At 36.7% G+C, this 72,089-nt stretch overlaps 1 pseudogene; it reads left to right on the plus strand.

The window, feature by feature from the left end:
• Nucleotides 1-37,228: 37,228 nt before the first annotated feature.
• On the plus strand, nt 37,229-38,615 carry LOC130867095 (eukaryotic peptide chain release factor subunit 1-like; annotated as a pseudogene).
• Nucleotides 38,616-72,089: the final 33,474 nt, after the last annotated feature.

Genomic DNA, 72,089 nt, shown 5'->3' on the forward strand with positions numbered 1-72,089 from the left:
TGAGAATGTGAAGAAAACATGTGGTCAACTTCCTAACCACAACTGAGTTGACACACAGCCTCCTAGTGTACCCTGGAATCCCATTGCCATTTCAAGCTTTTAAGAGGCTGAAACAGGAGAATCACCATGAGTTTGACAACCTCGGATACATAGCAAGACTCCATATAAACAACAACAACAACAACAATAATCTGTGTAGTTTTGGAGAAAATTCAGAATATTCCTCAAACACACAGACTACCTGTGCATTTTTTCTAAATATTTGTTAAAATTAACAATACTGTTTCATTTGACAAATACAGCTGTCCTTCACAGTGAAATTTTGAACAATTTTCTCTTTAATTTTTTTATTAATCTCTTGTCTTTCTCTCTTAAACGTGTTTGATTTTATGTGTACACTTATGATATCATTTTCCTGACTCATGTTTTCACATTCTCATTTTTTCCCTTCTGTGTGTTGTGGAGCAAAGACTATGCTTTCACAGGACTCTGAGTTACATAACAGTAACTTATATTTCAGCCAGGTCTCAGGTTTTGACTTTAGCAAGAAGCACAATCTAATATTTGCCAAAAAGTTTTTTCAGCTCCCAAACTCCATTAGCTGAAACATTGCTTATTAAGACCATGGTTTTATTTATTTACTTCCTTGAAATAACTGCCCATCTGGGTATTTCTACTTTGTAGCTAGAAGTTTTTTCCAACCTTTTCTTGCAGCTGTTCAGTCCCAAAGAAACACACACAGAGTGTGTTCTATAATATTAATTATAAACTGTTTGGCCTATTAGCTCAGGCTTATTGTTAACTAGCTCTTACTACTTAAATTAACCCATAATTCTTGTCTATGCCTGGACATATGGCTTGGTACCTTTTATCAGTAAGGCATTCTCATCTTGCTTCCTCTGGGTCTTACAGGAGACTGATACTCTCTTCTTCGAGAAATCTAGTCTGATTGTCCATCTATACTTCCTGGCTGACTACTGACCATCAGCATTTTATTAATCCAGTATGAGTAACAAATATTTACAATGTATAAGAACATTTTCCCACAGCACTATTTGGCCCTTTAATTTGCATGAGAGGCCCTGATAGCTGTTAACAACAAATAATCTGGTAATAGTTTATATTTTAATGATTGCTGTATAATGAGTATTGATGCTGACTGTGTGTGTTAGAGTGAGTGCCTAGGAGCCCTCGAAGATCTTCAGCTTAAGAGTGAGTAGAGAAGGAAATATAAAAATACAGATATGTGGAATAACAGTGAAGCTTTCATAGACTTCCTCTTCAGTTATGTTATGATAGTTCAAAAATTTGCAAGCTAGTTTAAAACTATAATATATATTTATATATTATATATATAAATTATATATATATAAATAATTATATATATATAATAGAAGCATATAGTACTGGATGTGAAGAGATTTGTATATATAAAATATGTGCCTTCAGCATCACTTCTCATTAGATTTTTAAAATTTTACTTTCACCTTTCTGTCTTTGAGTTATAATTGACAGATAAACAATGTGTAGATTGGAGGTGTACAATGTAGTCACTTGTTTCACATCTATATATGATGTGGAAACAGCAGGCATTGATTTCTGCTGTAGTGCTCATTCTTTTAGCCATTTACCTGACTTCATATTTCATTCCACTTATTTCTCTACTTTCATAATGTAGAATTCAAATAATCATTTTGATCTTACTTTTCTAGATAATACATCCAAACCAATTATAACAACTGGAATTTTACACATACTTATTCACAATATCTTTAACTTTTCTTGAACACTTTAATATCTTTCTTTTATATTTGGTATTATGATATAATTTCATCATTATCCCTTATCTTACCTCTCTTAAAACCATTTTATATTGCTTTTTAAAAAAATTAATGGACATTTTTTTATTAAATGTTGTTATATGCACTCCTAAATCTAAACTGCTAAGTTTATATAATGTTATGTGTACATGTATATATTTACATATGTAAGTATGTATGTTTTCAGGGCTGATCATTTGGTATTGGGTAACCAGTTATGTTTTTTTCTGGGGAAGACTATTTTTCCCACTCTCAACATTCCTTAGTTGCCTGTGCTTTGTGTAGGACTAAGTCTCATGATCTTCCTCCTACCACTACCACTGCTCCATTCACTTTGGCATGTTTATTGATGCTGTCTATGTTCAGTTAATGTTTAAGCAGTTGTACTGGTGAGATTTTGTATGTACAGCTTCTAATATTCATAGTAGATACAATCTCACAGAAAACTACCTGACCTGGCTCTTATAATCTTTAACATATGTGCTGTTAGTGTCATGTGTTAATGTGTTCCCAGTTTGCAAGTATTTAGGGATTTTGTAGCTATATTTCTATTGCCAATTTAATCACTATAGTCTATGATCATACAGTGTGTGAGGCTATGTATATGATTGTGTGTATTGTATATGTACAACCACATGCATGTATGGCCCATATATACTCATATGGAGAGCAAAGGAAGTTGTCCATCCGGTGTCTTCTATTATTCATTACCTTATTTTATTTTTTATTTAATTATATTTTTCTTATTTATTTGGTGTGTGTATGTATGTATACATATACTCTTATATATGTGTCATACTCTACTGGAAGAGGCTAGAGGACAACTTGTAGGACTCTAGTCTCTCCTTCCAGTACATGGATCCTGGGGATAGAACTGACATCATGCAGTTTGGAGGTAAGCCTTTACATACTGAACCATCTTGCTATTTATACCTTATTTTCAGACACATAATATCTCATTGACCCTGAACTTTATTATTTTTCCTAAGCAGGCTAGTCAGCTAACTTTAGTGATCTACCAGTCTCTGCCTTCCAATACACATGCAGCAATTACTGGTTTTTAGTGGGGTCCTAAGGATTTGAACTTAAGTCTTCTTGCTTTCACAATATACACTGAGCCCTATCTTCAGACTCTTGGTTGTACATTTTTTATTTGTGCATTTTAAAGTTTGTTCACGTACATTTGTTGCTCTGAATAACATCTATGATGACTATTTTTTCAAAACTTAAAGAATGTATGTATTTTACTGATGGGAATAAAGTATAATTATGTATTTTGTAAATGTCAGTTGAATGACATTTATAATGCTATTTGAGTCTTCTCTATGCTTACTCTCTTCTAGGATATTTAATACTTTAATTATTGAAAGAGAGTGTTGAAGCTTCCAGATAGAGGTGAAGATTTTTATAACTAATGGCAGACTTATTTTTCTAGTTTTTGCCTCATGTTTTCACATCAAATTCTTCTCATGTGCATACTTGATTGGCATGTTATTCTTTTTTTTTTAGCTTATTCACGATTTATTTTTATTTTGATGTCTGATCTTGAATAATACTGTGTTTTTTTCCAGTTTAATTATTTTATTCTAAATTTTGTTTTTTTTTTATTTGAACTTTTTTTTTATTCTTTTTTACTTAAAATTTCCAACTGCTCCCCGTTTCCCATTTCCCTCCCCCTCCTCCCACATATTGCCCCCTCCCCCTGTTCCCCTCCCCCTATCCCCACTCCACTTCTCCTCCCCCTAGTCCACTCCCCCTCCCTCTCGATACTGAAGAGCAGTCCAAATTCCCTGCTTTACATGAAGACCAAGGTCCTCCCACTTCTATCTAGGTCCAGGAAGGTGAGCATCCAAACAGGCTACGCTCCCACAAAGCCAGTTCATGTATTAGGATCGAAACCTAGTGCCATTGTCCTTGGCTTCTCATCAGCCTTCATTGTCCGCCTTGAGATGCCCTAGCATATGACAAAAGCATTTGTCCAACTATGTTCATAGCAGCATTATTTGTAATAGCCAGAACCTGGAAGCAACCTAGATGCCCTTCAATAGAAGAATGGATGAAGAAAGTGTGGAATATATATACATTAGAGTACTACTCTGCGGTAAAAAACAATGACTTCTCGAATTTTGCATGCAAATGGATGGAAATAGAAAATACGATCCTGAGTGAGGTAACCCAGACCCAAAAAGAAGATCATGGGATTTACTCACTCATAATTGGTTTCTAGCCATGGATAGGGGCCACTGAGTCTATAATTTGTGATCCTAAAGAAGCTAAACAAGAGGGTAAACCTAAGGAAAAACATATAGATATCCTCCCAGCTATGGGAAATAGACAAGATTGATGGGCAAAAAATGGGAATCTTGGGGGGTGGGGTGGGATGGGGATGAGGGGAGATGGGGAGAGAAAAGTGTGAAGGAGAGGATGAGGGGAACTGGGGGAATCGGGGTGATTGGGGGTAAAGGAAGGTTGGATGGGGGAGCAGGGAAACTCATACCTTAGTTAAGGGAGCCACCTAAGGGTTGGCAAGAGACTTGAACCTGGAATGGCTACCAGAAGCCCAGGGCAATGTCCCCAGTTAGCTCATTGGGGCACCTGAGGATAGGGAACCTGAAATGAACCTATCCTATAATCATACTGATGAATATCTTGCATATCGCCATAGAACCTTCATCTAGCGATGGATGGAGATAGAGACAGAGACCCACACTGGAGCACCGGACTGAGCTCCCAAGGTTATAATGAGGAGCAGAAGGAGAGAGAACATGAACAAGGAAGTCAGGACCATGAGGGGTGCACCCAACCACTGAGACAGGGGGGCCGATCTATTGGGAGCTCACCAAGGCCAGCTGGACTGCTACTGAAAAAAACATGGGATAAAACCGGACTCTCTTAATGTGGTGGGCAATGAGAGCTGACGAGAGGCCAAGGAGAATGGCACAGGAACTTTCATCTGGCGATGGATCGAGAGAGAGACAGAGACCCAATTTGGATCAACCGTCTGAGCTCTTAAGGTCCAAATGAGGAGCAGAAGGAGGGAGAACATGAGCAAGGAAATCAGGACCACGAGGCGTGCACCCACCCACTGTGACAGTGGAACTGATCTATTGGGAGCTCTCCAAGGCCAGCTGGACTGGGACTGAATAAGCATGGGTTGAAACTGGACTCTCTGGCATGTTATTCTTGTTTGGTATCTCTGTTCTCTGATAATGAATCCTTTTCAAATCTCCATGTCCACATTTCTATTCCACATAACTATTTTACTGTTCTTATAGAAATGTATTTATTAGTTTGTATTATCCTGTTTATATTTTAATGAGAAAGAAATAAAAAATAGATATGAATTTGGATGGATAGGGAATTGGGAAGGTGTTGAAGAAGGCCGTTTGTTGGTTCCCAGCTGCTCAGCCCCAAAGTAATCACACAGAAACAGGATTATTTAAATCACTGCTTGGCCCATTAGCTCTAGCTTTTTATTTGGTAACTCTTACATCTTAATTTAACTCATTTCCATTAATCTGTGTATCACCACAAGGTCGTGGTCTATCAGTAATGTTTCAAAATATCTGACTCTAGTGGCAGTTCCATGGCTTCTCCCTTACTCCATCTCCTTTCTTCCAGCATTCAGTTAGTTATTTCTGCCTACCTAATTTCTGCCCTGTTAACAGGCCAGAGAAGATTCTTTGTACATCAATGGTATTCACAGCATACAGAGGGGAATCCCATAGGAAGGATTTGGGAGGATTTAGTGTAGGGGCAACCAACTATAAATAGAATCTATTATATGAAAAAATTTATTTCAAATTAAAATGATAACAGTTCTAAAATAAACAAGCAAAAACTCAGGTTTTGGTGTGGGGATGGAAAATGACTATTTACTTATCTTTGAGAGGATGACCACTGGGAGACTGATCATGCTTCAATGTATATATGGCATTAAAATTGTACTTAGTATTTATTTTAATTAGGGGGCATAAGGGTGGGAGGGTGGACCTGGGAAGACTGGGAAGTAAGTGTGATAAGTGTGAAATTCCCAAATAATCAATAAAAATATGTTGAAAAAAAGGGAAAAAGAAATGCATTATTAATGCATTATTTTCTGCTTTTTTACTCATTTAAAATATTATTTTAAATAAATTTAAAAAATATTAAATATAAGTGTTAGTATAGAGCATTTATATTTTTGAAATTAAATTATAAATTATTTTATTAAAACATAGAAGACTATTACAATGGCAATAGCAGGATGATTCTTTTCTATGTGCATTTAAGATGTCATAATTACAAGAGCCTACAGAAGAAAGATGGGATACAAGAAGAGATGAGTGGGGCTCTGTTCATGCAGATTACATAACAACCTTCAACTTCAGGTGGAACACAAGTGACATATTTTATAATGTTCATATTTAAAGAGGCAACTTATATATGGAGAAGCCATGCTTATATTGGATTATACTCACATTTTATTTTTGCACCTCTTTTAAAAATCAGATGCTCTCAAATCTATAATATACATTCATATATAGTATAAGATTACCTTGCAATAAAACTATATATAAGAATACCTTGAAAAGATCAGAAAATTTGTACCAGTCCCACATCTTCCCTCACACCCTGTATAATGTAGCTGTCACTCACTTTGCCACTTTGTAAATGCCATTTGTCTGCTATGTCACTGTATGTGTTTTAAACAAACCTTTCTCTATTTGTTTATTTAAGAATTTAAAATTAAAACATTATGTTTGGCTTTTATTTCACACCATTATAGGATCACTTTCTTTAAAATATCTATATTCAGATTCTCACCCTTCTAACCCAGAACTGATACCTTATTTTACTCATAGTTTGTTCTATCCCAGAATGCTTTGTAGCTAGAACCTCACAGTATATTTATATTGACTTTTGCAAAGAGCAGCCTGCACTAAATATGCAGTTTCTGATTGCCTATTTATAAATATCCATGTTTCTGACTGTCTTTATTTGAATAGCCTTTATCTGAGTTATGAATGGAGTCTGTTGTATTAATGTAACAGAGTTATATTAATTTCCCACTTGAAGGACATCTTGACCACTTCTAAAATTTAGCAATTATTTCTGAAGTATTCTAAGTATCAGGCACAGGTTTTGTTCCGTCAAAATGGTTTCAGATCATTTAGATAAATACTAAGAAGATTTTGGGGGTTATTTGTAATAGTATTTTTATTTTGTAAGAAAATTGGTCGTTTTCACTCCTATTAACATGAGGTCCTGTTGCCCATGTCCACACCTGCATCTGTGTCCGTCAGCCTTTGAATTCCCATCCTAGTAGATCTGTAGTGATACTCAATGATGTTCAATTCTTGATTTCTCTAGATTATGACACCAAGCTTCTTTCCTTGTGGTTATTGGCACCCTATACACTTTCTAATTGAAGATGTTCTGTTAGGTATTTTCACCACTTTTTGTTATTCTTGAGTTTTAAGAATTCTTTTATTTTATATTTATTTATTAAAGATTTCTGCCTCCTCCCCGCCACCGCCTCCCATTTCCCTCCCCCTCCCCCAATCAAGTCCCCCTCCATCATCAGCCCGAAGAGCAATCAGGGTTCCCTGCCCTGTGGGAAGTCCAAGGACCCCCCGCCTCCACCCAGGTCTAGTAAGGTGAGCATCCAAACTGCCTAGGCTTCCACAAAGCCAGTACGTGCAGTAGGATAAAAAACCCATTGCCATTGTTCTTGAGTTCTCAGGAGTCCTCATTGTCCACTATGTTCAGGGAGTCTGGTTTTATCCCATGTTTTTCAGACCCGGGCCAGCTGGCCTTGGTGAGTTCCCAATAGAACATCCCCATTGTCTCAGTGTGTGGGTGCACACCTCGCGGTCCTGAGTTCCTTGCTTGTGCTCTCTCTCTCCTTCTGCTCCTGATTTGGACCTTGAGATTTCAGTCCGGTGCTCCAATGTGGGTCTCTGTCTCTGTCTCCTTTCATCGCCTGATGAAGGTTAATATTCAGGAGGATGCTTATATGTTTTTCTTTGGGCTCCCCTTCTTATTTAGCATCTCTAGGATCACGAATTATAGACTCAAAGTCCTTTATTTATGGCTAGAAACCAAATATGAGTGAGTACATCCCATGTTCCTCTTTTTGGGTCTGGCTTACCTCACTCAGGATAGTGTTTTCTATTTCCATCCATTTGTATGCAAAATTCAAGAAGTCATTGTTTTTTACTGCTGAGTAATACTCTAATATGTATATATTCCATACTTTCTTCATCCATTCTTCCGTTGAAGGTCATACAGGTTGTTTCCAGGTTCTGGCTATTACAAACAATGCTGCTATGAACATAGTTGAGCATATACTTTTGTTGTATGATAGGGCATCTCTTGGGTATATTCCCAAGAGTGGTATTGCTGGGTCCAGGGGTACGTTGATCCCGAATTTCCTGAGAAACCGCCATACTACTTTCCAAAGTGGTTGCACAAGTTTGCATTCCCACCAGCAATGAATGAGTGTACCCCTTTCTATATTCTTTCCCATATAAGATATTACATATATGCATATAAATGGTTGCCTTCACGTTTGAAGGAAAAATTTGCTTCCCCTAAGTTGCTTTGTGTTCAGATTGCTGTAATATAGGTAATATAGATTTTCATTTGTTCATTACTCTTCATTCTTTCTCCTCTGTTGTCTTTGGGCTCTTCTAAGGACTTCTTTTCAAAGCTGGTGCTTATATTTTTTGTTGTATTTCTGTAGAAGAAAGTTTTCTGTCCCACCTGGTTCATCACCCATTCAATCCCAAAGAAACACGCAGATGCTTATATTAATTATAAAATGTTTAACCTATTAGCTCAGGCTTATTATTAACTAGCTCTTACAACTTAAATTAACCCATATTTCTTGTCTATGTTTAGCCACATTGCTTGGTACCTTTTCTCAGTACAGCAATCTCATCTTCCTTTCTCTACATCTGGGTAGTGAATTATCTCTGCCTTTTTTATTCCCATCATTCTCCTAGTCTGGTTGCCCCACTTATATTTGCTTCCTGGATACTGGCAACATTTTATGAAAGCAATATGAATGACAAATCTTTACAGTGTACAAGAGTATTCTTCCATAGCACATTTTACTGAAGGGAAGGCACTGTGAGAAAATTAAACTTTCCAGAATTTCAAGATTAAACCTCAATATTATAGCTCCTAGGCTATCATCTTTACTGTCCTTCTCATCTTAGCTCTGCTTTTCTTGGGAGAGAGAGAAAAGCTAGACAAGCTAAAGTCACACATTGCTCCATTTCTCTTCTTTTCCCCTGAAGAACGCACTTCAGTACGGATAATTCTCTGGACTTACTTCTTAGTTCTGGTTCTCTCTCCTTTGTAAGTAACATGATAATTTTTGCCTTAGCTCCCTAGTGTGAGAATCAGGTAAGGTTCCTGAGAGAAAAACTAATAATCACAGTGGCCATCAACATGTAGCCCCTGAATGGTCCTTCATTTTTATTGTAGACTGCATTGACTTCTGCAAACCAACAAAATGACAATATAGGTGTTTGTTCAGGATGAGATCCAAGTATCTTCTATTCCATTCAGGCTGACTTCAGCTATGATTCTAGGTAATCCTTATTTGTTCCTGTGTTCACAGTACCAATCTGCACTGGCTCAATTTCTTGAAAGTGTTTTGAATACATTTTAAAGCTATATTTTCTTTCTTATAAAACAAATTTAAATCCAACTGATAATTACAAAGCATTATAATACCCTTGCCTTTAAAAAATATTTTTTTTCCTTAAAGTTAGGAATCTGCTCATCCAAAATACTACACTTGCAATTCGTTTGAGATTGTCCACATTTGGTTTTTACAACACTTCTATATTTTTTTATCAAAAGTATACATGTATTTTAGCCCCAACAACAGAATTGTAATTGTGCATTAAGAAAATAAGTCTAAATTGCACATGCAATTTATTATATTTCACATATACAAGCCTATAACAGAAATTATTGTTCTAATGTCTTAATAAGTAAATAAGAATGCTATTGCTTAAAGGTTCAGCTAGCAATTATTCAACAATTTTAAAAATGTGACTTATTGATCAGCAATTTGTAAATTTGTAATATGAACTATTTTGGCTTATTTACTATTCTTTCAAGTATGAAAATGTACACTATCATTTTATTGATGTTCTATTGTGTGGTACAATTCACTAAATTTTTCTCTGTGAAGCTGCATACATGATATTTTATATCACACATTCACAACTTTTAAGAGTTACTTATGTTTATTTTTAAAATGAAAACAATTGAATGGAACATCAACAAATGGTAAAAGTTATACATTAGTAGCTTTGTTAGCCTTTGATATTGGAGTGATTCTAAAATAGTTTTGTTTTGATTTTTCTCTTTTAAGAAGAATTGATTGTACTGCTTAGTCATAAGTTTCTGACCTAAAAGGAAGAAAAGAAGGAAGGAAGGAAGGAAGGAAGGAAGGAAGGAAGGAAGGAAGGAAGGAAGGAAGGAAGGAAGGAAGGAAGAAATGAAGAAAGGAAGGAAGAAAATATTTTGTCACGTGTAATTCAATGGTATGTTACATGGACTAAAATATGAAAGTTATTTCTGAACATCTAAAACGTGTAAAAATGACAAAAAAAAGCACAAACAACTTCAGAAAATCTATCAGAAGATCACAAAGATGAAAATCTAGTTTCACAAGTCAGCAATACCAAACCAATAGAAACTAAGCTTGTTTTAAAATCAGTATTTGTTCATCAAGGAGGAGAATTTTTAAAAATAATAACCCTTTTTTCATTTATTTTATGTACCAACCAGGTTCCACACCTTCCCCTCCTCCTGACCCATCTACTTTCCCATATACCCTGCTCCCTAACCACACTTCCTCCATCTCCAGTCAGAAAAGGACAGGCCTGCCGGGCGGTGGTGGCGCACGCCTTTAATCCCAGCACTTGGGAGGCAGAGGCAGGCGGATCTCTGTGAGTTCGAGACCAGCCTGGTCTACAAGAGCTAGTTCCAGGACAGGCTCCAAAGCCACAGAGAAAAAAAAAAAAAAAAGAAAAGGACAGGCCTCCCAATGGACTCATCAAGTTGAGGCAGGACCAAGCTCCTTCCCTTAAATCAAGGTGGGACCAGGTAATCCAGCATGGGGAACAAGTTACTAAAAGCCAGCCGGGCGGTGGTGGCACACGCCTTTAATCCCAGCACTCGGGAGGCAGAGGCAGACGGATCTCTCTGAGTTCGAGGCCAGCCTGGACTACAAGAGCTACTTCCAGGACAGGAACCAAAAAGCTACAGAGAAACCCTGTCTCGGAAAAAAAAAAAAAGTTACTAAAAGCCATCTAAACACCATGGAGAGTTCCTCTTCTCACTGTTAGAAGCCTTACTAGGAGACCAAGGTACAAGGTTCCCTGACTGTTGGCCCAGTGTCTCTGGGCTCTCAGGAGCTCAGGTCAGCTGCCTCTGTGTATTTACCCCTCATCACCCCTGCTGGTACAATCCCTCTTGAGGCTGAGTGCAGTGTTTGTCTGTGGATCTCTGCCTCTGTTTCCATCAGTTACTGAATAGAGTATCTCTGATGGAAGTTAGGGTAGTCACCAATCTGCTTATAGTAGATGGCCAGTTCAGGTACCCTCTCCACCATTGCTAGGAGTCTTAATTGGGGTCGTCCTTGTGGGTTCCTGGGAGTTTCCCTGGCACCAGGTTTCTCCCTAATCCTGAAATGCACCCCAATCAAGCAGTCTCTTTTGTTACTCTCCTTCTCCCTCCTGCCTCCAAATCCCTCCTGCACCCATCCTGCCCAACCCTCTCCCTCTAGCCTTTCCTTCCATCCCCCAGCTCCTGCCACCAGTTAACCAGATCTTTTCTGCTTCCCCTAAGGAAGAGATTCTTATCACTGCTATACACAACAATGTTTTCCAGTACCTCAAATCAACTTCCCTAAATCATAAACTGTGTGCTCATAAATTATCCTTAAAAAAGGAAATATATCCAGTCTTTGAACACCTGTCACACAATTACTAAATATTTAAATTAAAAAATTGATATTAAGATAAAGACATGATCTCTATTCCAGGTTTGGATATTTATTTATTGCTTTTAAATTCATTTTTGCATACATTATATTTTGATCATGTTTTCCCTGTTCTTCAACTCCTCTCAGATTCTACTTTCTACATACCAACTTCTCTTTCTTTCAAAGAAAAACAAACCCTAGAAAACAAAAACAAAAGACCCCTTAAATTGCAAAAAGGAAAATCAAAACAAACAACAACAACAACAAAAAAAAAAAACCAATAAAACACAGGAACAAAATAAAACAAATGGACCACAAAAAGAGATTTATATATTTGTAATATTAAGATGGTAAGCTATTTTTCTGAGTTAAATCTAAAATTAAAATGAGCTTATAAATAAGTTAGATTCATTGGTTAGTATTTATAATGCACAATATTTTTTTGTCCCTAATTTCTTGAAAATCATAAAATTTCCAAAATCATTATATAATCAAAAAGTGTGGCTAAGAAACTTTCTCACATGCAGTAGTGTAATAAAGGCAAGTAACCTAATAACATAATTAAATCCAATAGAACTTGAAGCAACCTGTTATACCTGCATCCCACTTTTATAAAGTGCTTATGTCAGTAGAAGTGGAATCATTTTTCAGTTAGCAACAAATAGCTGCACTATTTTACCATAGCAAATCTTGAAGAAATTGAGAGATAATATAGTTATAAAAGCAGAATTTACCTTAGGGCACATCTTACTATATAAAAATAATTTCTGTACACACTTTTGTAGAATGCTGTATACATAGAACCATTTCTTTTCCCATTTCCCTCACAATCTACATTTTGTTAGAACAGCTCACAAGTTGCAAGCTCATGTAGACAGCAAAACATAATATGAGGAAAGTAAAATAAACTCAGGAACTATATTACATGAAAACGGAGTTTTAATAAAATTAACTTAGAATTGATTAAAGGTTGTGGCATCCTAAAAATTGATATATGATTTGTTGCAAGGGAAAAATGAAAGACTTTTAGATTATTCATAGGAAGAGTGTCATAGTAATAAGTTTATATAATAGGATCAGCTAATTTGATTTAAACTAGAAAATATACCAAAAAGATGCTAAAACTTAGATAAAGTTTTGATAAAGAACTTAAGAAATTAAGCACATATAGCACTTACTTAGTTTAAAATTGGGGTAAATATTTTTTGGTCCCAGAATGATAAAATGGAACACTCTGAATCTCTCTCCTTCTATGAATACACTAATAAAACAGCAGTATGTGATTAACTCCCTGTAAGGAACTTAGGTACTAGTTGTGAGGCTCTAACATATCAAATAAATCTGAAAATATGATTATTAATGTTGAGAGAAAGTACAGAGATATGCTCTTGCTGTGAGCTCCTTACTCAGCAAAGTACTGTGAAATTGGGTGTTGGAAGCATAGCACGAAGGTTTTTGCATCCATGGATCTCCAGAGAAACCAGGAATTTTAAGCACACAGCATTGTCTTTCCAATGGGAAAGATGAAAACCTGTTCTTTCATCCAGAAAGCTGAGAATTGGAAATGATTGGAAGCTTGATGATCTGTGTTATCTGTTGGGCCAGTCCGTAACAAACTCTTTTTTTAATTGATTTTTATTGAGCTGTACATTTTTCTCTGCTCCCCTCTCTGCATCTCCCCTCTCTTTAACCTTCCCCCAAAGTTCCCATGCTCCCAATTTATTCAGGAAATCTTGTCTTTTTCTAATTCTCATGTAGATTAGATCTATGTATGTCTCTTTTTGTGTCCTCATTGTTGTCTAAGTTCTCTGGGATTGTGATTTGTAGGCTGGCTTTCTTTGCCTTATGTTTAAAACCACTTATGAGTGAGTACATGTGATAATTGTCTTTCTGTGTCTGGGTTACCTCACTCAAAATGATGTTTTCTAGCTCCATCCATTTGCCTGCAATATTTAAGGTATTGTTATTTTTTTCTGCTGTGTAGAATTCCATTGTGTAAATGTACCACATTTTCCTTATTCATCCTTCAGTTAAGAGGCATTTAGGTTCTTTCCAGGTTCTGGCTATGACAAACAAAGCTGCTATGAACATATTTCAGCACATGTCCTTATGGCACAATTGAACATCCTTTAGAAATATACCCTTTTGGGTATTACTGGGTTTTGAGGAAGGTTGTTTCTTAATATTCTGATAAATCATCACACTGACATCTAAGAAGAATGAAAATAGATTCATATCTATCACCAAGCACAAAACTCAAGTCCAAATGAATCAAAGACCTCAACATAAAGCCAGCCACACTGAACCTCTCAGAAGAGAAAGTGGGAAGTACACTTGAATGTAATGGCACAAGAGATCACTTCCTAAATATAACCCCAGCAGCACAGACACTGAAACAATTAATAAATGGGATCTCCTGAAACTGAAAGACTTCTGTAAAGCAAAGGACATGGTCAACCAGACAAAACAACAGCCTACACAATGGGAAAAGATCTTCATTAAGCCCACATCAGACAGAGGTCTGATCTCCAAAATATACAAAGAACTCAAGAAATTGATCATCAAAAGAACAAATGGAGTACAGACCTAAACAGAGAACTCTCAACAGAGGAATATAAAATGTCTGAAAGACACTTAAGGAAATGCTCAACATCCTTTGTCATCAGAGAAATGCAAATCAAAACAACTCTGAGATTTCATCTTACACCTGTAAGAATGGTCAAGATCAAAAACACTTATGACAACTTATGCTGTAGAAGTTGTAGGGTGAAGAGAACACTTCTGCATTGCTGGTGGGAATGCAAGCTGGTACAGCCCCTTAATGTCTTATAACCAAGACCCTTGTAATGGTGGCTAGTAATCTAAATGAACCTTAAAGGCAGGGTCTTTCCAAATTTCCCACAACCAGGACTAGAGGTGACTAATAAGCCAGATCACCTCTATGCTACCTGTATGACTGAGACCAGTTCAGACTCTTAGACCCTTAAACTACATTGGTAGCCTATCTCTACAACTCATCTCTTGAAAAAAAAATGACATCTATTCTGAATTGAGTTTCAATGCAATTATGACTTCTTGTACAATAAGGATTGTATTATGCCAGGAAACTTTTTTTCTCAAGTTATATTGGTCTTGGTTACATTGATAAAAAATACTGCCTCTGTTATTAGACTTCCTGAAGTTTGATTCAAGTTGATAAGTCAATCTGCAAAGGGTTTTTATTCTTATCTCTGCAGGAGTTCACTTCCCTGTATGGCACCTGCAAGGGCCACCTCAATTGGGAAATCTTTCCCAGCTCACAGCCTCTTCAATAATACCTCAACTCTCTGGCAGGATTCTAATATTCACTAAGGGATCAGGTAACATGGTATGGTTTTGAATAATATGTACTCAAGGATTTCCCAAAAGGATTACCCCTTGAGTTCAGCACAGAATGAATATGCATTTAAACTCAGATTTTAGCTTCTTTCTGATAAGCAAACACCTATCATTCCAACTTTTTCAGATGTTCCACAAGCATCCAGCTTATAAGTGGCCTATTTCCTAGAGATGTTGGAGTAGGCAACAACCAGTCCCTGAGGAGCTAAATGTATTCTATGGGCATTTGCAATTGAGGGAGGAAAGGATTTATTTTGTTTGACACTTTCAAGTAACAGTTACCATTGAAGGAAGTCAAGGTAGGAACTTCAAGCAAGGCAAGAACCTGGAGGCAGGCACTGATGCAGTGGCCATGGAATAATGCTGTTTAATAGCCTTCTCCCCCTGGCTTGCTTACTTTGTTTTCCTATTTTTTTTTTTTTTTTTTTTTTTTTTTGGTTTTTCGAGACAGGGTTTCTCTGTGGTTTTGGAGCCTGTCCTGGAACTAGCTCTTGTAGACCAGGCTGGTCTCGAACTCACAGAGATCCGCCTGCCTCTGCCTCCCGAGTGCTGGGATTAAAGGCGTGCGCCACCACCGCCCGGCTGTTTTCCTATTTTTATTTAATAATTCTAATTAGGCTTGCATTATATTAGTGAACAGAAACATTCTAATGACTTGAGCCTCTTTTCTCTCACCTATAAATATTACTGTATTATTTTCAGAGGCAGAGGCAGGCGGATCTCTAGGAGTTCGAGGCCAGCCTGGTCTACAAGAGCTAGTTCCGGGACAGGCACCAAAAGCTACAGAGAAACCCTGTCTCGAAAAACCAAAAAAAACCAAAAAAAAAAAAAAAATTTCCTTATTATAGAGTTGTCATGGAGACCAGGTCATATAGCATGCTTAAGTGCCTGCTACACATCTAAATTGTCTTTGAAAAACTATTGGAAAGTTTTCCTTTTGTTAATAACCTTTTGTAAAAAATAAAACAAAACAAAACCAGGCAGTGGTGGAGCATGACTTAAGCCCAGATCTTGGAAGGCAGAGGAAGCAGATCTCCATGTGTTCAGAAATAACCTGGTCTATAGAGCCAGGACCGCCATGGGAGTTACACAGAGAAACCCTGGGAAACAAACAAACAAACAAAAAACCCTAAAACTTTGAGTACTTAAAATATGAACTATAAAACATTGAAATAATCTAAATAATATTAAATATTATTAATATTTATATTTCCCCAACAGTTATTTGAATATTAATTTCTTTATTTTTGCTAAGAAAATAAAGTCAGACTATTATGTCTTTATATGTCTATTATTAATTAATTTTTACTAAAAATTAAAGCAGCATTATAGGTATATGCTTAATGAATTATAAGACTTCCATGCAGAAGTTGTTGAAAAAGAGGTCAGAAAAGTGGTTCAGCAATTAAAAGTGGGCAGTGCCCTTATAGAGATCCTGAGTACAGTTACCAGCACTCATTCCAAGTGAAGTTTTGTCACTTCAGCTCCAGGGAATCTGGCTTTTTTTCTTGCTGCCATAGATCATAACGCTAGCCCCCAACCCTAATCTAACCTAGGTACTCACCCACATGTGCACATATCCACATGCAGGCACACACAAATACACTTAATTAAAAATTACTCTTAAAGTAAAACTGAAAGTTGATACTGTGGTCAGGATGCTAGGCTCTGAATTAATCATTACACTTTGTTCAGAAAGGTGAACTCAGGTGGACTTACAGAATACTGAAAGAAAAGTGAGCACCATTTTACTTTGTACCTGGATTTCTTAACACTAATATTAACCCAATGTGTAGTCTCCGTATCTTCAGAAATTAATGTGAAACATGTCAGAGCTTTCATCTTTATGGTGATGATTATCAACTAAGAATTTACTCTCTTGAGTAATCAAACAAATTATCTAATACAGTATTTATACATGTGTGTGTTTATATATATACTGTCTTATCTAGTTAGGAAAAGTTATCAGAAATGCATTTCCTTTGGCCGAACATGTTTTGTCTAGATAAAATAAATGTGTGGTTTAAGCATTAATCTCAAAGCCCTAGGCATATATATATAGTGTGTAACTATTATGTATAATATATATATATATTCATAAATTTTTAGCATTAATCCAGGGCTTAAGAAAAACACTAGTCATGTTAAAGAAACATCTTTATATTTGAAGTTTTTATGGGAGATTGTGTTTTATTTTCTCTAATGATTTTGTTATATTTGTCAGTAAAAAGTTTAGAAGCTGTTTCCTGTTGTGAAATTTCCTTCCCTATCAGAAAGCCTTAAAAACTAACTTTTTTCTATTCCCCACAGATTAAGTTGGGGGCTGAATTCTGTGTGTTTATGTCTAGCTACTACCAAGAAAGATATAGTAATTATTTTGGTTTGTATTTTTTTCTTAAGTTTCTAGGTGGATTTGCAGTTTTGGTGTCATGAGTATCTGCATTAACCATTATTCACAAAAATTGCAGTGCCCTTGTGGGACACTAGAGAACCCCTTACAGCCCTCTGATGAAAAACCTTAATTTAATCTTTATATCAGCTATGGAAAGACTGGTTTAGTTTTACCAGTTTCTTCTATGGAACGTGATTATTGAGTCAATACAGAGAGCTGGGCCTGTATGAATGAACCCACTTGTGGACAGCACCAAGAGTTTTTTAAAAACAAGCTGGAAAAGCTTTGGGCAGCAATAAGCTCTTTCACTGCCAATGCTAGGAGAAAATTAAATAACAACATGCACAATTTATTTAGAAGATTAAATTTGGGCATGAAGAATCTTCATATTTTGATGATTCTACTTCAGTACCAGCACAGGGATTCTGAATCCTTTTGATTTTTAAATAAATTAATTACTACCTTCAAATACTCTTACAGGCTCACTCCTTTGTTCATTTTTTTCTTCCCTAAAAGCCAATTTTGCTCTTTTTTTCTCTCTTCCTTTGTTAAAAATTAACATTTTTAAGCATAAAATGTTGATTGTTGCAATATCTAGTACATTATTAGATTTTAGTACCTCTTAAAATCATAAATTCCAAACCAAACCATTACAGTCTTGTTATTTAGACATTCTCAAGAAAATTTAAAAGCATTTATCATATGAAATTAAGTGGTCCTGGTGATTTTCTTTCAAAAATTTTCTTTCACAAAGCTTAAGAAAATGACTAATATTCTTTACTTTCATTGCATTTAAGGATCATGGCCATTGGTAGAAGGGAGGGTCTTCTTGTGGATAGGCTCAGCTGTCTATAAGATTTTGCACAGACGTCTCCAGTGTCCATTATACCAGTCCCCCACATCTGCAATACTCTGCTCTGCTACAGATGGTTGCCATATTTTTGACAAATCTCTTTATTATTTTCTTTATCTTTTAGAGACAATACATGTAATATTCAAAATTGGGAAGCAAATAAAATGACACTTGGGAATTGTTTGAAAGCTGACAAAGTTCTGGTGTCTGGTGTGTGTACCTGGTTAGGGTTAGGCTATGGTTATTCGTGATTAATATAATTTTCTATGATGGGTGAAAGATTTGTGATGCTATTTAAAAATGTAAACAGTGGGGCTGCAGACATGACTAAGCAGTTAAAGTTGCTTGGTGTTTTTCTGAATGTCATAATTTAGTTCCTAGCATCCACATGATAGCCAACAACCATCAGGAATTCCAGCTCTAAGGGATCTAATGCCCTCCTCTGATATCTACAAGAACAAGTCACACATGGTACACATGCATACATGCAGACAAAACACCTATACACATAAATATCTATCTAGAGACATGCATTCCTTCAAAAAATATAACTTTAAAAAAATTCTTATGATTAATAGTATAAGTCTTTGTGCTACCACAAACTAATACATTCCAATCAAATAATATTTCAAAATAAAATATGACACATATTAGAATATACATGCTGTGAGCTATTAAACAGCAGATAATGTAAGTTTAGACCACAACTGGGAATTAAATTGTCAAAGCCTGTCTTTCTGACAACTTGAGTTGGGACAATTGTTCTATTGTCTTGAGTCTGGGACTTAGGGCTTCTGGATTTTAGGTCTTCAAATGTAAAGTTTCCAGTTTTCCTGGGTGCAGAGTTTACAGGTGGCAGATGATTATTAACTGGAAAGAGAGAAAGAGGACAATAGGGGAAGGAAGATAGGGGAGACAAAAGGAGAGATGGATTTGGAATAATTTTTCAAGGGATAGAAAGACAGTTGTCATGTTCATATGTTTACCCAAGATATAAGATGTCATATAGTAAATATTTTACTTTCTGGTTTTCTATGAGTATTTGAAATGACAGAGGGATTATTGTGTCTGAGGCTTTGGAAACATACAGCATGTGACAGTTGATAATTTAGATGTCAACCTACCAGAGGGTGACTCTGATGGATGTTAATCCTGTCTAGGCAAGGTCTGCATGACCGTCAACTCTGGAAACTGTTGCTTGCTTTTGGTAAAGCAGTTTTGTGTCTCCCCAGTACCTGAATTGTAATGTATGATGTGCATGTGTAGCCAGAGACTGTTTGTTCATTCCCAGATGCCCAGGCCTGAAATAATCACACAGAAACTGTATTATTTAGAACACTGATTGGCTTATTAGCCAAGTCTTAGGCTTCTTATTAACTCTTACATTCTAAATTAACCAATTTGTATTATTCTGTCTTTTGTCACAAAGCTGTAGCTTACCTGGTAAAGTTCTGGTATCTGTCTCCTTTGGCAGCTACATGGTCTCTCTGACTCTGCCTTCTTTTCTCCCAGCATTCAGTTTATTTTTCCCACCTAGCTTTGCTCTGTCCTTTCATAGACCCAAACAGTTTCTTTATTCATTAATCAATAAAAGCAACATATATACAAAAGGACCTCCCACATCACATAAGTAATCCTTTGATTACATCTCAGTCTTATTATATCTCAGTCACATATATCCATGTATGGTCAGGAAGATGAATTTTCATTTAGCTGTATAATTTTGATATAATCAATACATGCTTCATAATTACATCTATTTGTCCCATGAGGAATGTATACAATTAAAAGCCTTAGAAAAAGTTCAAACTAGACTAAATTCTTTTTGTAAATTAATCATAAATTTTAACTTTACAGCTATGTACAAGGTCAAAGTTGCAGAAGTCTAACCAGGTTGCTTCACAAAACACTCTAAGGAAAGCATGTCAATTCTTCTCTTGCCAGTCTGCTAACAACAGATTTATGTCTCACATTTTTTACTGGCCATTTGGCCCCCCATCTGGTCACAGTCTTACCCCTATAACCTTGGAAACTTATGCTACTGTCTTTCTCTTTATTATCTTTAGATTTTGTTTTAATTTTATAGGAAAAGAAAATATTTTGAACTCTTTTTTAAAAATCTAGTATCTAGTCATTTTTTTTAGTTTTCTGTAACATGTTCAGGTACTAGACCACCATATTCGATTGTAAAAATTTTCAGAGAATTTTGTCAGGAGGCATTTCAGGATTCTCCTTTCTCACATCTCACAGGGCCTTGAAGGAAAAATCTTGAGACAAGAAAATTTAAAGTTAGCCAAAACATTATGTGCTGACCGTGGAGACTCAAGCTCTGGAAAGCACCACAGAGTGTCTTCATGGCTTCCTGCTTATCACTAACAGCAGGTGCTCTAGCTACTGACCTTGCAACTGCCCCGCTTAGCTGTCTAGCCACTGAGCCCCTCCTTTCCTTCCCCCACTTTCCCCCTTCCTCAGTTCCCCCCTGCCCGAGCTCCTCACTGAGGAGTATATAAGACATAAAACTTGCTTCAATAAACGGGATGCCTTGACAAGGAATACTGCTTGGCGTCCGTTTCTCTCTCCCCCCATATCTTTCAGATAGTGTCTCTTCAAGACCCTGGAATAACTTAGGACCTGCTGGGCGGGTCAGAACTTGAACATCTATCAACTAAATTCTTCTCTTGTTAAAAGCACTTCTATTAATAATGAATGGAGATGTCAGTGTCATCTTTGTATAATAGTTATGTAATTCAAAACTCTCATCATACTAGACAAAATCAATATTTTATTCACTTTTTTAAATAGACGAAAATTGTTTTTGGAATGTGGTCATGAAATTTCTGGTCTTTTTTTAGTAGTTTGAAGCTTCAAAAATCCCATGTGACATGATGGATTAGATAATTTCTGTAAGTAACAAGCCTAAAATATTTGTACATAAAGTGAACAACCACAACCTGTACCAAATTCTGACATTTAGTTATCATCCTTTATAAAACACCTGTACAATCAAATACATAATATTAATGATACTAATCTAATTTCCACTTTTATGAAGACAATTACTTTTGCTTTCTTTGTGTGGTTCTTCTATCATTCAAACCCAGGCTTTGACAACTATACAATGTGTGTTTTTCATAGTTGCTTATAGCCCTGTTTATATGTGAATGTTTATATTGTTATAGGCAATAAATCTTTAGATAACAAGTAATAAAAATCAAAGTCCATTTTATAACTACAAAGATCTAGAGTCATAAGTGGAGATGCTCAACCAATAAGTTAGAAACTTTGTGTGATAGGTTCAATTGTCCTGTTTTATTAGATGAGAAAACAGATCTGCAAATGATTATGTTAAGCTATGTTGGTCAGATAATTTCTACAGTTGGTCCTTCTTTGGTTTGTACATTCCTGTCTTTGCACACATCAGTTAGAGAGAGCACTATGAAAAATTGATTGACAGGTTTGTTACAGAGCGTTCCTTTCATACTTCTGTCCCCTTTTGATATCACTCATTAATGCTGACATTTTTTACCTCCACTACTATCACTACTATCCATATAATCTATGATGTTTCATTCTTTGATTGAATATTTGTTGAGTTCTTAGTATGAGCCCTTTTCTGTCCTGAGAATTTCAATATTGCATGAAATGAGCCAGATTTTGTCCTTGTCTTTATGTACAGTCTACAGTTTCAGGATCATAAACAATGGAATAAAAGAGCCCAAAAATGCCTTGAAAGTCAGGTCAATCACATAATATTATAGTTAGTTTATTTTTTCAGGACAAGGAACAGTGTTTAGTAGAATAAATCTAAGCAGTATCTGAGGTATGAACTGTGTGGTATCTAACATGACATAAATATTTTATAAGTAAGAAATGCTTAATTTGATTCCCATTCATCTAAGTACTTGTGTGAAGTAATTAAATATTGAAAAGAGAACCTAAATAAAAGACAGGTTGGAAATGGAGAAGCAGTAACTATAGTTAAGAAAAATGAATAAGATAAGGGAGATAGAGATTTATAAAGAAAAAATTTAACATATTCTGTCTTACCTCATGCCCAGCTTTGGATGCTTCTTGCTACTGAAGCCAGACACTAAGGTCAGAAAGTAAAGAAAGGCCAATAAAAGACAAAGACATTTATTTGCATGATCAAAGTGCTATCACTAATGAATAAAAACATACCTGACTGAGTAGGAGAATTTTATACTTCCAGTTAGCAAAGATATTTTGTGGGGATACATTGTGATTAAAGAGCAAGGTCTTTGCTATCAACTGTGAAGCATCATAGGTCTTTTCCATATTGTTAGTGAAACCTTCACTCCAACTTAATGGAATTTACATGGACAACAAGCACAGTGTCCAAAGGTCTGTAAATGAAAGTGTACCAGAGAAATGAGACTTTGGAAGAAAGCAAAGACCTGATTCATGACAACTCTGCGTCATGAAGAGACTCAGCTAACATTTAGTTATAAAGGAGAGGAAAGTCATAGAGCCCAAAAATAGATCTTGAGTAAGAACAGAAAATAGTAATTGAATACCTGTAAAGTATATCCACTAGGGTAGACTTGCCAGAAAACTCAGTGAAAGTTTTGCATGGGGCTACAGTCTCGTCTCGCATTACCTATTATAAAGTGTCTAATGTAATCTCTTATCAGCCTTATGTAGATGGTTCCACAGAAGAGATTCAGGTATTCTCAGCTAATTTCTTTCACAATTTCTGAATTTAATCCATAGGCTATCTTATATAGCACATTTCACATTTTCACTCCTGTCCACAGCTGTAGCAGAGAATCATAGCATTTACCCAAGTTAATGGCATTTAAGCTTTGGAATGGCAGTCCACTAGAAGGAGGCAGTGGATGAATGGGCTATCTATTTTTTCTTCAAGTCACCAATTTAAATTTTATTCAGAATTTTTTACAGTCCCTCATTATGCTATATGATTCTTTTGCTCTGTGCTTGAATAAAACCCATTCTCTTGGCTTGGCTTGCTCTTTCATTGCCTTAAAAACACTCTGGCAGAAATTTTATTTGCTCTACCCAATTTTTTATATCAAAGGCTTCAGGGATTTTTGATTTTTCACATAGTGACCTTTTCCATTTTGAAATACATAATGAAGATATTTCAGCTGCAAAAGTTTTTAATAGGCTGCAGAACAAAATAGTGAACCAGTGGATGAGGCAACAGGTTTGGAAATACCGAGGATAAGTGATAAGAGACACACAAAAAGGTGAAAAGAAGAAAAATGTATAGAGTGGTCTTTTGAAAATGCAAGAAGCTAAGATTGAAGATGTTAACAGCTATGTTTCATCTTTGACATTTAAATTTTAAACTTAACTTTGGTTTTTAGTAAGAATTTAAAACTCAAATGGTAGCCACAGTGATGCAGCAGGCAAAATGCAGCTTTAAATGGTAGACAATGTGATAGACTTTTTTATTCTAGACTCATTATCCATTTATTTCATTGCTCACTTCCAGCCCTAATTGCAAACTCACTGGAATTCAAAATACTAAGTAAGAGATGCAAGGAAAAGTATATACCACTGTTGTTACTATTATATTTCAAATCCTTTCTCTCTTACATACCAAGGAACTGTTGATTTTGTATACCATTTAATATTTGCTACTAAAAATTCAGTCTTGTGAATATTAAATCAAACAAATAGCTATCAAAGATATAATTCAGGTAAACTATGACCTTTTGTTAAATCAAGATAAGGTTCAGTAAGATGGGTTTATGAGATACACTCCAGTCCTGACAAATATATGCAACTACCAGGGTAATTCACTGATTAATATTCAAGTAACTTGACACTTGCAGACTATTTAAAGAGTAGGAAGATTGTAACATCAAGTCAAAGCTGCACAAAATCATTCAGCTATTTTCTCATTTAAATCAAATGCCATCATAGATGGTATTTTCATTTGTTTCCCCTAGTTGTCCTATTATTTTGAATATTTTTTGTTTCTAGGCAACCATAGTAATATTTATCATTTAAAAAAAATCCTTCACCACCCTGTCAGCACAGGAATAATATTCTTTAAAGGGCTTGGTGGCCTCCCTGGAATTATTTAATGGAAATCAGGAAGAAGAGAAAAGTCAAATGCAATTATAATACTTTGTTTTGAATGCTATAGAGCAGAGACTGAAAAACTGTGTAGCTTGAAAATGACCATGAGCTTAACAATACTATAGAAAGACAAGGAAGATAAAAGATTAATTTATTTCCAAAAACAATCTATAATAAAACTCTGTTGATCAAAGTCTGGAAAGATTTAATGCTATGCAGGTTCTTCAGACATGTTAGGGAAGATGGGGTGCTCCCCTGAGGATAGTTGTCACTAGAAGAGCTTCAGGGGATAGCACCAGCATGAGTGCACTTTTCAGCATGGACAGGGGAAAACCTGTATAGTAAAACGTATTGCAATTCACACACACTATGATGAAAGGGGCATTCGCTTAATTGCAGTTCAATTTCAGAGAAAAAAAATCATGATCACTGAATGTGAAATAAAAGTAGGAAATATTAATTTAATGAACTATGCCAATAAGCATTGTTGTGATAAGAGCGGCAGGGCTGTGTCCCCGGCACCCAGCCGCCTGCATGGCTAGCTTATGCCCTGAAATAATTACACGGAAACTGTATTCTTTTAATCACTGCCTGGCCCATTAGTTCCAGCCTCTTATTGGGTAGCTCTTACATATTGATCTAACCCATTTCTAATATTCTGTGTAGTACCACGAGCTGGCTTATCAGGAAAGATCTTAACCTGCGTCTGTCTGGAGTGGGAGAATCATGGCGACTCATTGACTTGGCTTCTTTCTCCCAGCATTCTGTTCTGTTTACTACACCCATCTAAGGGTTGGCCTATTAAATGGGCCTAGGCAGTTTCTTTATTAATTAACCAATGAAAGCAACAGATTAATACAAGACCCACCTCCATCATTTCCCCTTTTTCTGTTTAAACAAAAAAGAAAGGCTTTTATTTTAACATAGTAAGATTACATATAGCAAAACAGTTATCAAGTAAGAATTATAGTTACAATATTTATATCTATTTTATCTTTTATCATAACTAAGGAAAACTATAACTATAACTAACCATTCTTTAACTCCATCAAAGACTCCAGAAGGATATAATATTACCTAAGCAAACAAGAGATCCAAAACTCTAGAAATGACTGAGACATCTCATCTCATTGCCTGGACAGTCACCCAAAGTTCCTCTGTACCGTTGGGGCATCCATCTTCAACCTTTAGGCCCATAGTATCCAGCAGACATTTTCATCAAGCAGAAAATTTCAAAGACAGTTTAGTCACTTTTTGCTGTGTCCTGCAGAATGTCTCGCAGACTCTTTTATGAGTCAGAAACCCCGAAAAACCATCTCACCTTTAGGCAAGTTCAGCAGTCCTCTTTCTGCGGGTTCTCTGTGTCCAGTTTATGCAACAGTTCAGGCAAGAGCAATTTCTTGCCCAAATGGCTATCAAATTCCTTAAGGAGCCTCTTTGATACTCATCTTCCTCTTGAAATAGCTTGGTGTTGCCATAAGAAGACATGTCTCATTGTCATGAAAAACCCTAAGTTATTAAAATATTTAAAATGCCATATTCTGTAGTCTTTGAAAGATATGAAGAATGTCTATCTAACTGAAATATATCTCTATATATCCAGAAAATCTAACTAACATGACTACAAGCTTAACTATTATTTATGATTATCCATTAACAACCATATTTCCTAATTATACATTACATTTTTAAATGAACTACATATTCACAATATCTTAAGAGCAGAAATACATATACACATAACAAAATTGACCTTAAAATCCATACCAATGCAAATTATTCATATCTATATAATTTCCCCCTTTAAATGTAAAAGAACATTTATAAACAATATTTGGGAACATGGGCGCAGTTTTTGGGTCGTGGGTTCAAGCCTCTGTTGTAATAAGAGCAGCGGACTAAGTTCCTAGCACCCAGCCGCCCGCATGGCTTATGGCCCAAAATAATTACACGGAAACTGTATTCTTTTAAACACTGTCTGGCCCATTAGTTCCAGCCTCTTATTGGCTAGCTCTTACATTTTGATCTAACCCATTTCTGATATTTTGTGTAGCACCATGAGCTAGCTTACCAGGAAAGATCTTAACCTGCGTCTGTCTGGAGTGGGAGAATCATGGCGACTCACTGACTCAGCTTTTTTCTCCCAGCATTCTGTTCTGTCTACTCTGCCTACCTAATTTTCTGTCCTATTAAAGGGCTAAGGCAGTTTCTTTATTTAACCAATGAAATTAACTCCTCCATCAAAGCATGATTAGCTCAGGGGATTTTATTGTGTCTAAAAATAATGAAATTAGAGGAAGAAAGGGTTTAATGTAAAAGTTTACTATTATATGTGTCACTGTATACACCAGCATTACTTCCTAGATGACAGGTTAGTTGCACTGAAATTTTTATGCTTCCAACAAGCTCTAAATATTCCCAATCATCTGTTCTTCCTCTTTGCTCTTAAACCCAGAAGCAAATACTCAGGCTAAATTTAGTCAATGATGACTCTCCTATACTAATATTGTATTTCCAACACAACAGAAAATCCTATATTATCACATGCTGTTTTAGGTTCATTTCTCTTGCTGTGATAAAATGCCCTTATACAACAGTTTTGAAGGGTAATGTAGTTATTTGGCTTTCAATTTCAAATTACAGTCTATCATTGCAGGAAAGTCAAGATTGGAACTTTAAATGTAGCTAGTTGCATCATCATATTCACTGCTTTCAATAGCAAAGAGAAATAAAAACATATATTCATTCTCATTTGTGCTCAGCGCTCTCTTTCCACTTAAGTATTTCTAGATCTCCTGTATAGGGGATGGTGTCTAACTCAGTGGGCTTGGTCATCACACTTCTACCATCACATTTAAGACCTTCACAGACATACCTACAGATAATAAAATCTAAACATTCTGTATTAAGACTTGTGTCCCGGGTAATTCTAGACTGTACAAAATTGATAGTTAAAATTACCAGAAGTAAACATAGACTGTTCCCCACTTTTCTTATTTTACACTACTTACACCAATAGTACCTAATACTTGTCATCTTGTGCATGGGTTGCTGTGATGTTTTCTCCATTACATCTCTAATGTCTGAGTCTCATGTCTACCTTATGAATTCCATGATCTATTTTAATAAGAACTCTATCTTTGAACTTTAATTATTCCATAGTCTTTGTCTAAAACATTATTTGAATACATGCTACAGATATTATTTAATCAAGAGTAAAATATTGGGACACAAGACATAGTAAGTTCTCTCCATATGTGCACTTACTTTTTCACTATTGAGAAATATATTTTGTTCATTCTTCAGGTTGACTAATATTTGAAAATTAAGCATCTTATTTCTAATTCTTTCTGCATATACTTATTTTTCCAGTACCTTTAAATTTATTATTAAGTTCATGAATTTTGTGAAAAATGAATGTGTCTTATTATATTGGTGTGCTGTAAATATGTTAGTCTTCTCACTTTTTCTGCCCTTACAAGATTAGCCATGTTGCTTTCTTCCTAAGGAGTTTTGTGAGTACAATTATAATAAAGTTATCAGGATATCTTATGATGCTACTTTGTAAGCAGGATTGCCACCCAAGCTTAGCTGTCATAAAAATGTCTGCTATAGTAAGGGTTATATAAAAATGTCTATTTGAATTAACAACTAATTGAGATATATGAAGTTAAGACACTGCTTCAGATGGTCTCTAAACAGTCATTAAACATATTTTTCTATTACTTGAGAATTTCATTCATGTATATAATGAATTATTCAAGTGTGTTATCTGCTTCTTTTCCTCTCTCCTCCTTTTCCCACCACCTCTATTCCTTATAAAATTATTTGTTTTCTTTTATTAAACTCAACAAGTCGAATTAGTGCTGCTGGTATGAGCATGGGTGTGCCTGCTGCATCATGGATATATTCTCTCAAGGACCACATCCAGAAGATGCTGACTCTCCTTATAGCAGTCATTAACTTAGACATTTTCTGCTTTGTAAGTTTAAAACCCAGCATGATCAAGGGATATGGAAATGTCAGATAACACAGAAGTTAAATATTGTTATGTATTGTTTTTGGGCCCCTCACTGTTTTTATAATTATATTCATTATAAACACATATCTAATGTCAAACACACAAGTTTATGATGACACAATGGCTTTTGAAAGAATTTTAACTTCAATGGGAGATAGCTAAATGGATCATATTCACATATGTAGTGATTAGAGATCATATGGGATGGATAAGGGCATTCTCTTTAATAAAGATATTGATGTGGGTCTGTAAAATGGTAGAAGCATGCATGTATGCTTGTTTATAACAGAGAATAAAAGTATTATATGAAAAAGTGACAGCCATTGGAAATACATTTTTTAGTTTCTGTCTGAAATATGTACCACTTCCTTGTCACAATGCAAACCCCTAATTGGTAACATAATTTGACCAATAAACAATGACTCAACACTCAGGTATTAGCAGCTTGCTCATTTGCTCATTTATTAGCATCTTTCTCTGCTGTTGGGAAAGAACCAGCACTGAAATATTGTTAAATGAGATGGCATGGAACAGTAGTATGGAGTCGGGGGCAAGAGGTCAGTGGACTTTCATTAAATTTTAGCTTTGCCTCTGAGTTTCCAACCAATAACGTGCTTCTCACCAAGAAAATATTTCTTGAGATATTCTATCTTTGGGGAGGAGAATATAAAGGGTTTGGTCAAATAATCTCTAAGTGGATGCACAACTCAAATTTGGTTCAAAATGTATTCCGAGATAAATCAGAAATACCTCAAGAAGACATCATGAATTTTACTCAGACCGTTCACCAAAAAGCAGACTCTACCCCCAGTGTACTGAAAATTCTAGGTTAGTATATTCAAAAGGATCCATAACAATAGAAATGTTGCATATGGTATCAGTTTAATACGATTGGTACTGCATCTGGCTAACCAATAGTTAAAAATTACAATAGAATAAACATTTTAATTATTTAAGTTCATCCAAAAGTAAATAATTCCACTAGGCAAGTAACTAGCTAACTGGACAACTCAACTGAATTATTGTGTCACATTAGACTAAAAAAGGCCCCCAGCCTTGGAAGTATCCAAAGAAGACAATGTTCACAGGAGATGCTTTCAAACTTGATCAGTGTCTATATTTTAGTAAAGCCTTGCAAGGTGTTGAAATGGACAACTAATGCAGTGAATGCTTGCAAAGGGGGAGCTCTGAGAGGTGCTGTATAAGACAGGTCCTCTCAATGCTGTGGCTCAGTCGTGGGCCTTGCCTGGCATTTATACAAATTAGAAAGAATCATTTTTTCATTAACCTTTTAAGTGAGGTCCACTGCATGTTTCTTCTTAACAGGAAGAAATAACATTATAACTTAAAGTAGCCAGTGCTTTAAAGGGCAAGCAATTAGAGGATGTTAGTATTGTAGCCTATCCAGATCTTTGTAGGGACACACACAAGTCTTCAGTTTTGACCTGCATAAATGTCTTGGAAAAAAGTTTAAAATGACTGCCTGCTTCAAAGAGATGAAAAGTTTTTAGTAATTTTAATAGCTTAAAAAGAACTGGAAATAGAGTTTTTGAGGGAAGAAACTATATTTTTAATAAATAAGTAATAAAATCTGATAAAAATACCTAATGATACTGCATTTATGATTAAAGAAGTCATTTTCAATATCGTTATTACCAAAATATGCATATACTTCAATGTTGAGATATATTTCTGGGCTTAATTTAACAGGGGAGAATAATAATGAGACAAGTTAACATGTGCACATACAAAATTTTCTATGATGGCCACAAAACAAAAGTAGTTGATAAGCTATTCTTATTGTGCCAATTTATCATAATTCAAAACATAAAAATGAGACATTTTTATGATGCATGTTCATGTATTTTTCATACCATTAACAAAAATCTCTGCTTTGTATCTGGCATTCTGAAAATACACAGAAAATCATGATCATTTCTGTCTTCCAAAAATTAACAGCTTTGGAAAGATAAACAAAACTATTATTAAATAAAAATTTGCAGCTCTTGTTATAGTGGAGGCTATTCACAAGAGACATGATTGGCTACTGGGGCAATCAGAAATTGTAGGACACTCAAAGGAATACAGTTCCCCTTGGGGTATTTTCTGAATTCTGGTGCTCTCTTGGCATTGAGAAACAACATCAATCATTTCCAAAAAACAAAATGAGAATTCTACAGTGGTCTGAGATTAGGTAAAGCATCATGCATTTGCAACCCAGAGTGTTTGTCAGATTTTGAGAATAAGGAAGTCAGAGTTCTCATGGCTAGAGCTAAGTTTTCTGCATTTATCAGAGGGAGATGATGAACCTCAGGGCTGTACCTCAGATTGTGGATGACCACCTGGAGAATCAGAGTCAAAAACAGAATAGACTTAGCTAACATTACAATCTGACTCTACCCCATCTCAGGCTGTTGTCGGATTCATAGGTCTATTGAAGTCAGTTTGCCTGCCTAAGAGGTGAAGAGCCTTCTGAGTAGAAAACACCACTTAAATATTCTGCCTCATTTGCACAAATATTAAGGATCTTGTAAATATTTTCTAGACATTTGAAGATAAAAGTAAATATGACAAGTAACAGAAAAGAAGAAAATTGATCCAGATATTGACATTTGCAGATATGCCTTTTATATGATGGTGATTAATATGTTTAGAAATGCAGATATGGAAAAAAAGAGGAGGGGCAGAGAAACAATATGGGGCAATGGGTGAGAATATTCAATACAAATTTGAAACCAATTATGTAAGTTTTCTAAAGTGAAAACATATTGCTGTGGTTTGAATACATGGCCAAAGTTTGTGTGTTGGAAACTTAATACAAGCTCAGCACTGTGGAAAGTTGGGGACTCTAGGTCCCTCATGTGTGGATTACTGCTTTTACCAAATGTGGGTTAGTTAGCAAGGAGATGGATTCCTGATGACAAAGCAGATCTGGAGCTCTTCCCTTGCTGTTGTTCCCTTACACCTTGTTATTCTCCTGTGATAGGATACAAGACATATCCCTTGATGTTGCATTTCCTATATTTTATAGTACTAAAGTACATTTAACATTTCCATTTCTCATGTATGCCAAAGGAAAGAAAGACGAATGATGGAATTTATCTAGAATGGGAAGACTGGAGGGAAGAATGGGAGGAGGAAAGAAATAAGCAATAAGAAAATGTTAAATTCAGGTGAATGTGTAGAAACACAGACTAGAAGCAAACAAAAAATAAGTACCAAGTACACATAAGAGTAGTTCAGTATGTCAGTTGATGTATGTAAGGAAAGAACACAACATACTGAATAAAACAAGCCAGAGATATAATGTATAGAATAGCTCCAAGCAATGAACATTCAAGAATCTTTAAAAAGTAAGATAGGATGAAAATACTTGCTCTAGTAAATTTTTATTAATATAGCACAGTTATAATTTATAAAATATTAAAATGACCCATATAGTTAATAAATACAGACACTAACATAGTAAAAAAGAGGGTTCATGAATATATGTATTTGTGTTCTTGATATACTATTATTATTTTCATTCATCATGAGATGCATTTAGATAGTTTGCATGTGAAAAATCAAAGCTAAAAATGAAAGGCTTTAAGGAGAGTAAAAGACCCTATGTGATCTCATGTATGAATTTTTTTCTGGTTTTAGATTTATTTTTTTAAATTATGTGTACTATCGTTTGTATAAGTACAGGCGACTGCAGAGTCCAGATTGCCTTGAGCTGGAGTTATGGGGGACTGTGAGGTGCCCAGTGTGGGTGCCAGGAACTCATGTCCTCTACAAGAAATCACACATGCTTTCTTAGCTGTTTTCCAGGCCACGAATAGAAAAATCTCTATATAAATGCTTAGAACTCATTTATAAATATAACAACTACAATTAAGAATCACTGTTTATTATATGACACTGTCCATAAGATGAGGAAGAAATATGATAAAGACGGGGCACAAGTCAACTTTGGTTTTAGCAAGAAAAAAATATTTAATATTCATGAAACAGATAAGAGGTTTATATCCAAATCCTTCTTCGGTGAGGAAAAGACTGGCAACACAAAGGGAAAGTAGATAAAGGCTTAATTAATGATTTCAAAGCAAAGAATACTAATTGTGAAAGAAGAGAGGGAGAAAGACGAGGAAGGAGGAAGAAGAAGAAGAAGAGGATGAGGAGAGGGTTGATTCTCCACATAAACAACAACTAGGGAAATCATAATTTTAAGTTACACATGTGAGTTTGACTGTTCCCTATAAATAAATATAAATGTTTGAGGAGACAGATGTATAAACATTATAAAACATCATTGCATAGCACCACATAATATATACAATCCTATTATTTATATATTGAGTTTAAACTAAAATAGAGAACAAATATGAAAGGAGACAAAGCTTGAGTAAATTAGAGTATCTTTATAGATACAGAGCTTTTTGCATGAGTGTAGACAAAATGATTCCATATCTGGCAGAAGGTAGAGTTGGTGAAGTCTCTGGGCCAGTGAAAACATGCACATACTGTAGACATGCAAGATGTCTTCATCAAATTCTTCCCATAAGAGCTTAGTAAATCATGTAGAAGAGGAGGCAGAAAGCATATAAAAGCAAGAGGTACTAGAGGATACCAGTAGAAAAAGACCCCCTGAAACATGATCAAAACTCATAAGAACTCAGAGAGACTGAGGCAGAATCCACAGTGCTTGTATGGGTCTATACCAGGTCCTCTGTATGTGTATGATGGCTTCCACTTTAGTGTTTTTATAAATTACTGATTCTTTAATTTTATTATTTTTAATTTTTAATTATTCTCTCATATATTACATCCAGAACACAGTTTCCCATTTCTCCCTTTTTCCCAGGCCCTCTACCCTACTTCTCCTCTCCCCTAGATCCACTCCTTCTTTCCCTTCAGAAAAGAGCAGGTCTCCTAGGGATATCAACTAAACATGGCATACTAAGTTGCAATAAGACTACATAATTCACCTCATATTAAGGATGAACTAGGTAACTGAGGAGGATGAAAAGGATCCCAAAAGCAGGCAAAAAAAAAAAATCAGAGACAACAACTATTTCTTTGATTAGGAGTCCCACAAGAACCAAAATACAATACAGTTTTGTACGTATTTTAACTTTTAATGAATGGATTAACTGTATCTCTATTCTGTGGAGTTTATTTGGTTCGTTAAATATTATATCTGCTAGTTACTGGTCTTAAGTTTTGCAGTAACTTCAGTTATATTTTGTTGGCCAAACAAACCACATATCAGTATACAGAATGAGGGATTGAAGAAGTACAAATCAAGATATACTCAAAAACTAGATATATGCTTGAATCACATCACTGTTTACCAGAGTAATGGACCTGTTGAAGGGAGCTGCGGGCTGCGTTCCTGCCACCCAGCTCCCAGCCTGGCTAGCTTATGCTCCGAAATAACAACACACAAACTGTATTCTTTTAAACACTGCTTGGCCCATTAGCTCTAGCCCTTACTGGCTAATTCTCATATCCCGATCAACCCATCTCTAATAATCTGTGTAGCACCAGTCTTACCGGGAAAGATTCAGCATGTCTGACCTGGTGGCTTGCTTCATCGTGTCTGGCTCTGAGAGGAGCTGCCCTGCATCTGAGCTTACTTCCTCTTCCTCCCAGCATTCTGTTCTGTTTACCCACCCACCTACGTTCTAACCTATGAGGGACAAGCAGTTTCTTTATTAATTAACCAATGACCTTCCTCCATCATGGACCTCTGTAGTATTTTGGTGGATAGGTGTTTTGAACTAAAACTGTGTAGTATTAAAGTAATAAATGTGTTAAAACTATTTGTATATGTTCTTCACTTGAAGGTAAATTGGTACAGATAGTCATTCTCTGGAGAGCTGCAAACTTCACAGACATGTCTGGGTCAGAACCATAGTTTCCAAATCTTCCAACATGTGCTCTGAGCCTTTCAGGGCATAAGAATGCTGTAGAAACTCTTCAATACTATAGAAGTTACACTAAAGAAGGGGAATCCACACTTGTATTTTTTAATATGTTCAAAGGGAAAAGGTCTTTAAAAATCTCATTTTAATTCTAGACTCAAGTATAGGAAAGTATCCAGTTCACAGTAAAGCTGCTCTCAAGGAAAGAGCCTATGAAACAACTGTCCCAGGGCTTGAGGGGGAAATATTCTCAGAAGTAGTATTGATAACAACACTCAAGAGAAACAGACTGAAGAAGTATGCTCATGAGAAGCCAATAAGATTTCAATAAGCAATTTTTGGTGGTTTGCCTTCCTCACATTTTTTTCTCTTACAAGACCTAAGGAAGCTTAGGATTTTGTTCTTGGTACTTTGGAAAACAAGCTACATGAGGAATTCCTATTGTTATAGTTTGTGCACTTACTTCTAAGACTAGTACATGTGAAATTAACTATAGGGGTTGAAAAATTTTTAGATGAAACTTAAACCGTCTTAATGTTTTTTTCCTTTTAAACATGAAACTGTATCTCAGAACACTTCCAAGTGACAAAATATTTGATCTAATAAGGAATCCAACTTGACAGCTAAACACTTCAGACCACAAAGTTAATAGGTTACATATGTCTTACAACAAACATTCTACCTACTTATTAAATCAAACCTATAGTATCACAGTATCACACAAGTAGAAATTTTATCTTTCCCTTAGTTTTCATGCTACATAGATGTTTTAATTGTTAACAAAAATAAACAAAATTCCTGGGAAATATATTATCAGAAGGAATAAATGTAAGCATCAAACATATAGTTCTGGTGAAGCTTAGTCTACTTCTTCCATACATGATGTGTCATTATCTCCTTTCAGGAGTGGCATTTCTTCAGTTACAGCAGCACTGGTATCATCCACAGTAGGATCATCTCCATTAATACCTCAATCAAGCTTGATCATCTGTAGATGCCATTAGCATGAGTCTGGGATCTTCCAGACTGAAAGGAGAAGACAGGAGTGTAGTTTCATACATCAAGATGATCAGATCTTCTTCATATTTTTCAAAGAAGTCATCTAAGGAGTAAATTCATATAATCCTATGAACTTTTGTATGATTTAGTTACATAAAGAACTTGATTGTACAATGGGTTTTTCACACAGCTGTCATAAACAGTGAAGATTTTGGTGATCTACTTCTACTTACCTTTGCTAATCATTCATCTGATGTTTTCCAACACATTCATGTCCATAAGTCTCAACAGCTATATTTATTAAGTGGTTTAACTATTTGATTTCTGAGACGTCTTTCTGATTCTAAATATGTAAGACTTTTGAGTATTATTTTTCTAACATTTCTGAAGCCTTGGGGAGGGAGAAGAAGCAAATTTACTAAACTCATTAACCAGTTTTCCATGAGGAGAGGATACAGGTTATTCTTGTTTTCCAATGTACCCGTAGTACTGGGTGGGATAAAAGTTTGATACACAGGAAGTTCTTGCTCAGAATTTGTGGAATGACTTGTAGGTTAAGGAATATATAAGCATTGCACTTCAATTGACTGAAAAGGATTGAGAGTGAGACAAATTTGGATTTACTGTATTTTATAGCTAAGTAAACTAGAATTGAGCAAGCATAATGGACATGTTTTGTGAATGTTCAGCAAACATTAATATTATTAGGACATAATCCAATTGTGATAACACATGTGTTCCACAGTGTTAGAATTTTTAATTAATTAGAGTGATACGAATTTGGAAGTATCTCCATGATGTAACAAGTAATAAAATATTTCCTATATATTAAAAAAGCCTCAGAGTTAAAAATCATCTTATCGATATATGTTATTTGTTCAAAAAGAATTGAAGTAGTAAGTTTTTTAGATACATAAGTCACTTAAAGGCAAGTACTTGCTTAACACACAGAGTAAATTTCAATGAGCCAAAATTCATAGACTGATAATCATTCTGGTATGCAACTAGAATTAATGGGATCATGTTATGGCCAACATATCTTGGTGGTCCATTGATGTATTTATCTAAATTATTCTATTATTGATAAAAAATCAAGAGTCAAATTGGGAGAGTGGTGATTATGAGAGAGGAATAAGGGACAGGGAGGAAAGGAGAGTGAAGAAATAAAACAATAAAAACCTCAGGAATCAGAAATTGGGATAAAATCTGATAAATACAAAGAGCAGTAGAAAAATTACTGGCTGACCCTACTTTTCATGTTTTGCAAATCAAAAATCTGGCAAATCTCTCAATCCTTCCCTACTTTTGCCTGTTCATCGTTTGGCTCCCTGGGTCCTCCAACATATTTATGACTAATTCTGATCATCTAAACACTGACTCTATCCTCTGGTTCAACATTGATTTCGAACCTTTCAAACCAGTTTCAATCCTCTGGTTCAAGGTTTAGCTTTATTGTCCGTCTCAGAGCATCAGTGCCAACAAATCTCCCACATTTCCCCATTTTTGTCTAAATAAAAATGAGAGGTTTCAACTCTTAACACGGTAATACCATAAAGAGTAAGAACAATTATCAGGTATTGTTTAAATAAAAAGGGAATATTTTAACTTTAGCAAAGTAAAACTATATACAATAAGAACAATTGTCAAGCAAGAATTATATTAACTCAGAGGCCCCATGTGAGTGGACTGCAACACATGCAGCTGCCTGGAGAGAGGGAGCTGATGTCCTACATCACAGCCGCCACTGCTGGGGAGAAGCAGCCACTACCGCTCAGAACTGGGCCCTTAGCAATGGCACGAGTATGGTATCACTGATCATTCCTCCCAAAGACCAAATTTCATGAGTGGCGAAATGTCATCAGATGAGTTTGGAACTACATCTACCATTAACTCATGGGCAAACCTCCTTCTTATCCTGGGTGCCATCATATCTGTGAAACAGAAACTCAAACTTTATAACAAAGCTTTCCAAATGGTCTGGGTTGTTACTGTGGAGCAATGGTAACAGAAGAAGTATAGGAAAAGAAAGTAAACGTTGACTTTGAACCTTTCAAACCAATTAATACAGCATTGTATCTGTATGACAACAAGTTTCATACAGAGGCTCTCACAGCATTGCTTTCAGATGACAGCAAACTTGGTTTAATTGTAATAGGTGGCAGTAGTGCTCTTTTTGGTATGCTCCAAGTAAGCATCAGAGAAGTCCTGCACAAATTCACTGTGGATCTCCCAAAGAAACACTGCAGAGGAGGTCAATCAGCCTTGCGTTTTGCCCCTTTAAGAATGGAAAAGTGGGCCGGGCGGTGGTGGCGCACGCCTTTAATCCCAGCACTCGGGAGGCAGAGACAGGCGGATCTCTGTGAGTTCGAGACTAGCCTGGTCTACAAGAGCTAGTTCCAGGACAGACTCGAAAACCACAGAGAAACCCTGTCTCAAAAAACCAAAAAAAAAAAAAAAAATGGAAAAAGTGGCATAACTATGTTGGGAAAGCAGCAGAGACTGCTGTGTAGTTGTTTATTTCTGGAGACAAAGTGAGTGTGTGGTCTGGTTTTAACTGGACCAGCTGACTTTAAAGTGGAACTAAGTCAGTCTGACAGGTTTGGTCAAAGGTTGCAATCAAACGTTTTAAAATTAGTTGATATATCCTATGGTGGTGAGAATAAATTCAACCAAGCCATTGATATCTACTGAAGTGCTCTCCAACATGAAGTTCATACAAGAGAAGAAATTAATAGGGCAATACTTCAATAAAATGAGCCAGGACATAGACAAGTACTGTTTTGGAGTTGAAGATACACTGAGGGATTTGGAAACAGGAAATATAAAGATTCTAATAGTCTATGAAAATCTGGATATAATGAGATACATTCTTCATTGCCAAGGCATAGAAGAGGAGAAAATTTCTATTTAACTCCAGAACAAAAGGAGGATAAATCTCACTTCACAGACAAAGAGACTGGATGGTAACATGAATTAATTGAGAGCATTCTCCTTTTGAAATGGTTTCTAACAAAGATAAAAAAAAAATTTGGAACCACATTATAAATTGTTACAAATTAGTCAAAAGAAGGATCATAGTTTGTGAAAATATTTGGTGGAATTGGAGATATTTTGCAGTAGTGAGTAGGAATGGAATACTAAGGAGGAGAAAATGAATTTTTTGACCTAGATGACTACTAGGTAGTTGACAGGGGTCCAACAAAATGTGCCTCACCCACCAGCATCAAATCAAATGAGCATTCCCATGGTGGAATGCAAGCAGATCCTTGCCTCACAACTGGAACATTTCCAGAACTTAATCCATGGGCACTGAATACTGAAAAGAAAAGCAAACCAAAACCAGACCCAACCCTACACTTAAAGGACCCCAGTGTTTACTTTTACTTGATGGTAAAATTGGTTGCTCTTGTATTTTATGAAAAAAAAATGATTTTCTGACCTTCATACATAGAAGCAAAAATACTTTAACTGCTGTAAACCTTTAAAAGTTAGTAGAGGGGAGATCATACTGGCTTATTATTTTGATCAGAGAATAACTAAATTGCTGCATTTCTCAGTGACCAATTTACATGGCATTCTCAGTTTAGACTGCACAAGAAGAAATATATGTGGTGAAATATTGGAACTGTTTCTTTCTTGGTCTCTGTTTACTGTTGAAAGGGTGAGCTAATAGGAGGCAATTTCAGCTTCACTACCTCACACTTCCCACTCCCAGACTGTTTCAAAGGTGCAGGGAGTGTTGGAAAGTCAGACTAAGTGCAGTTGGGGCCAGTGCATTCTTGACTTCCATCTTTTTGGAGGCACATATGTGCCAAACATTTGGGAACTCTTAGTGTCACTAACATTAATGAAGCTCCTCTCTTTTATCTCAGCCTACTAGAAACCAGTTTGGGATGGACATGATGGGGCCTCTGTGCTGTTACTGGGGTTGTAAGAAATAAAACATGAAATTTAAGTGGAGCCAAAAAAATGCAAAGATGATTTTGCTTGGATCTTTTCTTGATAAAGGGAGATGGTCATGTTTCCTTGTGTTGGATGGCATGAGATTATGTGAATTTTTTTTTCTTTTTTTACAAATGAAATGAAAGACTTTTCACAGGAATGACAGACAAGACATGTTTGACTGTATGTTTCTCAAATCCCTTGTAGGACTGGATCATCTGTTTCAGAAGTGGGACTCAGATGAGAAAGTATGGGAAGAGAGTGGAAACGGCAGGTGGGGAAAGATTGGACACAACTTTTGGCACCATGGATTAAACCATGTTAGGTCCAAAAGTTGGCTGAAAACCTGAAGCTTATGCTTCACAGCTTGGCTATAAATTGGATGTGAACCCAGTTGAACTACAAGATCATGATGTGCTCAAGGTGATGACAGTAAACAAACTGTAGGGTGTGCCCAGTGGCAGCAATGAGGAAAGCATACCAAGTGGATTTTGAAGGACCAAGGGTTTTAAAGTCAGTGGGTATCACCCACACTCACCAGGGTGGTGGAGTACATTGGGTTTCAAATTGGGTACTTTTAACACTTTAGTGCCTGACTGCTGTTCCTCACTGACTTAATTCAGTTGCTTGTTCCCAGATCTGCCTATTGTTCCAATAATCCTGTTTCCTTGGAATGAACGGAGTATGTTTTAAATGTAAAGTCTATGTTATTAAAATATCGCAAATGCCATATTTGTAGATCTCTGAAGTGTTTGAAGACCATCTATCTAAATATATGTCAGACAATAAAAACATATCTAACACAGCCACAAATTTAATTTTTAGATGACAAACAACTAATCTGCATTTCTCCATTATCCTAAACAGTTTGTGTAAGCAGACATTTCTGTTCAGCCTTGTCCTGCAGCCATTCAGTCCAAAAAAAAAAGTACAGGAGGCTTATATTAACTATAAAATATTTGGCATATTAGTTCAGGCTTATTATTTGCTAGTTCTTACAACTTAAATTAACCCATAATTGTTTTCTGTATTTAACCACATGACTTGGTACTATTTTTAGTAAGGCACTCTCATCTTGCTTTTTCTGCATCTTGTTGGTGACTGGGTCTCTGCCTTTCCTCTTCCCAGAATTCTTCTAATCTGGTCCCCCTGCATATATTACATGCCTGGATACTGGCCAATCAGCATTTCGTTAAACCAACATGAATGACAAATCCTTAGAGTATACAAGAGAATTATCCCACAATGTTTCCCTAATGGGGAATCTCCCCCAGTCAATGGGCTTTGAAAAGCTGGACCAGGTTGAGGCGTGGCTTTGGGGAACCAAAAAAGGCATGGTCCCACCCACCCGCCTGCTTCTTCCCATGCTCCACACATTGATGCAGGACCCTTGTTCCTGTCCCATAAGTTTTCCTTTTTTTTTTTTTTTTTTTTTTTTTTTTTCCGTGTAGAAGAATGAAAATAGATCCATATCTATCACCATGCACAAAACTCAAGTCCAAATGGATTAAAGACCTCAATATTAGTCTGAACACACTGAACCTGATAGAAGAAAAAGTTGGAAGTACTCTACAACATATGGGTACAGGAGATCACTTCCTACGTTTATCCCCAGCAGCACAGACATTAAGGGCAACATTGAATAAATGGGACCTCCTGAAACTGAGTAGCTTCTGTAAAGCAAAGGACACTGTCACTAAGACAAAAAGGCAACCCACTGACTGGGAGAAGATCTTCACCAACCCTGCAACAGACAAAGGTCTGATCACCAAAATATATAAAGAACTCAAGAAACTAAACTTTAAAATGCTAATGAACCCAATAAAAAAATGGGGCACTGATCTGAACAGAGAATTCTCAACAGAAGAAATTCAAATGGCCAAAAGACACCTAAGGTCATGCTCAACCTCCTTAGCGATAAGGGAAATGCAAGTTTTCCTTTTTAGTAAAGAAAAACAACAGTATACTGTATTCAGAGTTAGCTTGAGATTATTTGGCTCGTTTCCCCCATTTGACATGTTCTGCATCATATGGTGCCCCACATGAGAAAAAGTGCACATTTACCAGAAACCTCCCAGTTCACCAACCCAGGCACATTTTCTTACCTACATGCAGCCCATCTGCCACTGCAAAAGGTACCTTATATGCCCAATTGGCTGCTTCTCCAGCCCTGTGGCATTTCGTCTGCCAGTGCAACGCTCACAGTTCGTGACTCATGACCGGTGAAAAGCTTTGGGCTTCCTTCTTATTCTGACCACCAACTCTCAGAATTGCTTTGATTGTCCTTTATAACTTCTCTTAATTTTCTAAACAAAACATATCTAGGTAGGTAACAGTGAATGGAACCAGAGAGAACAATCCTGGAGAAGATGATGGGAGCTTGTCCTTCACATCTCTCTGAAATGTAGCTGCAACTGCAACACCTCCTGGCCAATAAAGTATATTATACCAACTCCAATTCACTGTAATTGCTTTACAACAGGTAAGATTGTAAAATTGCATGATTACTGATAATATTACCATTCAGGAATTTAATAACCATTTTGCTTATGCTATAGATGGTATTCTTTTTTTTTTTTTTTCTTTTTTTGGTTTTTTGAGACAAGGTTTCTCTGTAGCTTTGGAGCCTGTCCTGGAACTAGCTCTTGTAGACCAGGCTGGTCTCGAACTCACAGAGATCCACCTGCCTCTGCCTCCCAAGTGCTGGGATTAAAGGCGTGCGCCACCACCGCCCGGCCTATAGATGGTATTCTGCAAGGCTTTTGTGATTTTCCTTATACACCCATTTATTTGATTTTTGAAACTTAGTTTTGTTTTTCATATTATATTGTTAAGAAAATGGTTTGATAACAGAGCCAAGAATGAGGCACTTTTAGAAATGATATAGTCTTTATAGACTAATATTGAAGAGATAGTTGAAAAAAATAAGATTATGAATAACATTCATTTGACAGACAAAATCTAATCAATGTTGAAGGGTGCTAAGACATTATCTCAAAGAATTTGTGCTACTGAATTTAATAATCCAAATCTGTTGAAAAGTTATAATAGGTGAATAGATAATGTATCTTTCCAGGAAAGTAATGTACATGCCATCAAAGTTATGTCCAAGGGTGAGATGTTATCTTTACTAGACAGAATTTATACCTTGAAATAATCAACAGAATGGAACACTAGACAGGAGAGTCAGACTTTACAAAAGGCAGTGGTAAAAATAGTTGAAAAGATTGAGGAAATTGTCAAAACTGATGAGCCGGGACAAAAGGTACCAGGACAAGATTTAACCTCACCAGTATGTGCCAGACTCCAGGATGACTTACACAGAATTTTATATGCCTATTAGGTAATTTATTTGAGAAGTCATCTGGCACAAAATATCCTATGGTAGTGAAAGAATATGCATGGCAACCTATAAGTATGAGCGATTTAAAAGAAATTAAGCAAGCAATAGTGTCTTATGGCCTGCACTTACTATTTGTCATGGAAATGGTGAAAACATGGGCCTCAAACAATAAAGCAACCTCACATGATTGGCTTCAATTAATGTCAGTGGTCCTAGAAAATGGACCCTAGCTGCTATGGAAATGCTATTTGTGAGAAAAGTCAAAAATTTTAGAAAACAGAGAAGAGCAAAATGATTTGAGACATCCCAAGATCAAATTCTTGGCGAGGGCCATTACTCCAATTCTCAGGACTTGGCTTTTTATGACAAACACACCTTGTCCCTTTGTAGTACAGCGGCTTTAAATGCTTAGGACAGGATTTAAGAATTAAGAAAGAAAATCGAATCATATATCAGGGTTAATTAGGGTCAGAGAACGCTTTAGTGACTTTTTACAAATATTAAGTAAGGCTGTACAAGTAGGCATAGCAGACCCAGAAGCTAAATGTGCAATTATTGAATCTCTGTGCTGTAGGAAGACTTGCTTATGATTACCCACCTACTGGGACATTTGCATTGGTATGGATCTTGGTTTATTGTTACAAATTTAAGGTCAATATTGTTATATGTATATTTCTGCTCTTTATTAAGGTATTGTGATTGTGTAGTTCATTTAAAAATGTAATGTAGCCAGGTGGTGGTGGCGCACGCCTTTAATCCCAGCACATGAGTTCGAGACCAGCCTGGTCTACAAGAGCTAGTTCCAGGACAGGCTCCAAAGCCACAAAGAAACCCTGTCTCGAAAAACAAAAATAAATAAATAAATAAATAAAAATAAAAATGTAATGTATAATTAAGGAATATAGGTCAATAGACAATCATCTATAATAGTCAAATTTGTAGTCATGTTAGTTAGATTTTATAGATATGCATAGATATGTTTCAGATGGATAGGCATTCTTCATATCTTTCAAAGACTACAGAATATGGCATTTAAAATGTTTTAATAACATAACTTTTCATGACAATGTGACACGTCTGTTCCTGGCAGTACCAAACTATTTTCTAAGGAAGATGGGCATTGAAGAGGCTTCTTATGGAGTTGGTTAGCCATTTGGGCAAGAAACTGCTCTTGCCTGGACTGTTGCATAAACTGGACATGAAGTACCCACAGAGAGATGACTGCTGAACTTGCCAAAAGGTGATATAATTTTTGGGGGTTCCTGATTTATGAAAGAGTCTGTGAGGCATTCTACAAGATACAGAATAAAGTGACTGAACTGTCTTTGAAATTTCCTGTTTCATGGAAATGTCTGCTGGATACTATGGGCCTGTAGGCTGAAGATGGATGCCCCAACAGTACAGAATAACTTGGGTGACTGTCCAGGCAGCGAGATGTGTCTGTCAATTCTAGAGTTTTGAAAGTTGTTTAAAATGTACTTCCTGTTTACTTAGGTAATATTATATCCTTCTGGAGTTGAAGAATAGATAATTATTATTACAGTTTTCCTCAGTTATGATAAAAGATAAAATAGATATAAATATTGTAACTGTAGTTTTTGCTTGATAACTGTTTTTTATATGTAATTTTACTATGTTAAATTTAAAGCCTTCCTTTTTGTTTAAACAGAAAAGAGGAAATGGTGTAGGAGATTATTCTGTTCATGTGTTGCTTTTATTAGTTAATGTATAAAAAAACTGCTTTGGGCCTGATAGGGCAGAACTTAGGTAGATGGAGAAGACAGAACTTAATGCTGAGAGGAAGAAAGCAGAGTCAGATAGAAGCCAGGGATCCTCTGCCTGAGATCGATGCTGATTAGAATCTCTGATAAGCCACTGCAATGTGACAACAAACATATTAATGGAGATGGATTAAACTAATATGTGTTAGCCAATAAGAAGTTAAAGCTAATGACCAAGCAGTGTTTTAATTAATACAATTTTTGTATGGTTATTACAGATGTAAGCTAGCTAGGTGGCCAGGACAAACAAGCAGCCTCTCCCTTATAACATCTCTGGATTTTGAAAATGCCAACACAAAATGCAAAATGAAAAAAAAAAAAGATCCTTGGGCTTGTAAAGTTCATATCAGCACCAATTGAAAGAAGACTGCATATAATGAATGTTGACTAGCGCACAGGCAAATGGAAAGAAATCCCACATATCCAAGCTTTTTTCTATGTAAGCTCTAAGGTTGACCCCTCTGTTCTTGTTCATTGTTCACCTGTGCACGTGTTTCTGGCTATGCCATCTGCTCTTGAAGAACACCCCACTTCTGCTATGGACCCAGCTAATAAACCTCCACCTTTCCAGCCTTGGGAAACTACCCCTGTTCCCTCAGCTTCTACCCCTGGCTCTGCAGCTCCTTCTTGGCCCTCCCTACCTGCTCGGTCTCCCAAAACCTTGCCAAGTTCCCCTTCCTCTCTGGTGCCTGGCGGTGGCAGCTGCCCTGCCCTGGCACCCTCCTTTACCCATCCTTTCACACATTCACATGCTGCTATGGAATCTAATCCTAACCAAGCCAAGCTTGCCACCGTCCTGCCATTGCGAGAGGTGGCTGGCATAGGTGGATTGGTCAGGGTACACATTCTGTTTTCTCTATCAGAACTCTCCCATATAGAAAAGTTACTGGGTTCCTATATGTCTAATCCTACCACTTTCATAAAACAATTCCAATATCTTACTCAATCTTATAATCTCACTTTCCATGAAATCTTTATGATTCTGTCTAATAACCTACTTTTTGAGGAGTGCAGGCGAATTTGGGAGCAGGCCAGACAACATGCAGATGAGGTTCCCCAGACTCTTGCCTCCCACCCTCCTGGGGCAGAGGCAGTCCCAGAGCAAGAGCTGCACTGGAACTACAACAGTCCGGGTGGGATTTTGGCAAGAGACCAATTTTTGACTTGTCTCCTAGCAGGCCTTTGTAAGGCTGCCCTCAAGCCAGTAAATTATGCTAAACTCTCAGAGATTATTCAGGATATGAAGGAAAATCCTTCCACATTTTTGGAATGCCTTACAAAGGCTCTGTTACAGTACAGGAACCTAGATCCAGAAACCACAGAGGGCAGGCAGTTATTAATGACCCACTTCTTTAATCAGTGTTACTCAGACATTAGAGCCAAGCTTAGGCATTTGGAAAAGGCCCCTTGACTCCACAGGCAGGAGTCCTAGAGATGGCTTTTAAGGTTTAACATGCAAGGAATGACAAAGCCCACAGTCACTGTCACATGGTAGCCATGGCCGCCCAACTGGCCAAGGTGACAGACCACCTGATCCGTGCCATCTGTGCTGCTCCCCGCTTCCAGGGGCACAAGAACCGCCAGGTCCATATTTCAAATGTGGTAAAATGGGTCACTGTGAGTATGCCCTAATCCTCATCTTAGTCCTGGGAGACCTTGCCCAAGGTGTTGCAGGGAAGGTCACTGGTCAGTAGATTGTCCTCGTGCGCATAGTGGCATGGAGGCATCGGGCCCGGAAAATTCCCAAGTTGACCTGTTGGGCTTGGCCCTGGATGAATGAAGCTGCCCGGGATCCTGTAACCTGATTGCCACTGTCATCTGTAATCAGGAGCCATGGGTATTTATTATGCTATTGGGATGGCTCATCTCCTTTCTCTTGGATACCAGAGCTATGTACTCGGTACTGAGGGAATTTTGGGGGCCTACCTCTCCTTCTAGCTTCCCTATTGTCGGGATAGGGAAACAGCCTTATTTACTTCAACAGACTCCACCACTCAGTTGTGTGTTTAGAGGCATTTATCTCACTCATTCATTTTTAGTTATGCCAACCTGTCTGGTACCTCTCATGGGAAGGGATTTTAAACAAAGGTAGGTGTAGTAGGGAGCTGCAGGCCTCTTCCCACAGCCCGGCTCCCGCATGGTTAGCTTTATACCCAAAATAACAACACACGCATTGTATTCTTTTAAACACTGCTTGGCCCATTTCTATTCATGTGTGTAGCACCCCAAGTGTGCTTACCGGGAAGATTCTAGCCTACGTCCATCCTGGGTAGGAGCTTTATTGCGTCTGCCCCGGAGAGGGGAGCATGGCCTCTGCTCCAAAGAGCAGAGCTGTCGAGTCTGAGCTCACTTCCTCTTCCTCCCAGTATTCTATTCTGTTTACTCCACCCACCTATGTTTTAACCTATGAGGGCCAAGCAGCTTCTTTATTACTTAACCAATGAAATCAACAGATTGATATATGACACTCCCACATCACTTCCCCTTTTTCTGTTTAAACAAAAAAAAAAACAAAAAAAGGAAGGCTTTAACTTTAACATAGCAAAATCACATATAACAAAACAGTTATCAAGTAAAAATTACAGTTACAATATTTATATCTATTTTATCTTTTATCATAACAATGGAAAACTATAACTATAACTAACCATTCTTCAACTCCATCAAAAACTCCAGAAGGATATAATATTACCTAAGTAAACAAGAAATCCAAAACTCTAGAAATGACAGAGACATCTCACTGCCTGGACAGTCACCCAAAGTTCCTCTGCACCATTGGGGCATCAATCTTCAGCCTTCAGGCCCATAGTATCCAGAGACGTTTCCATGAAGCAGGAAATTTCAAAGGCAGTTCAGTCACTATCTGCTGTGTCCTGCAGAATGTCTCGCAGACTCCTTCATGAATCAGGAACCCCGAAAGATCATCTCACCTTTAGGCAAGTTCAGTAGTCCTCTCTCTGCGGGTTCTCTGTGTCCAGTTTATGCAATAGTCCAGGCAAGAGCAGTTTCTTGCCCACATGGCTATCAAACTCCATAAGGATCCTCTTCGATGCCCATCTTCTTCTTCTTGAAGTAGATTGGTGCTGCCAGGAGCAGAGTGTCTCATTGTCTTGAAAAACCCTAAGTTATTAAAACATTTAAAATACCATATTCTCTAGCCTTTGAAAGATATGATGAATGCCTATCTGAAATATATGCATGCACATCTAGAAAATCTAACTAACATGACTACAAACTTGACTATTATTGATAATTATCCATTAACAACCTATATACATTACATTTTTAAGTGAACTACACAATCACAAATACCTTAATCAATATCAGAAATACATATACATATAATAAAATTGACCTTAAATTAATATCAGTAAACCAAGATTCATATCAATGCAAATTATTCACATCTATATCATCTCCCCCTTTAAATGTAAAAGAACATTTATAAACAATATATGGGAACATGGGCGCAGTTTTTTCTCTCCAAACTGCTTCCTGCTGAATGGGGGTGCTGTTATTCGAGTCTTTTATGGGATAACCTGTCTGCTAGGTTCATCTCAGCTGGCAGTTGAGCGAAGCAATTTTTTAAGGGTGTTCACAGCAACCCTTCAGGAGGGCGTGGTCTATCATACCATATTGGGATAGAGGCAATCCACAGAGTCTTATCCTCTGTGAAAACAAAAGAAGACCCTCTCCAAAGCATCATATCCTTAGACCCATATTCTGAAATCATAATACCCTTATATCCATTCTGGTTTAGCTTGGCAGCCCATATAATGAAATGTCTCTCTGCACTTAGCTCCTTTACTGTCAAAAATTTTAAAGAAAACACAATAATACAAAGAATCCAGACTCTCTGTGAATTTTCCATTTTTACGTGGCTTATTTTTTTTATTTCTTTTAATCTATAACTATCTGTACTCTGTCTCTTTAAAGACTTTACCCTTTTTTTAAGACATTAACTTTATTCTTTACATATTTTTTTCTCTCTCTCAAGCCTACATAGACTCATCCAACACTGTGGCCTTTTATGTCTGAATCTGTTTTATTGTGAATCTGTATTTTTTTTTTTTGCCCCAACGGTACAAAAGAACTTTGGGTGATTGTCCAGGCAGCGAGATGTCTCTGTCATTTCTAGAGTTTGAAGTTTCTTAGTTCTTGTTCACTTAGGTAATATTATATCCTTCTGGAGTCTTTGATGGAGTTGAAGAATGGTTAGTTATAGTTATAGTTTTCCTTCGTTATGATAAAAGATAAAATAGATATAAATATTATGACTATAATTCTTGCTTGATAACTGTTTTGTTATATGTAATTTTGCTATGTTAAAGTAAGTGCCTTTCCTTTTTGTTTAAACAGAAAAAGAGGACATGATGGAGGAAGGTCATTGGTTAAATAATAAAGAAACTGCCTAGGTCCATTTGATAGGCCAACCCTTAGGTGGGTGGAGTAAACAGAACAGAATGCTGGGAGAAAGAAGCCTAGTCAGTGAGTTGCCATGATTCTCCCACTCCAGACAGGCGCAGGTTAAGATCTTTCCTGGTAAGCCAGCTCGTGGTACTACACAGAATATTAGAAATGGGTTAGATCAATATGTAAGAGCTAGCCAATAAGAGGCTGGAACTAATGGGCCAGACAGTGATTAAAAGAATACAGTTTCCGTGTAATTATTTTGGGGCATAAGGTAGCCATACAGGCGGCTGGGTGGCGAACATAGCCCCACCGCTCGTAATACAACAGGTAGGCGCCTCCATTTCTTTTGCTCCTCCCATTCGCCTTACCCCAGACTCGCTGGTGGCCCTACTCCTCCTTCTCCTAGCTCCCCAACCTCCTGACACTAATGCATCTTTTCCTCTACCAGCCTCCCAGGTAGACCCCCAGGTCTGGGACATCCAAAACCCCTCTCTCGCTAAACACTATTCCCCCGTTATTATTCAATTACAGGATCCTACCAAATATATTACCCAAGCTCAGTATCCTCTCTCTTTCCAGAGCCTTAAGGGACTTAAGCCTATTATTTCTGAGCTTTTAAGGAAAAAGCTGCTTTGCCCTACCTCTTCTCCTTTTAACACTCCTATACGTGCTGTTAAAAAAATCTAATGGAACTTAACATCTGATTCAAGACCTCTGGCTCATTAACTCTGCAGTGGTCCCTCTTCATCCAGTTGTCCCTAATCCTCTCACCCTTCTGTCTAATACCTCCAGGAACCTCCCACTTCTCAGTTCTAGACCTCAAGGATGCCTTTTTCTCTATTCCTCTCAGCCCTCAATCTCAAAACATCTTTGCCTTCACTTGGACTGATCCTGACACTAATGAATATTAGTATGACTTGAAACATTTTTTTTTTTGGTTTTTCAAGACAGGGTTTCTCTGTAGCTTTGGTTCCTGTCCTGGAACTAGCTCTTGTAGACCAGGCTGGCCTCGAACTCCCAGAGATCAGCCTGCCTCTGCCTCCCGAGTGCTGGGATTAAAGGCATGCACCACCACCGCCCGGCTGCTCTACTTCATTTTGTTAAGGCTTACCTCCAACCCACCCCTGAGGACATAAACTTCATAAAGGCTATCATTGCCTCCTGTCAGATCTGCCAAAAGACAGATCCCAAGACCAAATACCATAGCTTCCCTTTTCCTACCCACCAGGCCTTGGGCTCCCTTCCAGGAACTGACTGGCAGCCTTTTTTTTACTTATATGCCCACAGTCAAAAGAGTTAAATATCTCCTGGTTTTGGTGGATACAATGTCTGGGTGGGTTGAAGCATTTCCCACCACTAATAAGAGGGCCCAGAGAGTCTCTGATGTTCTCTCTGAGAAATCATCCCCTTGTTTGGAATCCCAACCTCTCTTCAGTCAGATAATGGCCCTGAGTTCACTTCCCAGATTTCCCAAAACTTGTCTAAGACTCTTAATGTTCTTTGGCATTTCCATATCCCATACCACCCTCAGTCTTCAGGGAAGGTAGAATGAACTAACCGCTCTTTAAAAGATGTTCTTGTTAAGATGCCACAGGAACTTCATCTTGACTGGGTAAAACTCTTGCCACTGGCCCTCCTTATGCTTTGGGCCCTTCCCCAAAACCTCCCTTTCATCTCACCCTTTGAACTCATGTGTGCAGCCAGTTTTAACCCTGGGCCTCTCACCTAAAACCTCTCCCCTTCCTGATCACCTGCTTACTCCCCTACTATCTCACCTACACTCTCTACTGTGGGATTTTACTGACCACTCATTACTTCAACCATGTGCTAACCCATGCCCACCGCCGATTAAAATAAGAGATCAGGTATTATTTTCTCCCTAAGCTCAAGGTCCCTCACCCTTTTTCCTTAAATGGCAGGTTCTACTCAGAGTAATTCTTTTGACTCCCACAGCTGCCAAGCTCAAGGGAATTCCTCATTCGATTCACCTGTCACATCTTAAACTGTTTATGCCTCCAGCTCAAGATGACCCCTCATACACAGTAACTCAGACAGGACCCTGTTCCCTTAGGTTCCGGAGGACACCAAGTTCAGCCTCCCTTACTCCAGTTCAAGGAAAATAAAGGTCCCATCCTTATTCAACTCTCTTGTTCTAATACACTCTTCCTTCTCCTCCTTTTCCTATATACAACTTCTCCATATACCTTCAATGTCATGCTTAAATTTCTAAATAACCACTCAGCTGTTGTTACAGAAATTATCATCAGACATAGAGCCAAAGGTACAAGGACTGTCAAAAGCCCAGGTGGTAAGCAAAACCTTAACAAGTTCCTTAACATAAGAGGTTCATCACTGACTGCAGCAGTGTCTCTTGGATGTTGAGGTAATGCGATAATACAGTCCATTATCCTAATTATACATGATAACATACATCCAAAATTTATTTATTATTAAGACATTTTTATAAGCTATAGGGAGCGAGTTTGACCCACCTGAGCAGACCAGACTCGAGCAGAATATTATCATTTAATTTTTTATCATTCCTGGTCTTGGGAACCCCTAAATCCCCCTTCCATCCATCATTTAATTCTTTTTCTGTCATTCCTGGCCTTGGGAACCCTTAAACCCCCATCTTAATTTTTTTCCTCTACTAAACATAATTTTTGTCTTTCCAGCATCTTACGAGGTCCAAGCCATCAGATGAGCCAGTTCCTCAAAGCCTGAAGAAATGCAGTCTTAATCAGCCACCTCAGGATGCCAGAGGACAGGATGTGATCTGTCAGGATACATCGGACATTCCAAACCCCTTGATGCCCACAAAGTCATCAGGAAGCTTTTATGAGAGACCTGGCTGCACCCCTATTCCCTACCCATTAAGATCCTTAACCCCCCAAATTTCTATAATAAACCAAAGTATGAATGTAATTCCTTTAGCTGCCCATAAGGCTGCACTTCCGGGTTCTGAGGCCAGTGCATGTATCCCAGGTGAACCTGCGTAAGTCTCCCATCATCTGTGTCACCAGCATCTGATGTAGAAGCCCCCATACGCAGGCATAGCATCGCCTGTCATCAGCGTCTGACATAGGCACATATTTTCCCATCATGCTCATGTGCTGGGAAAACTTTAAAAGCTAAAGGCGCCATTCCCATGCTCTCTTCCTCCCCTTCTGTTCACCGTTTCCCCGAGCTCATCTGCACAGATCTTCTTAATAAACTTATACACATGGGTTTGTTTGTGTCTCGTGCTCTCTCCTCATTTCTGAAGGACATCTTAATTATATATTATATAGATTATATATTGTTTTGTATTGTGTTTGGAACTCTCTTATTGAGACAAAAAAGGGGAGATGATCGAGAACCTTCTCCAGCCAATGTCCTTTGAGAGACTGGACAAGATTGAGGCATAGCGTTGTGGTACCAATAAAGCCATGGTCCTGCCCACTCACCCCTCTTCATCCCATGGTCCACACCAAGATGCTGGACAGCATTTCTGTCCCTTGAATATTCACTTTTTAATAAAGAAAAATCTTAGTATACTTTATTCAGAGTTAGTTTGGGATTCTTTGACTTGTATTTCCCCCATTTGATAAGTTCTGCATCATTTTATCTTTTTTCTTTTCAAAACAAGACCCTGAATATAAAATTCTTTGTTTAGCTTTTTTCCTGACTATTATTTTGAACAACTTGCAACAAACACACTAAACAAAGGCAAACATCCATAATCCATTCTTTTTTGCGATTATGGACATAGACTTTAAGCTAATTGCTGATGATTGGGAGCACTGATAATCTTATGGGGATCCATAATATGTCAAATCTTTACAGTGTACAAAAGCAGTATCCAACAGTACATTTGTCATAATAACATTCAAAGACTAGAAATAAACATTATAGTGTTAAATGAGCTGCATAAGTACAATATTGTAAACAAGAGTAGAAACATACAGTATAACAAAATAACCTTAAATTTGTATTAATATACAAAAATCTATACTAACGTAAAATATTTGAGACTAGTAGTTGCTTGTTTAGTTTAAAAGTAGACTGAATAATCTACCCTTTTATTCTATCATCCATTTTTTCTTTTTAGAATGCGGTCCCTAAATATAATCTTCTTTGCCTCGCTTCATCCCTGACCATAACCAATAACAACTTGGAACAAAATTCTCTAAATGATGATAAACATCTATAACCCATCAACTGACAAAAACTGCCCAGCCTGCCTCTTGGTTATATGAGCCTCATGTTCTTAAAATTACTTCCCTTTGTCTGGGAATGATAGCATCTTTGGGGTACCCTGAGAAAATTTAGATAATGATCATATCCTGGGAGAGTGGCTGTTGTTCAGTCTCAGTATGATGGGAAAGTGCAAAGCTTATCTGAAGTCCTGGTTGAAGTGGTCTATGAGGCTAGATCATCTTTTCTAAGTGCTATGTGAGCCACATATGGCTTTAATTTTTCTACCTGTATTTCTGGCCCTATTTATCCTACCTACCTTGTGCTTTGTTTTACCTGAGATAAAGTTCCAGTCCTTAGAAACTGAACATTTACCTCCTGAAGAGGCCAATCTGGATGTCAAGGTTTTGGTGAAAATATTGTTAGATCTGTGTTTGTGTCTAGTAAACCCAAATTATAATTCCATTTATTCATATTTTAGCATTAGTTTTGATCATTTATAGAAATTTGCCAAAATACGTGGTTTTTTTTGTCTCTCCTGTATTTTTTGTTTTATCTACTGAAGCTGTTCTGTCATCTAGAGCAGTATGTTTTTTAACAACAGGCATTGTGTCTTTTACTAGCCTTGTGGATGAGTTTCTCCAATACTGACAGGAAATGATTGAACCAAATTTGATATTGGGCCTGAGAGAGGCTCTTTAAGATGTTTTCTGATAGCAAAGGGTTACCTTGACTTTCCGCTATTGATGTCCATTCATTAGACTAATACTAGCCTTTGCAATACCTTAGGCATACTCCCAAAAGGAAGGCCCTTCTTCTTGGATTATCTTTACAAAAAACATTGTTTCCAGCAATGCCTTGCCTAAAATTCCTTGTCAGATGACCTTGTTTGTCACAATTAAAATATCTATTTTTTATTCTTCTTAAAATTTTTAGAAATCAATTATCCTATCCAACTATAATCATATATGTAAGATACAATATCAGCTATATTTCATATCTATTCATCTTTTGGTACTAATCTTGTTTTTAAAAGGCTTAATCATTCTTTTCCATTCTGAATTAACATTTTCAAAAGCCAAAGGTTCAGTTAATATTTGTCTAACTTCTGGATCTGATAAAATTCTATTTACAGCTGAAGTCAATCTTTGTAAAAAAAAAAAAAAACAGTGAAAGCTTCTTTTGGTCCATGTATAATTTTAGAAAATTACTCAGTCCTCTTTCCTGATACTTCAACACTGACTGAAGCTTTTAAAGCTGCTATAGAACATAGGGCCAAGGTATTATCTTCAAATACAAACTGTCTTTGCAATTCAGCATACTGACCTTCACCTGACCTTCAGATTGACCTTCATACTGATCTTGGAAAATCTAGCCCTATCTTGTTATTCTATCACCATAGCTTCCTCTCTTCATCATGTTTTCCATTGTAACTGAGGACCTGATTTCTATATTGCTGTAGCTAAGTCTTTCCAGTCTTGTGGAATAATTCTGTTCTGAGTTGCCCATGTATTTATCATCTACTTTATATAGTGTGAAAGTATACCATGTAAAATGACTGCTTCTTTAAATCTCTTCAAATCTCTTTCTCTTTTTCTATCCCCATCCATCGCCAGATGAAGGTTCTATGGTGATATGCAAGATATTAATCAGTATGGCTATAGGATAGGGCTATTTCAGGTTCCCTCTCCTCAGCTGCCCAAGGAACTAGCTGGGGACATCTCCCTGGACACCTGGGAGCCCCTCTAGAGACATGTCTCTTGCCAACCCTAAGATGGCTCCCTTAATTAAGATATAAACTTCCCTACTCCCATATCCACCCTTCCACTATCCTAACCACCCCACTCCCACACGCTCTCCCCATCCTCCCCTTCTCACTTTTCTCTCCCCATTTCACCTCACCCCCATACCACCCCACCACTAAGTTCCCAATTTTTGCCCGGCAATCTTGTCCACTTCCAATATCAAGGAGGATAACTTATTTTTTTGGGGGGTTCACCTTATTTAGCTTCTCTAGGAATACAAATTATAGGCTCAATGTCCTTTATTTATGGCTAGAAACCAAATATGAGTGAGTACATCCCATCCTTTTGGGTCTGGGATACCTCACTCAGGATAGTGCTTTCTATTTCCATCCATTTGCATGCAAAATTCAAGATGTCATTGTTTTTTACTGCTGAGTAGTACTCTAATATGTATATATTCCACACTTTCTTCATCCATTCTTCCATTGAAGGGTATCTAGATTGTTTCCATTATAAATAATGCTGCTATGAACATAGTTGAACAAATGCTTTTGTAATATGGTGGGTATCTCTTGCGTATATTCCCAAGAGTGGTATTGCTGGGTCCTGGGTTAGGTTGATCCAGAATTTCGTGAGAAACCGCCACACTGCTTTCCAAAGTGGTTGCACAAGTTTGCATTCCCACCAGCAATGGATGAGTGTACCCCTTACTCCACAACCTCTCCAGCAGAGGTTATCATTGGTGTTTTTGATTTTAGTCATTCTGACAGGTGTAAGATGGTATTTCAAAGTTGTTTTGATTTGCATTTCCCTTATTGCTAAGGAGGTTGAGCATGACCTTAAGTGTTTTTTGGCCATTTGAACTTCTTCAGTTGAGAATTCTCTGTTCAGTTCAGTGCCCAGTTTTTAAATTGGGTTAATTAGCATTTTAAAGTCTAGTTTCTTGAGTTCTTTATATATTTTGGAGATCAGACCTTTGTCTGTTGCGGGGTTGGTGAAGATCTTCTCCCAGTTAGTAGGTTGTCTTTTTGTCTTAGTGACAGTGTCCTTTGCTTTACAGAAGCTTCTCAGTTTCAGGAGGTCCCATTTATTCAATGTTGCCCTTAATGTCTGTGCTGCTGGGGTTATATATAGGAAGCGATCTCCTGTGCCCGTGTATTGTAGTGTACTTTCCACTTTCTCTTCTATCAGGGTCAGTGTGTTCAGATTGATATTGAGGTCTTTGATCCATTTGGACTTGAGTTTTGTGCATGGTGATAGATATGGATCTATTTTCATTCTTCTACATGTTGACATCCAGTTATGCCAGCACCATTTGTTGAAGATGCTTTCTTTTTCCATTGTATACTTTTAGCTCCTTTATCGAAAATTAGGTGTTCATAGGATTGTGGGTTAAAATCTGGGTCTTCGATTCCATTGGTTGATTTCTCTGTTTTTATGCCAATACTAACCTGTTTTCAATACTGTAGCTCTGTAATGGAGTTTGAAGTCAGGGATGGTAATGCCTCCAAAAGTTCCTTTATTGTATAAGATTGTTTTGACTTGTATATGGCATAATATACAGACTAGCTTAATATGAAACAGCAAATTTTAATGATGGGATAGCTTACAACACCAGGGATCCAGCGATGGGCAGCAAATACAAAAGGACCGGCGGGGCTCACGCCCGCCAGATTTATATGTAAGCATTAGCCCGAGGTGAACAGGCCCCCTATTTGGCTGGGTGTCCCCCACATCTCCCCCTTTTGTCTAAATAAGACAGAACTAAACCAAATACAACTATATACAATAGTAACAAATAATAAATATAACAAACAATATTGAGCAAGAAACATATAACAAAAGTTTTGCTAAACATTCTATCTCAAAGAGTCTAAATAATGTAGAGAGTAACTACAATTATCTAATCTTCAACTCCGTCAAAGATCTGAGAAGGAAATTAATATTACTTAACAAACGAGAGATATCCAAAATGTGCAACAAATGACAGAGAGAACTGACTACCTGGACAATCACCCAAAGTCTCGTTTGCAATGTTGAGTCAACCAACTTTGGCTAAGGCCTAACATAACTGACATACAATTATTAAAGGCAAGGAACTTTCTTAGAACTATCCTACCCTGTCTTGGCAAGATACGACAATCCTATTTCATATCTTTGTCAGAGTTGAGGTATGAACTTTTCTTAACCCAAAGGCCAGTTCTGCCAAGAAGACAAGCTCCCAGTGTCTTTGGTGCTCAATGTTCTCTCGGGAGTGGAGCGGTGTTGCCAGGAGTGATTGTGACTCGTTGGCACAGAATTCTAGGTTCGATTAAAGGCCATTTTTTACAGGTCTTCGAAGAGGCTGAAGATTATACTATCTATACTAAATATAATCTCTATGTATCTAAAATATCTGATTAACCTAAAAATAAATATGACAAACATATAATTCTCAATACCTTTCTAACTTGAAGACTAAGAGAATAAACAACTGTGCAATATATGAAGACAATGATCTTCAACTGTAAACAATGTAAATAATATCAGAGGTAGAAATGTACATTGTAATATGGTAGATGTATCAATACAATATAGACAAATTTATAAGCATACTCATACAAAATTAGAGGTAGGAACACTCACATTCAATATTCAATATATCAATATACAAGAAACAGTACCAATACAATTTTCTAAAAACAGTAATTAACAAATACCAATCATCCCATCAAACCAGTTAATCCCCCCCTTTTTTGAAAATACCCCTAATTCCATAAAATATCTCCCCCATCCCCTCAACCTTAAACCAACCACTAAATGATATCCCTAATCCTGAGGGCAAACTCTGTTGGGAGAGGGGATGTCGTCCTCTAAGATTGGTTCTAGCTGACATGGGGGCAACAACGTTCTTCTAAGGGGGTCCTGTGGAAGCAAATGATGGTAAAATTCCCAAATTAACCTTTGACCTAAAAAAATTTTAACTAGCCTCTGAGTGTTTTGAGAAGGTTCAGCCTGAGTGTTGTCAAAAATGTGCACCATACGAAATTGTCTCGTGCAGTTGGTACCAAAAAATAGGTCTAACTTTAGCGCTTAAAAGAAAATTCATGACATCATAAAAACCAGATTGAGTTGATGTCGTGGGGCCCCATCTTCAACCTGGAAACTTCAAAGATTACTGTAGGAAATTTTTTTGTTTGTTATGGGAAATTTAAACATTAACAACAAAGACATATACTGACATATAAAGAAAGACACAGATATGATGAAAGGCAAAGAAAGTTTATCAAGTATATAATTATTCTTATTCTGTGCCATTTCATGGCTCCTGACCTGAGACAGAAACTCTGAGATATCTCTTATCAACAGGCATGGAATTGAAGAGGAACTGAGCCATAGTCCAACTCCAAAACCAGCTTTATATATTTATAAAGAAATGTTTAATAAGACATATAAAAAATTAATACTTACGGAACATATATAGTTTTATTGCCAATCCTTAGTGGGTCATAACTAGTTTCCATCCATCAGTAATTAAATATTCAGGGTCCCTTAAATTATTTGAAGATGAGTATTTTCCTGTGGAGATAAGAAAAGAACCCTGCCCCCAACTTATCTGTATTTCTTACCATCAGTATGATCACCATCCTTGTGAATGAATTGTTATTTATCTTTTCCAAGTGGCTTCTCTTCTTCAAACCAAACCTTTATTAATTTTGACGGTATCCACAATTTTTCCTCACCTGTGGAGACAAGAGCAAAACCCCTTCCCCAATACAGCACATCTCCTGGCTTCCATTGTGAGGTCAGCACATCCTTGAAAGAAACTGGTTAATTTAGTTCAGTAGACTTTTCTATTATCCAATGTCTTTCAGCAGCCGTTGTTCCCTTCTCATTAGCATTGAGGAAATTCAAGGTTAACAAAACATTATGTAACCTATTTCTGGGGGTGTTTCTCTCCATTTAATTTGATGTTAGCTGTCGGCTTGCTGTAAATAGCTTTATTTATATTTAGGTATGACCCTTGTATCTCTAATCTCTCCAAGACCTTTATCATAAAGGGGCGTTGAATTTTGTCAAATCTTTTTTCAGCATCTAATGAAATGATAATATGTTTTTTTCCTTCAGTTTATTTATATTATGGATTACAATGATATATTTTCATATGTTGAACCAGCCCTGCATCTCTGGGATGAATCCTACTTGATCATAATGGATAATTTTCCTAATGTGTTCTTAGATTTGGTTTGCCAGTATTTTATTGAGAATTTTTGCGTTGATGTTCATGAGTGACATTGGCCTGTAATTCTCTTTCTTGGTTGAGTCTTTGTGTGGTTTCAGGGTAACTTTAGCTTCATAAAAGGAATTTGACAATGATTCTTCTGTTTCTATATTGTGAAATACCTTAAGGAGTATAGGTATTAGGTTTTCTTGGAAGTTCTGGTAGAATTCTGTATTGAAAGCATCTGGTCCTGGGCTTTTTTTGGTAGGGAGGTCTTTGATAACAGCTTCTAATTCTTCGCAACTAACAGGTCTATTTAGATTGTTTGGTATATGGTACTTATCTAAAAAGGTGTCCATTTCTTTTACATTTTCCAATTTTGTGGCATACGGGCTTGCCTCTGTGTCTGTGGTTATGTCCCCCTTTTCATTCCTGATCCTATTAATTTGTGTGTTCTCTCTCTGCCATTTGATTAGTTTGGATAGGGGTTTATCAATCTTGTTGATTTTCTCTAAGAACCACCTTTTGGTTTCATTGATTCTTTGGATTGTTTCTGTGTTTCTATTTTGTTGATTTCAGCCCTCAGTTTGATTAATTCCAGCCTTCTACTCCTCCTAGGTAAGTCTGCTTCTTTTTTTTCTAGAGCTTACAGGGTGCCGTTAAGTCTCCAATGTGTGCTTTCTCCATTTTCTTTAAGTGAGCACTTAGTGCTATGAACTTTCCTCTTAGCATTGCTTTTCATAGTGTCCCATAGCTTTGAGTATGATGTGTCTTTATTTTCATTGAATTTAAGGAAGACTTTAATTTCTTTCTTTATTTCTTCTTTGACCCAGGTGTGGTTCAGTAGCTGACTGTTCAGTTTCCATGAGTTTGTTGGCTTTCTGGGGGTAGCCTCATTGTTGAATTCTAACTTTAATCCGTGGTGATCCAATAAGATACAGGTGATTACTAATATTTCTTTGTAACTGTGTATGTTTGTTTTGTTACCGAGTATGTGGTCAATTTTCGAGAAGGTTCCATGAGCTGCAGAGAAGAAGGTATATTCTTTTCTATTTGGGTGGAATGTTATATAGATGTCTGTTACGTCCATTTGATTCATTACCTCCATTAATTCTCTTATTTCTCTGTTAGTTTCTGTCTGATTGACCTGTCCATTGGTGAGAGAGGAGTGTTGAAGTCTCCTAGTATTAGTGTGTGTGGATTGATGACTGCCTTGAGTTTTAGTAATATTTCTTTTACATAAGTGGGTGCTTTTATATTAGGGGCATAGATATTCAGGATTGAGACTTCATCCTGATGAACTGTTCCTATTATGAGTATAAAATGTCCCTCTCCATCTCTTTTGATTGATTTTAGTTTGAAGTCAACTTTGTTAGAAATTAGTATGGCCACACCTGCTTGTTTCTTAGGTCCATTTGCTTGATAAACCTTTTCCCAGGCCTTTTCTCTGAGTAGATGTCTGTCTTTGTGGTTGAGGTGTGTTTCTTGTAAACAGCAGAATGTTGGATCCTGTTTTTGTATCCAATCTCTTAGCCTGTACCTTTTTATAGGTAAGTTGAGTCCATTGATATTAAGTGATATTAATGACCAGTGGTGGTTTTTTTTTTTTTTTTTTTTTTTTTTTTTTTTTTTTTTTGGTAGTAGAGTTCATGTGTTTCCCTTCTTTGAGTTGTGCTGGTGAAGGGTCCCTAGATGTCTGAGTTATTGTGGGCTTTGTTGGACTCCTTGGTTTGTGATTTTCTTTCTATTATCTTCTGTAAGGCTGTATTTGTGGCTACTTATTGTTTAAATTTGTTTTTATCCTGGAAAATTTTGTTTTCTCCATTTATAGTGAATGAAAGCTTGGCTTGGTATAGTCGTCTGGGCTTGTATCCATGGTCTCTTAGTTTCTGCAGTACATCTATCCAGGACCTTCTGGCTTTCATGGTTTCCATAGAGAAGTCAGTTGTAAGTCTGATAGGTTTACCTATATAAGTTACTTAACCTTTTTCCTTTGCAGCTCTTAATATTCTTTGCCAAACCAACTCCAGTGTTGTCTTTGTGACATGACATATGTCATTATGCCAGATGGGTGCTACGTGTCCTATGGGACTAGGCTTCCTGGAGGTCAATGGCAGAAAGTCTGGTATTAGCCACCACTGAGGCATAAACAGGTTTCTCGAGTAGCTGGCTACATGGGATATGAGCTTTGCACAATCTCTTTTATAATAATGATAGTCTTTATATTACAAGAAAAGGATCATTCTCTTCAGGAACAGCTCTGGGATAGGGAATCACAGTATGGGAATGTATAAGACTATAGCAGAACCCTTGATACACGGGATGTATGATGAGCAAGGGAATAGATGGGTTAACATTGGTGGACAAAGACTGTTATACTTTAAACTTTATAAATAGGCTTGCTAGATCCCAACCCCCATGATGTCTGCTGCATAAGAAGGTACTAAAAAGTATATTTCAACGGGTGCAGAGAACTGATTAGGCATATTTGGTCACTAGATGAAATAAAGGGTTGGGAAGAGGAAGGGCCATGATAGTGATAATGAGACAGAAACTTTCTATTCATAAGATGAAACCACTTGCCTGAGGTTTACATTCCCAAGGACAAGATTTCCTCTTCTAAGGATGCTTTATGTCTAACACCTGTTCCTGATAATATACTTTTCTTAAATATTGCTTATGTGACTAAAAGAAGCTTTCACAGTGTGCCAACCAATGATACATGACCTTCTGATTTGTTCTTTGTTTGAATACTATACAATGAAAACATGAATTCAGTAAAATCGCAGCAGATTTCAACCACTCTCTTGTGTATTGTGTCTGTCTGTCATTCACTGAACTTGTGCCTTCCTGTTACCAGGACCCTGCTTCTCCCATGGTCTGAGTGGATCCCCTGAGCTGGTCCATGGCAATTCTTTCTTTATTCTGTATGTTTTGTGTTTTGATTATTATATGGCGAGGGGATTTTTTTTTTGATTCAGTCTATTCGGTGTTCTGTATGCTTCTTGAACCTTCATAGGAATATCTTTCTTTAGGTTGGGAAAGTTTTCTTCTATAATTTTATTAAATATATTTTCTGGACCATTGAGCTGTACTTCTCCTTCTTCTACCCCTATTATTCTTAGGTTTGGTCGTTTTATTTTGTCCCAGATTTCCTGAATGTTTTGTGATGAGAATTTTTTGGATTTGCTGTTTCCTTTGATCAGTGTGTTTATTTTCTCTATGGTATCTTCAGAATCTGAGATTCTTTCTTCTCTTTCTTTTATTCTGTTGGTTATGCTTGTTTCTGTAGTCTCCATTCATTTACCTAGATTTTCCACATCCTGGCGGACCCCGGTTTGTGTTTTCTTCCTTGCCTCCATTGCAGTTTTCAAGTCTTGAACTGTTTCCATTATCTGTTTGATTGTTTTTCCTTGGTTTCCTCTGATATCATTTACGGATTTACTCAATTCTTCAAACTTTGTTATTCTTCTCATCCATTTCTTTAAAGGAGTTTTTCACCTCCTGCTTAAAAGCCTCTATCACTTTTATAAAGTCAATTTTTTCTACTTCTTCTTGATTAAGGTGTTCAAGCCTTCCTGTTGTAAGTTTGCTGGGTTCTGGTGATTTCATGTTGTTTTTCAGATTGCAGGAGGAATGCTTGCATTGGTGTCTGCCCATCTCTTCCTCCAAATGCTCCCCTATGGGTCTTCTTTTATTATAGGATCAGGTTCCCTTGCTGGCCAGGGAGCTTGCAAACAAAAGGCCTACCTTGCTTGCTGTAGGCAGGCTATTGAAACAATGGCACTCCCATCAGCCCGGTTGCACTCATGACTCTGTCCCAGTGCCCAAACAGGCTGAGATGGGGGATGTTATGGGCCCAAAGAGGGGAGGCAGAAGATAGGGAATTTCTAGATGCAAGCTGTGTGGGGTAGGAAGAGAGAGGAAGTAGCCGGGGATAATAGTCCCTGCAGGAAGACTAGGAAGTATAGGGGGATGAGTAATGTCTGTGTTCCTTCTCCGGGCTGCTGCCACAGGATGTAGCTTCTGGTAGTGATATCAGGTCTTCTTGCTGGCCCAGTAGCTCACAAACAAAAGGCCTACCTTGCTTACTGCAGGCAGCCTATTTAAACAAAGGGACTCCCTCCCACCGGTTGCACTCACAACTCGGTCCCAGAGCCCAAACAGGCTGAGTTGGGAGATATTATGGGCCCGAAGAGGGAAGGCAGAACGTAGGGGATTTCTGGATGCAAGCTGGGTGGGGTAGGAAGAAAGAGGCAGGATCCAGGGATAATAGCCCCTGCAAGATGACTAGGAAGTATAGGGAGATGAGGAATGTCTGAGCTCCTTCCCCAGGCTGCTGCCGTGGGTCGGGAACTCACTCACCCCACTGATGTAGCTTCTGGTAGTGATATCAGGTCTTCTTGCTGGCCTGGTAGCTCCTGAACTAAAAGATCACTGTCCCAGAAACACAGCCCTCTGTGCAATCAGGAAGGGAACCTAGACACCGGAAGCAGAGCCAGAAGCCAGAGCTAAGTTAGTTATTTTTTATTTAGTTTCAAATATTCATCATCGAGCCAAACAGAATCCTGACTGCATTTATCTTAATATTGTCCCCCATTTTTAATATGGGAAAGACTTAGAAAGCAAACAACACACAAGAATCCCTAATTCATCCTTTAAGTATTTCCAGATGTTTCACCAGATCAGCGGACAATTACTGTGCAAGGATACCCATCTGACATGGCTTAGGGTCTAGCCTCCTGCAGTGTTTGGGGCCTAGGCAGGTAGCAACCAAAGGCTGCTGGTAGAGAGACTACAATGGGAAAAGCCATGACTCATGTGGAGGATCTGGGGGGAAGGAGAGAAAGCCTGCCACAGTGGTGGCAGAAAGGTGGTAGCTTTGCTTCCTTAGTGTGATCTAATTATGCCATGTGTTGGATGCCAAATGATGCTTTTATCTAAGTGACTGACAGACCCTTCTCTCCACATTTCATACATCAAAAAGCCTGTAAAACTTTCAGTCCTTCCATACTACTACATGTACTTCTCTTTAAATGTCTCTCTGCATCCTCAAACATCTCTGTGGATAATTCTGATAAGCTCAACATTGACTCCTCTGATTCTAGGTTTAACTTTTTTTGCAGTCTTGAAATGTCAACATGAACAAATCTTCCTCAACAGCACATGATGCTATATTTTTAATCATTAGGTCACTCTATTGGTCATTCACTGTATTAGAGGAAGAGAATAGATGGAATGAGTATGTATTGAGGGGAGATTCATTAAACTGACTTACCTATTAAAGTTTGAATAGTTAAAAAATGCTCTCTTCACACTGGGGATGCTGAGTCCTAGTCTATTGTTGGAGGCCTGGAGGGTTCTTATAGAACCTCAGATAAAATGCGGAGGCAAGTAGACACAAAGTAAAAACTTTCCTTTGTGGTCTCTTAGGTCATAGGGAAATGCTGCCCATAACTGGAGTGGGTATTAGTTACTTTTCTGTTGCTGTGATAAAATAATATTATCAAGGCAACTTAAAGAAGAAACTTTATTTTGGGTTATAATTCCAAAGGGATAAGGGCTCATCATGGCAGTGAAGCATAGCAGCAAGTGGCAGGAATAGAAGCTGAGGCAGAAAGCATAGCAGCATTGTTTGTCATAGTCAGAACCTGGAAACACACTAAATGCCCCTTGACAGAAGAATGGATAAGGTAAATGTGGTACATTTACACAATTGAGTACTAAACAGCAGAAAAACAAAAAACAAACAAACAAAAACCAACGATATCTTGAATTTTGCAGGCAAATGGATGGAGCTAAAAAACATGATTTTGAGTGAGGTACTAATAAGTGGTTTTTAAACATAAAGAAAAAAAAACAGCCCATAAACCACAATCCCAGAGAACCTAGACAACAATGAGGACACTAAAAGTGACATCCATAGATCTAATCAACATGGGATGTAGAAAAAGGCCAGATCTCCTGAGTAAATTGGGAGCATGGGAACCTTGGGAGAGGGTTGAAGGGCAGGGGAGAGACAGGGAGGGGAGCAGAAAAATGTAAAGCTCAATAAAATAAATAAATAAAATGTAAAAATCAGTAAAAAAGTCACTCTGATCACCAGAAGAGTTAAATTATATTAGTATTATTTGTTTCTATGATATACTATCCCAATGGTGATTTCTTCATATCTACTAACCAGTAGAGAAAAAAATTCACTTATGGCTAGGATTATGTAAAGAGAATATTTAGTAACTCTATAAATAAAAATGTGGAGGGCAGAATTTTTGCTCTTGTCCAACATTATCCTTATTAATTTAAACTTTACTTTCTATATTAAACCAAAGTACTTATAAATGGATACCACATATATCTAGATGACAACATGAAATACAATTGAAACTCTTTCATCTTTTGTTTGTTTTTAAAACCTATGAGAGATCCCAATTAATCCACAGACACATCATCCCTTTGTTCATCAAACAACCTTTTCAATTTTATGTACATCATGCTATATGAAGAGCTGTAATTTTGAGAAACACAAGTAAATGGAAGATTTCAGCACTTGAGGAGTTTGATGTGGAAATCATTTGTTTTTGAGGGATTTTTATTGAAAGCCTAGACATCTTTTATTTGCCCAATTCTAATTTAAAATGTAGATAAATTCTGAGATTATGGGCATGTTTATTCTTTTTATGATCCATATATTTTACAGATTCTTATTATTTGTTATTATGATGAATCAACCTTTACTAAGAAATTATCAGGTTTAGTATGGAGTCTGAAACTACATGTACTATTGTGTAATTTGTGTTCACTTGCATTTTTCTCAGGCAAGACATTTAATCTTCCAAACAGTTAATATTACAACTATTGTTCTACAGACATTTGAATACAGTAGGTATAAGGTCAGCTAAATGTAATTAAATGAGTTCTAATCGTTAATACTAAGCAGTAGGATATTCATTATTTCTTTTGAAAGAAGTCAGCATTGGATACTAGTTCATTTGTCTAAGATAAAAAATTCTTAGTTAAATCTATTTTGGATGGCAGTTTCATAAGGCTCAACTATTGCATCAATGTGTCTGAAATTCTCTTATTTTTTAAAGTACAGAATTCTTTGTATCATCTTTGTAAATACATAATTCACATGCAATAAATGTCACAACTTAAAGTAAATAATATTTTAAAGGATATACACACTATTACCCAACTAGTATTATACTTTAATTCTTAGACAGTATTCATTTACCCATATTAAGACTCTGGTAGCTGCTAGTCTAACTACTGTCTCTGTAAACTGTTCTATAAAATCCTTGACAATGAAATAAGATAATGTGTAATTTCAGGAAGTTAATATATTTACCAAGTATAATGTTTTCATGTTAAATACATATTGTAACACCTGTCAGGAAACAATTCTTTTTTTATTATTATGTAGTATCTCATTGTATGAACACTTTGATTTTGCTTATCCATTATCTGCTGATGGACATTAATTTTTGTTGTTTGTCTCTTCTGACTTAAATTGCTGTGGTGAACGTCAGTTTATAAATTTTATGTATAAATATGTTTTTATTTCTCTTGGAAATTTAAGTTTATACAGTAACTGTAGGCTTAACATATTGAAGAACTGCCAAAATGCTAAGTGGTCATAACAGTTTAAATTCACACTAGCAAAATATGAAGTTCTAGTTTCTCTTTTCAAGTCCTCATCATTAGTTGTAATACTAAGGGAGGAAAGAAGGAATCTTATTGTGGATATGATTTGCAACAGTTTAATGTTCTTCTGAAATTTTACACTTTCTAAACAAAATGCTACTTAAACATAGTTAAAGGAATAATAGTTAATGTTCAGCCTTAAAACAAAACTCTGAAAACTTACATTTTTTATAGCATATACTTAATCCTCTCATTTTCTACTTAAAATAATTAGCTACTGTACACTTTAATTTTAACAATAAGTCAGACCCAGGAGATTTTGTAAACGCAGGCATACACATACAGACAGAAAGGCATACATACATACATACATACATACACACACACACACCATTCATTCTCTTCTTTATTACAAATTTCAACTAATTTGACTGTACAGAGACATTTCTATATTATTTATGAAGTTGAGCATGTGAACTGCCTTTTATATGACCTTGTGTAGCTGGCTTCATAGGAAATAACTTATTAATGTTATTTCCATTAGTATTTTAGATACTATGGCTTTACAATTTCCCCAATTCACAAAGGATCAAATATAGCATAACATTTGAATATGCTGAATGTATTTACTGTTGTAGATTTCAAATGCCCATATTTTCAAAGAATCTGCTGTGCAAGTCACCTACTGAGTAATTTCCAAAATATTGAGAATAAGGATCAGTTGTTCAGTTGCCAGTAATGTATGAGCAAATTGGGTTAGTTAATAGTGTTTGCTAAACAAACTGTATTTCCAATACTATATTTCAATTTATTTTTCTATTTAATTTTCAAAATCTTTGCTAGGATGCTTTACCCAAAAAAGTCAAGATTTAGCTGTCTATCATAGAGCTCTCACTCATTATCTCTTCGGTCAATTTCTGGTGCACTAATCACATAGTGGATTACTCTGCTTATTCTCTAAGGTAATTAATACCTCATAAATATTTTATATGTGAAGAATTGAAGGGGAGGAGGTAGGTTTAATCATATTTCAATGAATACATATATGAAAGTCTTAAGAATAAAGAAAAAATTAAAAGTTTATCCTGAGGTATGTGAACAGAAGAACCCAGAAGAATAACACTATTATTATAGTTGGTATTCTTTGTAAATTTTGTCTTTTCTTGTTTAAATGAGTTATAAAGTTCACTATACTTTAATCTATATTTAATTAGAAAAAAGTAATTTTATTCTTACGTGTTTTGCAGACACACACAGAAAGAAATATATACAGAAAGGGACAGAGAAGAAAAGGGTCATAGCTGAATGGTAAATAATTCACACTGAGGAGGACTCAGGGTTAGAGGTAAAAGGTACTGTATCTATATAGCAGGAGAATGTGGGCTTTTTCTTGTTGTGATTTTCACATAAGCACCCTGGACGTGTGTGTGTAGAGCACAAGCCAACCATAGATGACAGATGCTGAAATATATTGTGGAATATTATTTTAAGATGTGTTACATTTTTTAAGTTTTAATGCTACAAAGATGTTACATCATTTTATGCTGTACTTGTTTAACTCTGTGAAGCTGTGATACTTTGCCTATTTAAAATACCTGATTGGTCTAATAAATATCTGAATGGCCAGAAGCTGGGCTGAAAGAAAGTATAGTCAGGGCTGTCAGGCAGAGGAAATAAATGGGACTAGAAATCTGAGATCATAAAAGAAGCCAGAGGAGGAGGAGAATGGTAGCAGTCAGCCACCCAGCAACACTATGGAGTAAGGGTGAAAGTAAGACACACAGAAGGAAGAGAAAGGTAAAACTCCAGAGGCAAAAGGTAGACAGAATAACTTAAGAAAAGCTGACTAAAAATAATCCAAGCTAAGTCCAGACCTTTATAAGTAGTAATAAGACTCTGTGTGATTTATTTGTGAGCTGGATGAAGGGCTCCCTAATGAGCCAAAAGTTATAACAACCAACAACAGAAATGTCTTCTTTTCCATGTTTATTTTAACTGGAGACACATGGTACAACTTAGAATGCTTGTGGTAGATCACTCAAAGACAGTACTCAGTTTCCTCAACTGGTTCTCCATCATTTGATGTACTGTACTGGCTGTTGGTTCCACTGAGAACTGACACAGCTACTAGGAAGGTTTCATTAGTAAGAGACATTGAGGAAAGTATCAAAAAACTTAAATTTTTCTTTGTTTTAGGTGTCATCATTTCAAAACATTTTAAATGTTACATTTTGGATTACAATAATGGTATTTTAAAATCTATTATTTATTTCTAACCTGTTGGTTGAGCATCAACTGTTGCAAGGAAGAGGGCCACTTGTTTGTCCTGGCCGCCCAGCTAGCTTACACCCAAAATAACCACACAGAAACTGCATTAATTAAAACCCTGCTTGGCCATTAGCTCTAACTTCTTATTGGCTAACTCTCACATACTAGTTTAACCCATCTCCATTAATCTGTGTATCGCCACATGGCAATGGCTTACTGGGGATTTTAACTGGTGTCCATCTCAGGCAGAAGATCCATGGCTTCTCTGACTCTGCCCTTCTTCCTCCCAGTATTCAGTTCTGTTGTCCCTGCCTATCTAAGCTCCACCCTATCAACTAGGCCAAGGCAGTTTCTTTATTCATTAACCAATGAAAGCAACAGATAAACAGGAGGAACTCCTACACCACTAACCACTATATAAACTTCAAATAAAATTATCTTACTACAAAAATATTATGAAGCAAGTCAATGATAACAGGATGATATTTATATAATATATATGCTTTACGTTAATCTTACATTTTCATTCTGTTTATTTAACAAATCAAGTGTGGCCAATTTCTTAAAGTAAAAAAGAAGTAGTAGCCCATAAATATGACCTCAGCTGCTGCCAAGAAATAAACCAATAAGAAGGAAAAACATTTTTAAGAAATTTATAGTCCAAAGGAAACAAAATACAATTTATAGGCCTTAAAGTATTTCAAAGGACCAGATTAATGTTATAAAAATTATGGAATCTGATGAAATTAGGCAATTCAACTAAATGAAGTTCTTTCAAAGTATGACTCATAGAATCTAATGCTGATGACTCAGTCTCCTACTGCTCACTAACCTCAAATCACACCTGTGCCTTTATTACTGGATTTAGAAATGTTATAGCATTATGTACCCAGGAATGTAAAGGTTCCTGGCAGAATGCATTTTCCTTATTGAATGTCACAGCAGGTAGTGATGTAGATAGAGATCATTACCAGTGGTCCTGAAAACCTTAACTGCCATAGCATTTCAGCTTACTTTCAGATGAAATAACTACTATGATTCTAAAATAAAGGTGTTTATCAGGGCATTTTTAAATCAGTCTTAAAGCTCGATAACTTCATCAGTGAGCTTTTTGAATTAAAGCCAAGTATTTGCTAGAATGCAGCCCTACCCCACCCCATGGAAGTTTCATAGGAACAATTGACATCCAGGGTCTGCATCCTGGCTGTTCACCAATTTAATATGGATCCCTCTATTTTTGTCAAGTCTTACCTGTAAGTGGGCTTCAGCAATGCTTTTAGTAAAACATTGTCATAAGAGAGAAATGGAAAATATAAAAATTAATCACTCATATCAAATAAAATATATTGGAAAGTAATGATTTGGAGTGTCTTTTAAGTTTTCTTTTAGAGAAGTTGAGATTCACACCTGTCTTCTAATTTATCAAAGCATAGCTGGGCGGTGGTGGCGCACGTCTTTAATCCCAGCACTTGGGAGGCAGAGGCAGGCGGATCTCTGTGAGTTCGAGACCAGCCTGGTCTACAAGAGCTAGTTCCAGGACAGGCTCCAAAACCACAGAGAAACCCTGTCTCGAAAAACAAACAAACAAACAAAAATAAATAAAAAAATAATAATAATTTATCAAAGCAATCTTAAGGAGCCACTAGGAACCCAGTATGTTTAAAAATATGCTCCATGGAATTTACCTTGTTTACGTCATTAATTTAAAGAGAAAACTATATTTTAGTTAAAAAGCTGGCATTTCCATATTTTTCTTCAATTAAATCTATAGCACTAAACTGAAAGTATAGAGCATAAACATTTAATTCTTACATATTCAATGAGGCAAATTGTTCAGAGCTAATCAACAGACTTTGAGTAGTGACTATAAGTGACTTTTCTATCTTTAGAGCAATTCTGTTAGTCTCTAGTCAGCCCACACTGATAAATAATATAGTAATACCTCATTTATCCAGAAGTTTTCTTCCTGAATTTCTTACTTATTCAGAAAAAAACCCTGAGGAAATTAAAATAAACAAATAGAATTTCTTAATAATATAACATACATATATACATATAAAATATATATAATTGAGTCTACTAAATTTGCTAATGGAATGGCTTTTGAGAAAATATGGAGAAGTGATGTAGGGGGTTCTTCTGTCTATGTGATGCTTTCATTGGTTGAATAAAGAAACTGCCTTGGCCTTTTAATAGGGCGGACTTAGGTGGAGTAGACAGAACAGAATGCTGGGAAGAAGGGCAGTGTGGCAGACACCATTTTCTCCTGCCCGAGACAGACGCTGGTTAGACTCATGCTAGTAAGCCACAGTCAAGTGGCGATATAGATGATTAGAAAATGGGTTAAATCAAGATGTGAGAGTTAGCTAATAAGAAGTTAGAGATAATGGGTCAGGCAGTAATTTAATTAATACAATTTCTGTGTGATTATTTCAGGGGTTAAGCTAGCCAGGCAGGATAGAACCAAGGGGCCCTGCACTCCTACTACAGAGAAGAGTGCATTTTATAAAAAGAATAGTAAACTTTTGACCTATTGGTAAGAAATTGACAGCATGAAGAATTGCAATCAAAGTATGCCATGAAGATCACAAATAATCAGAAAGCCTTTGCAACAGCTCCTAGACAGAATAGTCTGGAAAGCAAACAGAAAGCTGGAGTCATCTTAAAGTGCCACTGGTGATACAATAAATCTCACCTCTAAATCATCAAACAATTTCATTTCACATATACCACCAAGGGAGCCTGAAGGGCTTTTATTTTTACATTTTTGATTAAATAATCAGAGGGTAACTAAAATCAGAAGTATATTTAACAAATATTAGTTATTGCAAAATTTCATATTCTACACAAATTCAAAATCACAAAATAAGGATATTAAACACTTTGTAATGTCAACAGGTTTCTCCTTCATCACTTAATTATTGGCCTTTGAAGGAATAGGTAAATATTCTTAATTTTCTAAGAGATATGAAATGGACATTGAGAAAAGAAATTTAAAAAGGAATAAAGGACAAATTTAAATGGCTAAATTCCACTTCAGCATGTGACTAGTTTGGAAATTGTCCTTCCATCTGCAGAGACAAGAGGAAAATCTGGACATAGAGCTGGGCAATAGTGGCATACGCCTTTAATCCCAGCACT

The sequence above is a fragment of the Chionomys nivalis genome, chromosome 26 (genome assembly GCF_950005125.1).
Source record: "Chionomys nivalis chromosome 26, mChiNiv1.1, whole genome shotgun sequence".
Taxonomy (NCBI): domain Eukaryota; kingdom Metazoa; phylum Chordata; class Mammalia; order Rodentia; family Cricetidae; genus Chionomys; species Chionomys nivalis.